We start from the raw sequence: 71868 nt of genomic DNA, 5'->3' as shown, positions 1-71868 counted from the left end.
TTTGTCAAGGACAATGCTCATCGATTTTAAAAAAGGAAACCTAGAAATAGACAACAAACCTTATATGAAATTGACGGATAAAGGATCATAATAGAGGCAAAACAATGTGCGTGAGTGAATAATATACAATAAAATTCACTACAGCCCGTATTAGCTTTCAGCCACATCTCATGGCCTTCATCGTCAGACGGACAGCTGCAAGGAGAGAGTTTAGTTGCCATCATGTGACCTAAGTATCGCATTTTTCTCCGGTCATAACAGCTGCTTTGTATATTGGAAGACAATAATTAATATTTTGAAAAGACAGCGTATCTTAAACACATGTTCTTTATTCAATGTTAAATGCCACTTAATGTAATTTTCAATATGGCCTCTTCCATTCCCATTCCCTCTCTTATACTGTCAAGACTGCAGTTCTTCATTTCTTTAACACTGAACCCAGACACTAAGCTCAGAACAAGAATAAGGGAGAGGCGAGCCCAAATAAATGGCTGACATTGTAAAGGCAAGACACTCTCTCAATGCCAAACATTTTACAATTATTTCAAAAACAAAGATCCAGTTTTGATTTTGCAACCATTATCAAAGAATAGAAACTTTATTAGTAGTTTCTGACAAAATAATCTCATCACAATTGGTCAAGGTCCACTTATTTAATGTTTCCGGTCACAATCACACGGCCTTCCTCAACAGGTGGAGCTGCTCAGTTGTCACGTCAATGCTTTAGTTCGTGGCCTAAGTATGGATTGAAAACTGAGGTACTCCCTACGACGAGGAAGGGCTTGATATGTAGCCGAAAGCTCTGGAAACACCGGGTGAGTGTAGCGGGTCAGAATCCAGGGTCAGAATCTTAAGTCAAAGCCGCTATTCCCAGTCAAGTCAAGAGGTATTATTACAAGTAGTAGAATTAGTGTTAAATGTACTATTAAATCTGCATGGCCAGTTTCTCACATTAAATCTATGAAAAAAACTGATTTCGTAAACACCCACATTTTTCCAGGGTTAAAAACCCGAAACACAAGTCGAAAACTAGCGCCGCAAGTGGCGCGTCCGTCCGATCAGGAACACGAAGGGTTTATTTTGATGTTTCCGTTCAGTTGTATATACATTTCTTAGAGGCTGATCAATCATCTTAGGTAGGAGCATGATAGTTCGACTGGTGGCACCGTTAACCCACGGAAAAATCGCCAAAGCCCGATTCCCCCCCCGCGAGAAATTTGCGAGCGAGACATCCCGGGAAAAAACAGACGCGAGCTCGAAACCAAACGCTGTTTTTCCCCTCGGTTTTTACAGAAGGCTTTGCTGCCTTGCTGTCTGCCTCCTATCTCTCCCTCTATCCGTCTCGGCTCTGTTGCGTTCCTCAGCCTTCTATTAGTGCCATCACGCTCTATTGAGCTGCACTTGTCATACTGATACCAAACTAATCAAGACTAATGAATTCATTTAACTGATGATAATAATGTTATTAAAATGCAAATTGTTAATTTCTTTTAATTACTCTACATCACATGTAATCAATCACAACAACTTCTATTGTCACCACAAATCTTTTTGCTTCTTCCCCACTTTGCCCTCACCGTTTTTAAAAAGATCTCCACTTCCCCCCCCTTCTTATGAAGAGTCATGCTGTCTTGGTTAGTTCTGTCATGGTTTGGTTAGAGATGTGATCGTGCGTCATATCATTTATTCTTAATCCTCTTGTTTGTCTCTGCTCTGGTGATTGTAAATGGGCTGGTGGCCGTAGAGTTGTAATTGGAAAATGCATGAGTGATTTTCTAAGATGGAGGAGAGGACTTTTTTTTACCAGCTTGCAGTGTTCTTCCCGGCTTCAGACTGTAATGTAACATGGGGAAATGAGTGAACAGTAACATACTAAACTCCATCGTGGTTAGTTCAGGGGACTTATGACTGTGGCTTATTGTGCCGGGCGTCATTAATCACGCTAAACAGTGAGCTTGTGAAATGGGGATTTAAATATAACCATTTCTCTGTGCCGCTCTAAAGGCACGGAGAAATAACGTCAGCGGTTCAGTTAAAAATCGGTGCATGGAGACAAGTCAGAAAACCATACAGTGTGAAAAGTTTTTTCCAAACTTAGCTCGCTACGGACCTGTTGCTTCAATTGTACTTCAATGGCTGTAATTCGATGTGTGATTCGGACCAGTGTCACTGTAAAATACAGTCAACCAATGCCGTTGAGCCCCACGGGTAAATCCAACCTTCACATCTAAGAAAAACTTCTATCTTAAACCTAAAACTATACACTTGGGAGGTAATGTAGGATAACATGTAAATAGATGTGACATTAGAGTTTTTCGCCGGCCATTTTTAGACTGCATTTTTTTGGATAGATAAAGCAATCGGACGGACAGATACCTGCTGAACTTGAGCCGATGTTTCCTAAACAGTGGCCATGAACGACAAAATGTGCCTAAAGCTTGCTGATATTAGATACCATTAGCCACCACAAGCTACTGTTCATATCAGGCCAAGAGCGACTGTAGGAGCAAAATCCCCGAGTCTAATTGAAGTGACGAAGAATTTGAACTTTCAAATACGACCATAAGAATAAGAAGAAGAAGAGGAAGGTTTTTATTTCTTCTTTCAAAAGTTGCCTCGTCTCCTCCTAAGTAAATGTCGCTGTTACGCTTGTTAGCAGTTCTGTACTCAAAATTTTATTCACGTAAATGTACATTATTATCAGCAAAATATACGGTACAGTTTTTAAGCTACCAAGGACATTACCAAGGATCATATCAGGGTTCCCTAATTAGTTTTCCCTCAAGTGCCAAATTATGTCAAGCGTGCCAAGTCAAGGGCCAAAAAGTCCAGCAGTTTTTTTTTCTATTGCGCTAGTCATAGGAGTAGTAGTAATTTAGGCCTTGGCTTCTCAAAGCCTGTGTTGAGGGTCACACAAGAAAAGAAATGCACTCTTGAGACAAACAGAACCACAAAACCAACCATTTAATTATTTACACACACAGAGAGAGAGAGAGAGAGAGAGAGAGAGAGAGAATGGAGGACCAACATCATGTGCTAAGGTCTGCATGCATGTCAAGCATGTGGGTTTAGCATTGGCGTGGTCCGGTAAAACAAAAAAAAACTGATCAGTCCGGTCAGATTCGACGGCTTGGCAGGCTCAGCGTGCACTACATATGTCCCCCCGCGTTCGGTGGCGCAGGTCGGAGGTCAGGTGTACAGTGTGGGCTGAGGTCAAAAGGAGGCAGAGCAGCGGCCACTTCATTTCCCAGGTTTAGGACAGATGTGTTAGTGCCGGTGGGTCAGCCTGGGCCAGACACGTGGCCCCCTTTCGCGTGGGGCCGCCTGTTGGGACACATTTTGACAAGAAGTGGCACATGTGGTGCAAAAATTTGCAAAGCAAACTCAAGCTACACATCCTCATCATACTCAGCGTTTACTTTGTGACGCATACCTGTGCCCCCAGGTACGTAAGCTTCACCCCTCAGAACAGAACTGCATCAGAAAACGATTTTCTCTCTCCAACACTGTTCAATCTAGCATTTCCCGTAGCTCTGTGTGTGTTGTTAATGCGCAGTATGTCAGCGCCCGCAAAAGAAAAATAGCCACAACCAAAAATCAATCAGCAAACACAATGCGGTGTGCATTTAATCCCAGGGGTTTATGACCTTCACTGCCCAGAATATCAATTTATCTCCAAATTATTTTCAACACTCCATCTTCCAGTGTTTTGCTACTCCGCACCGTCAGCCCCAGAAAAATTCCTTTGGTTTCACCTCAGGCGGAGATTCATTTGCATCTAATGAGGTGAGACCCAAATTAATCTCAAATCCTATGTATTGTGAATTGACACCATTTTATCATAAAGGTGAAGAGTGGGAGAGTTTGAATCAATGGAATCCCACGTTTTCACCCACTTTTTAACTGCCATGTATCTAATCTCCTACAAAGCTGAGGCTTTGGGCTCTTTGGCATGTTTCTGAGGTGTTTTTCTCCGGAGGAATCCTGCTACAAGCGCCGAGCCGGTGATTCACCAGTCAACACATTGTAATAGTTTAAAAATTAAACACTGGTTTTTAGACTTCTGGGTCACTGTATTTTGATGCGAAGCGGGTCCTGACTAGGCCGGTTCCAGACCTCTGAATCGCTGCGCACGTCTCAATTTTTTATTTTTACTTTTTTTTCCCCCAGACAGGCCAGGAGCTGTGATCACTGACAGCGGCACAGAGCAACAATCAATCAACCGCAGCTTTATAGGAGGGATTAAGAACTGGGATAATCTTCAAGTGCCAGAGCCAGAACAATAGCAACATTACATTTAGAAATAGCAGCGGAGGAAAATTGCCTCTGAAAGTGTGGATGCCATCCGCACAGGTATCCAGGTTGTTAAACTTACAGAAATAACAACTCTCGAATCGGCATATTTCTTTGATCGGTTAGGGAAAAAAAACCAAACAAAATAAACTATCCTACCTAAGAGAATTAGCTTTAAGCTCTGTGTTTATTCTTTGAGTAATGCTTATCTGCTAATTACTGAGAGTTTCTTTCCTGGGACACTAAAATGATTTGTGTGCTAATAGAATTATCAGTTCTTGCTGCGATGCGAGCCGAACTTAGAGGTGACGTGGCCGTTTAAGGGGAGGAAATTACACAGTAGGACAACAATTCTGTTTGTAAATTTGCCTCTGATTAGCTCCGAAACTTTGCATTTCCATCTTCCGCTTGATGCCTTTTAACAGGAACTACAACGGCTTAAGTACTCGGAGTATTCAAAGTCCTTTCCTTCTCAAAATCAAATGGGAGAAAGTGCCCTTGGGTCAAGACCGTTTTACTTGTTTTTAATTATTTTCCACATGCTTCAATATGACTGAATGTTAGTACAAAACAGTGTCAGTTATCTCTGTAATCCGGACATATTTTCACTCTTTAGAAGACTAATAAGGCTGCAGCCACGGCTGGACTGAGATAGAGTGAGGCCTGCCTGGCTATTGTTTTGTGCCTTTAACCTCAAGCCGTGGCAGGGGATGATCCTCCGTCCGTGTCATGAGTCCTCCCATGGTCCTGTCATTGTGAAAGGTTAGCGGTCGTCCTTTGACTCGTGGAACCGTGGATCAAATGAATTGTGCAGTGGCTTTGGAAAGGTTGTGGCCTGGGCTGCGGCCGTGTAGCCGGAGCTTTGCTCTGTCTATATAAATATATGAGGGCGTTGGCGTTTGCGTGTCTGCGGCCGTTTTTTTGGAGGGTTCAGCACACAGCTGAATGCAGAGACTCGGCCAGAGGATGACAGTGTGTGCCTGTGTGTCAAAGGTGAAGAGTATAAAGTATATTTACTCATATGCTGTACTGAGTAATTGTTTGTAGAAGTAGTAGTCATTGGCAGTTGATTAGGAATTATTGCTTTTCCTCAAAATAGAAAAAATATGTTATTTTAACAGTTGAAATGAATCCAGAAGACAATCACACACCAATTTTTGCGTGTACAGCATGTGCGAGAGCGATGTGTGCACATGCGAGACTCTGTCCTCGCACACCCAAGTCAGATCGGCAGAATCCACCCATCTGTCAATCAATCACCCTGCCAGGCTTCATAATGATCAAAGTCCGAAGGAATGAGGGGACAAACACAACCGCTAATTTCTCCAACTCCAGAAGCTCCCAATTAGTGCCTCACTGCACATCAGTCAAAACTACTATCAATCAATGAGCCACAATTATGGCCAGACTACATTTTTTTTTTTTCCTTTTAATTATTTCAGACACTTGCGTCTGTGGTGCACAGGACAATCACTGAAGGATGTGACATTTCCCGTTTTGAAAGAATTCAAAGCTGCATCATGGGGAAGGTAGAGGGTCTGGTGTCAGACATTTTTGAGCGGTCAGATGGCTGGTAGTGGCCAGACTGACCATTACAGCCCAGAGAGGCCCATCGTTCAAATACGAAACGAGGAAGAATCAGTCTGTGGTTGAACTGGCTATCGGTGTGCGACCGACAGAGTCTGGTCACGGGTAGACGTGGCTTTGTTTTAAAGGGGTCGCGAGTCAAAAACGGTTAGGAACTATTGCTGTTGGCAGCACTGTATCAACAGCGGTCCGGTACACTGCAGAATCTCTCTCCAGCCTTCAGTCCGCTCTATAACTGCCGGACCCAAAAAAAAAAAAACGAGTGTGCCTTGAGAGCAGAATCCCCACTTTGGCTTCTATAAGGTACTCATTCCCTGCTGGAGCCGCAGAGTGGTGGTGCCTCTTACAGTCGCCGCGTTACATAAAATGATTAATTCGACCACTACCTGGAACCGCACTAACGCTCCCATTACTGTGCCTTACGCCAGACGCACACATAACATCTTACACCGAGCAGCTCCCATCCAGATAGTTCCCTCTAGACACCGTATTGACACCTCGTGCTCACAGAGTGGGCGGCAGTGATTTCACTTGATAATAAGTCGCCGGACTGCATGGGTCCATTTTTTTTTTTCCCCCCGGAGGCACATATTCCACGGTAGAGCTGCTGGGAGATGATAAGACCACGGAGAGATAGCGGCTTTCGGTACGCCGTATTATACCACCTGAGAGGACATTCATTACTGTGATTATGGGTCTGACAGCAACGCTGAGAGGTGAGAAGGACACCCAGGTATTGTCAGCAGCACCAAAGTCCCATTACCCCAGGTTACGATTCCTGCACGCTTCAGCTAAATGATGCAACGTCATGCGGACACATCACACAACAAAGTTGTTCAAATACCTTTTTTACAAAGTTGAGGGAAAAGGGAGACTTATAAAAGCTCCTGCAAAACATATGAGTTGTTTTTTTTTTCCCATTTCCCTCCTTCGCAATGTTTTAAACTGATGAAGTAACAAATAAAGTCCACTAAATGTCAGAATTTAGATATTCACCAACTTTGTTATCATGTGACAAGCTAGACCTTTGTGGTAAAACTGCTGCAGCTGCTGAGGATATTTTGACTTTATAGTTTTTACGATCCCTAAACATGTGTAAGCGTTTAAGCAAAATACATTTTTTTACCCGGGTTGTTAAAGGTTTTAGCGATTATACCTATCAATTATGATAACATTTTAATCATCAATCGTGTCAAAAATAAGTAGCATGGTAAGATTTTCTAATTAGCACTAAACACAAAGCACAGGGAAGAGGGACTGTTGTTTTGCTAGGATTTGGTCATAAACCAAAGTGTTGTACAAATTCCAATTTTGACCTGATGGTGGCGCTAGATGAAAAGTTAAGGGATCAGAAAAGATATTACAGTTCAGTCCTGAGGGGGGTCATGAATGTGTGCACCAAATTTAATGGACATATATGCCCTAGTTGTTGAGACATTTCACACCAAAAAACCTTGGTGGCACTATGGTCAGGACATCACCAAAGTCATCAGTATTCAGCCTCTGGGAACCATGAATGACGATACAACATTTGGTGACGAATCCATGTAGCAGACGTTGAGATATTTCACAGGAGAGTTGAAAACTTTAATCTGCTGGTGGCACTAGGGGATCACCAAAGTCATCAGTATTCAGCCTCTGGGTACCATGAATATCCGTTCCTAACGTTATGGCGATTTTATCCAAAACTAGATTAAAAAAAACAGATGAAACCAGAGAGCAGTCTTTCCCTAGCCTTAACCAAGGGCTGCGAGTGCACCAGCATTTAATAATGCTGGTGCACTCGCTGCGAGTGAATATTGTACTGCAAGATTGGATATTTTCTCTGTAAAATTTTTGAGTAAATTGCACAACCAGTAGGAATGGCAAAATACGAAATCACACAGCTTATGACAAATTAAACGTTCCTTTTAAAGAACATTGTGTGGGGTTTCATGACTTTTATACAAACCTTGAAATGCATGTGTGCTGACTGCGAAGTTTTCCTTCAAGTATTGAAACAGACAAAAAAAAAAAAAAAAAGGGAGAGCATGAACGATTTCTGAATAGCTCCCCAGTTGTGGTTGGCATGGCAACAATAAAGCACAGCTCTCTGTGCTCTTTACAGGAATTATCAACACAGCTGGGGTGCATCCTTGATCAATCTGATGCTTTGAGGAAACTGTGGAGTAAAGGAAGGATTGCTGCTGTTGTGTGTTTTTGTGGATTGGGAACGGGCAAAATACTAAACTCAGTCAACGATAAATATTTAAAAAAAAACTCAGATCCTTGGTTTTCACGATGCAGTTACATACACACCCACACCATGCATGTCACGTGCACACACACTCACGAACGCATTCACACTGTTGCCGCGGCTGCTCAAGATTTGTCGTAAAAAAGAGATTATCACGGCAAAAAAAATCAACCTGGATTAAGAATCCTGTTTGTGTTATTCTGAGGTGTTAATATGAAAATTAATGCATGGTTTATTAAATCCCCACGCAGTGTCCAATAACACCATCTAAAACCCACCACCGGTACAATTAATGGATGGAGAAGAAAAAAAAAAGCAAAACCTTTCTGTGCTCGCAATATAATTACAGCCACTTGTGTATTTCTGTCTGTCATTTAAAAATGAGTGTCTGGGAGCAGGATAATGGGAATAATCCTGCTGCCCATTTTCAAATTAAATTTTGGTGTTCATGGTGAGAGGAGTGTGTGTGCTCATCTCTTGGAAGCAAATCCTCTGTTTGAATAACTTCCCTCAAGGCCCGATGGATGTGATACAGATATTAGATTTCCATCACTTCAAACTCCGAAGTTTCTGCCACCGGGTGACTAAATAATTGAAGACTTCGCCCATAAAAATGCAATATATCTGCTTGAGAAAAATGTTGCTTCCTCAAATTTATCAGTCAATATTTCAAAAGTGAGGTGGAGTCTATCCCCAGCAGCATAGCTATTCTGTGAGCAGAGGCTGTAGAACGACTCACTTCCACACCAGCGATTTAATTCCTAAAAGTATTTGTCCGATTCTTTTATTTGAAACAGTTTCCACATTTGTACATGTTATGATAAACATTTTCATTGGGTATCATTATATTTACAAATTTTTTAAACTGATATATGGTAGATATATGGTAGTGTGGTGCGCTTATTTTCCCAAGAATGAACTTTAAACCTCAATTTTTAATTGGATGAATCAAACATCCGCAGTTCCGCGATAGCCGGGTAAACGCTATCTGCTGATGAGGATCGTGGGATTTGATCAAAAGCTCCGAAAGCAGCAGAACAGCTACGACATGGACCTTGCGGTGAGCGTATGTTTCCAAGGTCAGGAATGAACTTTGGACTTCAGTGATGAAGTTTGTTTTGGACATTTCACATGAGATGAAAAATTCAAACGATGTAGGCACATGAGGTTTCCAGGAGATTAAAAATCTTTTGTTTTGGAGCTTAACTGTATATTGAGAGCTTTAGAAGTGTGCGCATATTTTATGGAGCAGTCTTCATTGGGGGAAGGGTTTTAATATTTTGTCCCTGCAACCAGGTGACTTTAAAGGTTGCGTTTAATAATCAGAAATTTTCATCTCTGAGTCACGGAGAGAGAAACGCCGGCTGTTCACCTTTGGAGGTAAACTTTTCTCAGAATTCAGGTTGTAAATTTGAAAAGATATATTTAAAATGTCAAACAGTTTGTGTTCATACAGAGGAGTTTAATCTCTTGTGAATACGTTAGCTTCAAATTCTCAAATTTTAGCGCAACATTTTCCAAGAATGTTAGTTTAAGGCACAGTTAACCACATAATTATTTTTTTCAATGATTCAATTATTGATATTTTTTAATTTAAGGAGGTGAGTGAAGCAACCCTGCAGAGATTACTCTGGATACGACTGGCTGCACCAGGCATGGCTCAGTGGCTCTTGTTAGACCACCTGACCCTCCCGCGGTTGTTCCCTTTATCCCTCTGTCTGCCGTAGAGTAATTAGCAGAACTGTTCATTAATTACACATGCGAGTCCATGGCCAGACCTCATAGCGCTGGCTGGGCAGGTGACTGTATCTGTCAACGGAATCCAATTTTGCCAAGTCGCACGACGTTCGTGATTTGTTCAGTCAAGACATAACAGACAATTTGTCTGCCACGACTCGTCCCTCGGCCACCTCCGAGCTCTTCACAGAAAAGAAAATTAGAGTATCCGTCAGCCATTCCTAAGGGTCCTGCCTTTGGGAGATGTAGCATCCTCCCCTTCTGTTGACAGACCTGGAGCCCGCCTCACTTGTCACTGTAATTAGTTTTGTTTCACTACCATTGTGCTCAGCAGCCCTGCTTTATTGCTGCCTAGCTGTGTGCAGTTGGAGCTTATTTCAGAGTGTTGTGTTAAAGTAGGTTGAGTTTACATGCCCTGACGTGAAAAATAAAAATGCGTACTCTCCCTAAGCATTGATTTCTCCTGCTCTCAGCAGCTTGTAATAAGCAAACATACATCTTGTGTCCAGCTCCCCACTTATTTGTCGTCTCTCCGCAAAACAACAATTACAGGCCAGTGTTCCATTGATGAATTGTGGACGGCTTTAATTAATCAGCTGGATAATGCTGCATGTGGGCTCAGTGCAAATGGAAGAGGTCACGAGGGGGCTTGGCCCATCACGGATGGGAGAGCAAATCTCAGAGATTGATCAACAGCAGCAGTGTTAGTTTATCGGCCCACACATTGTGTCTGTGGACGTACTTATCTGGTGTGCACAAAATTTTAGGACCATGGAGCAAGACCAAAACCAGGATCACTACCATTCCTGGTAGTGAAAAAAAATGTACATAAACAGGTGTGTCAAAAGGATATCAAGATATCATCTGCATACTGACGTGCTTCCAAGTAATATTACGTTAAGGCTTATTAATGAACCTTTTAGACCTGTTAACATACCCAATGCATTTTCAGATCTCACATGGAAAGCATGTTGCCGCTAATTTTTACGTAAGATTTTTCACAAATTCAAGTTGAGTTCATTATAAACCATGAGTCGTCTCTCTTTAGGGCAACAGATGGTTTATTGGTGATATTAAGGTGTATTTGGACTTAGCGGCAAGTTCAGAATACAGTTGCATATAAAGTCCGTGCAAGGAAGCAGATATTCACCCTGGGAGGAGCAAACTGTGGCAAACGTGTCCGCGTAAGTTGAAAGTGTTACAGCTTGAGCAAAGAATTTGCACCTAATTCGAGGCTTTATGACTCTAGTCAATATTAATGAACAAGAGGAAAAGAAGAGAGGTCTGGAAGAAAAGGAATGGAAAGAACTGGAGTTTGAGGTAAGTCTTAAGGTCTGTTTGAGGTGTGGTCACACATAGGGATACTCTGTAAACGCGTGGTTGGTGTGTAGGATGCCAGCTAGCTAAAGCTATAGTTATAGCTTTAGCTTTAACTATAGCTAAAGCTATGGTAAAAGTCTGTACAGTAACTACATCGGCTGTTTGTGGCAAATAAAAACCGACTGACTCCTCTGCACCTGCCTCCTGTGGAGTACTACAAGGTTCTATTTTAGGTCCCGTTTTATTCTCGTTACTCTCGGTCTGTATAATCTTTATAAATAGATTGATTGGACTTGATCAAAGTTGAGTAAATACTCAGAACATTTAAATCTGACCATATTTATGAAAAAAAAAAATCCAAATCACAAATCAAAAAGCTTTAAAACACACAATCAAACATGGATGTAGTAGATGCAGATGTAGTCCTCTACATCCTCCCTATAAAACCAGTGAAGCCTCTGAAAAAGCTGTCCATCCTCGCAATAATAATACAGATGAGTAGATTGAGCAGACACACTATATGACAAAACATTACACCCATGTAATGCATCTGCTTATTTAACATGTCAAAGTAATAGTCATTAATTTGCTGCTGTAACAGGCTAGACACTTCTGGAACCTGGCCGCAGGGATTGGCTCTCATTCATCCACAAGAGGATTAGTCAGGTTGGCCACTGATGCTGGGTGATAAAACCTGACTCGCAGTCGCAGTTCCACTTTATCCCGAAGGTATTGGATGGGATTGGGGTCAGGGCTCTGTGCAGGCCAGGAAAACCTTTTATTTATGTACCTGGCTATGTGCACGGAGGCATCATCATGTTGAAGCGAGAAAGGGCCAAACGCAAACTGTTGCCACAAAAAAAAAAAAAAAAAAAAAAAAAAATCTTTGAAAATCTTGATGAATTGTGAAAACTGTGAGCGGTACAGCTTTTTTAAAAATAATATGCTGCTTCCAATCATCCCTGCTCGTTTTGATGTTAAGCGCACACCAGAAATAGGCTCCATGCTGCCTCACCCAGATAAAGCTAACGTTTTCAAAGGTCAAGTGTTCATTGAATCATTTTCTTTTTTCAAACCCAACTTTTTTTTTCCACTTTCGACCGAGAAACAACAGCTCTTCCGCAGCCTTTCACTCACCTGTGCTTGTGAGCCACTTCAATCGACAGCTTGCAGTTTGCTCTAGCTACCAGCCCACTCCTCTCACACACAGGTATCACATCCCGGGACTACAATAACAACAGTAATGAACTGACTGGTAGGTGGCAGCTGCGCTCTGACCGCTCCTCTGGCCTAAACTGATTCACAGCAGCCCATAATGGCTTTTACTCCCAAGGCCTCGGCATTACCGATACCACACACATGTTGTGGGTTCATTTATAACCGAGGACAGCCTTTTAGTAATCAGATAGTGGTTCGATAAACGCTGAACTGCTGACTCCCTTGAGGAAGGCTTCTGAAGGGCGATTTACCACCTCAGTGCTGATGTGATGTCTATCCTCTGTCGGCTCTGTCGGTTCTGTGTGTCTGTGTATGGAGGGGCGTCTGTCTCTTGCTTTCTGTGTGTACGTGTGTGTGTGTGTGTGTGTGTGTGTGTGTGTGTGTGTGTGTGTGTGTGAAGTCCTTCGAGAAGGGATAGGCCGTGTGTGACAGCAGAACAGACTGATAGGCCCAGCTTCCCCTTTGGCTCCTCTGGATAAAGGAAAAAAAAACTGCAGCAGACAAGCAACCGATGATGCAGCCCGCTTCTCTGTCCTATGACAAACCAATTCACACCCTCAAAAAAGGCACAGCAATGTATAATAGCATCTATGACATTTTTATATAAATAAACATTTCCCGCTCTTAACTGCCAATGGATACAACACAATAGCGATTAAACCTCTACTCATTTCATGAAAGCTTTTCCATTCGCTGCTTCTAAACAGTTTGCATCTGGTAGGCCTTTTGTGGGAATAATCCTCCTGCCACACAGGAAATTGTGTATTTTTCTCGGGCGGCGAGAGCACTGCGTATTTTTTTTAATAACGGCAAGGAAATGAATGGGAGAAAGGAAGTTACCATGAGCAGCAAAACCTACCACTTACAAAGAACCAGCTAGAAAATTAAGGAAAGCAACAATAAACTCAGATTAAAGGATGTCACCCCCAAAAAAAAAAAAAAATCAAATAAAAACTATAAAAGTCTCTAGGTAGCACTTTTTAAAAATATATTATGCCTCATTCTGGAAGCAGGCCAGGCAAACCTTTCTAAATACACAAGCATGCTGCACAATTTATTCAAAAACATGAACTCATTATACAAACCTCATACAACCACATTACTTCAGCACTGCTCAAATGAAAAAGAATAAACTAGGTGTACGGCACACTACTTGCGGCAGGGAGGTGCTTCATCCCTCTGTTTGATCCCCCTGCTTCCTCTCTGCGGCCTCGTGTGAATAAATATGTGCATGTGATCAGTTTCTGCAAAGTTTAGCTCTTTTAAATAATGTACAGGGCAGAGGAAGGAAGGGAGAGGAGGCTCTACTGTATGTTATATTCTTCATCCTTCCCTGTTCCATTCTCTGAAGATTATGAACATGATGACAGCAGCACAGCAATAATGCAGAAAATGGAAAAAGTAGTGTAGTATTAGTCACGGGCTTGACAGGGGCACTGTATGACAGATACTGTGCTCCACAATACCGCCAGTACAATGAGCATGTACAATATACCTTCTGCATTGGGTTCCTGATACAATGAGACGCAATCCTCAGGCAGTTAGAAAATGCAGCGGGCATAAGCGTCAATTACACAACGCTATATTTCACTATTTAAAAAGTATCTGTGTTTTAGTCTTTGCTACAACAAATATAAATGTAACTGCGGTTGTCAGGTCTCCATGTTACCGAGGGTCAGTTTGAGTGGGAGAGTTGTATGTGTGTGCTCTGTCTCTCGGTGAAAAGCGGAAATAAAAAGACTTGCGGGAAGTTCAAAGGTCATTTGGTCTTGCTTGAAGTAGTGCATGACCCAAACTTTAACGGCAGTCGATCAGACTTGAAGAGAAATTGAGTTAGCTCAGCGTTTGGTGCTGTCACGTTGACGTTTTCACCATTCTTTTGTAGATAAGTCCGTGAAAGCACTACCCAGCAACTATAGCTGTCAAATCAACATAGTGCAGTTTGATTTGACAGCATATAGATAAAAGTTCTCAAATGAAGTATAAGTGCTTTAACAATGGAGTACTTGAGTAAAGTACATTTCTGCCAACCACAGATGTTGGGGCCAGCCTTGTTTAGGCTTCCAAGCCTTGGTCTTGCTCACTTTTGTCGAATGTGTTATGCTGTTATCAGTTTACCTTGGATGGTGGAAATTACTGGAAACACTGGATGCATGAGTAAAGGAATGCTTCACCCGACAATTTGAAAATGTTTTTTTGCTCTGTATCAATATCTAGCTCCCATTAGCCACGAACATTTCGTCTTCACATGTCTTCACAGAGAACAGAGTTTCCATAACTTGTAGGCATTTTTAGTGCCAAGGAAGCTGATCAAACAGCATTTTAAAATCATCTAAGGAATATATTATGTGGCTATATGTTGTGTTACGATGTGTGTTGCTGGAACCTTGACTTCGATGGGGGTCTTTCTTCCACACTGACACTGCTGTAGTCTGCTATCACCGTGGTAATCGCTTCCATGAGGGGTGACAATAGCTTCAAAACAACTTCTGTTTACAAGACACTTTTATCACAAGTGCGTGAGAGTGTGGGTTCACACACCTGCCAGCTTACAACCTGCTGGTGGGTGGGGTCTGCTGCTACTGTTTACACACTCAAAGCAACACCTGACATTCATGCTTATCTGTGTGCTCTAGCAGAAACAAGCTGCTGCCATGTAGGCTTGTGTTCTCAATTTCAGGCTACAATCATTTCACAGCAGAAGTAGGAATTTTTTTAATTCCCCTCCGTGGCGATGGTTGGTTCCATCTGAGTGATGGGCTGTGGGAACAGTAAGGTGCTGCCTGAGACATCCAAGAAGGGCTATGTAAGTGTGGTGCAATCAATTGTGGCCTTCAGCAAAGCACGTCGTGAGGATGATGATAAGCCAAAGAAGCAAAGAGGCCCACGGTTTTCCGCCGGTGGCAAGAATCGTCAGCCGCCGCCAAACAGCCAACAGCTGATACTCAGAGATGGACGACAACAGGACAAAGTTGCCAAGTATAAGGACAGATTTGATCCACGTGTGACAGCAAGGTAAATGTTTATAGTAAGGATTCAATAAAAAGGTGAGATCATTTCAAATATAAATCTACTATTTTTCAAGTGATGTGTAAATATTTCCACAAATCCAGTAATACAATATTACATATCTTATTTGTGCAGTTAAACTGTCTCTTAATTTTTTTTTGCCAACATCAATAATGTTAAAATGTGTTTTAATTCTGGCAAAAACAAATAAACAATTAAAATCTTGAAGATTATTTGGAAAAGGTCAACAAAAAACATGTTGGTTTAATCACAGTTGATACTTGGAGGCGTTAACTAATTTTGTCTTCCAAATTTAAAGTACCTTACTGTGATGAAAAAAGAAAGGATAGAAATGCTAGACTGTAAAACAAGTAGTATTATCTCAATGTTGTGGGTGGCCAGTTTTTGACATTCATTCAAAAGTAGATCATTTGCAACATAATGCATGGTGAAATTACTTTTTATGAGCCTTCCAGTTACTCATGAAAGGCTTTTTAATGTCGCCAGCTTTCTCATTCTTCTCAGCCAACCACCACCAACCTTGGTGCAAAACAATTTATTAGCAGTAATAGTAGACATTGATTTGAGAGGTCTAGGCCTTGTAATAACTGTAGATTGCCTTCGTGTTCCTGTCAGATGAAAGCTTAGAAACAATTAAAGCAAGGAAACTGATTTTGCAAAAGTCCCCCCTGTCATCTGATTAGCCCATACAGCATGCAGATGCCTTCCCATCCATCAAGGCTGCAGCTGCAGTGAGAGTCATGAGTGCTTCACGACAGTGTTTCAGTTTCAACCAGTGTTTCAGATAGTTATGCTGTAATGCGTCATCTTTCCCGTTTGCCCTGTCAGGTACGACATCAAGGCTCTGATCGGTCGCGGAAGCTTCAGCCGCGTTGTCCGTGTGGAGCACAGGGCGACTCGCCAGCCCTTCGCCATAAAAATGACGGAGGTAAAGGACCCAGAGGGCCGTGAGGTGTGCGCATCAGAGTTGGCGGTGCTGCAGCGGGTGAGCCACGCCAATGTGATTCAGCTGATCGAGGTGTTTCAGTTTCCACGGCGGGTTTACATGGTGCTGGAACTGGCGACAGGTGGGGAGTTGTTGGACCGCGTTATCAGCAGGGGCCACTTCACAGAGCGGGACGCCACCCAGGCCCTCCGGATGGTGCTGGCTGGGGTGGGATACCTGCACAATCTGGGTATCACCCACAGAGATTTGAAGCCTGAAAATCTTCTGTACTACCACCCCGGGTCTGACTCCAGGCTGCTGGTGACTGACTTTGGATTGGCCACATTTGGGGGGACAGGCATGGGGTCTGAGGTTTCTGACACTGGCATGAGCGATGGGGGAGATCAGACTGGTGCAGAGTGTTCATGGTCCCTGAGAACCACTTGTGGAACACCAGAGTACATGGCCCCAGAAGTCTTGCTGAAGAGACCCTATTCCTGTTCAGTGGACATGTGGGCCCTGGGGGTGATCGCCTACATCGTGCTGAGTGGATCGATGCCGTTTGAGGACAGCAGTCGCACACGACTCTACAGATCCATTGTGAGAGGAAAATACCGCTTCCATGGAGATGTAAGTTGAGCTTTACATGCAGATTGGGCTTCAGTTATGCACAGTAAGTATATCTTGGTAGCAAACAGCTTTAGAGGCAAAAATAATCTTATTACCAGCCCAGTATCACTTAGAAATACATGCGTATCGGACAATTCTGCACCCCACAATTTATATCCAACGCCAACATTAGTGGATTCAATATATGAAGCAAGGCAGAAACTAAGGGTGCAGAGGTCAGGGTGATGTATGGGCATGTAGCACATCCAGCTAATGCAACAACTCAATGAATAGAACCGGGGAACCATAGAATTTTTGGGTGCAAGTTGCTAACACACTTTAAACAAACAAACATTAAATTTACATACAGTTGCAATACAAAGCCAATTTTTACCTGTTACACCAACTGCATATATTTTCCCCAAGACACAGCTCTTGATTTTATTGTTTGTTTTATCTGATCTGGGATTTGCATTTTGCCCAAAAAGACTTTCAGTCTTTAACTAATCTCTTTCAAATTTACACAAGCATTTATGTATGTCCCCATAGAGTGTTTTCGTGTTAAAGGACTGTGCTAACAGAGAGTGAAAATAAGTAGCCAGTTCAAAAGCTGAACTCCAGCTCAGGCAGCAGACACATACTGTTCAAGCTGTTTTTCCGAAATATTCTGTCACAGAAAGGTGGAAGTTGTCATTCTCTTAATGCTCACAGATGCCCATGATAATGTAGACGTGGCCTTTGCTTGAAATAATGCAAGACTGACAGTCTTCCACAAAAGTCCCTACCAGAAATAGCCTCATTATTCTATCCTTGCCTAATACAAATAGAATTCAACAAGGTAACCAGGTGATCTTTTTGCCTCGTTTTCATCTCTTCCTCTCCAACGTTATAAAGCACATGAATGGATCCGCTGATAGAGTTTGTTGTGGTGTCTCGTGTTCCCGTTTGGTTTGGCTCTCTGAGAGTGCTTCAAAATAGGGGAAAAGGAGACCCTGCTTGCCCCCCCCCCCGTTCCTCTGTCATACAGCTGAAGTGGGTATTTTTAACAGCCTATTCTGTTGAGCTCAGTGGTGAGTTCGGGCTTGTTCTTTCACGCTGATTACACCCAAGGCTGGATTATTCACTGGGCTTTAAGCCTGGCTCGATTCTCAGGGATGCAGTTTGACATTTTAGTCTGGCATACAAGAGGCTCCCTTACATAGGCCCTGGACTATTATCCCTGTGTTTACCGCTGCACTGACCACCAACTGAACAATAGTGCAAAATCCTTCTAGAGTTTATGCAAGGGCTTATTTAACGTTTTTCATGGTGGCTTCCGACACAGCTCATACTGTATGTAGGCCACACTGGTGGAGAAGAGTCCTTTGGGAACAAATACACTTACACTTACGTATAGTATCTTACGACCCAGCGAGATGCAGTAAAGACATCAATCTGTAGATTCATATGAAGACATCATACATGGCTGAGTAGCGGCCCAGGGCCCAATGAATCAGCCATCAATCACATTTTCATGTTGACAAGACACTTATTTTCTTTTCCGTGCAAGTCTCCACCCTCTCCAGTAGACCGGCAGCACAGCCATACACACACACGGACACACACGCACTATGATAATAATGTTATAATGTGTGACAAAGGTTCACAAGTAACCACAAAGTGTCCCCTGCCATCACAAGGGTTTTTCATGTCATTCAGAGGGGTGCTTCTCTTTGGGACGGGAACTGTTTCAACAGCCGGAGCAGTTCCCCTCACATATTAAATTTGACTTGAAGAGCTTCCTTTGAAACGAGCTGTCTTTTGTCACGTTGTCAATTGAACAAAGCGACAGAGTGATCTACAAAATGCCTTTTATTGTATAAATAGTAATGATAACACTGACTGGATCCTCCATGCTTTAAAGACGCAGATCCACAGCGTACAGTACTCACAGCAGCGCAAACACATCCAGTAAAGTTCTCTTATCGCAAATCGCTTTTTGAATAAAGGACTGTTGAAAGGAAAACCTAAGATGAACATTTGGCAGCGATAATCAAGGAGTACAGTTATTTTTTTACTAAGGATGTCACTAGTGACTGGAGTGGATGTCAAGGCAATGCACCAGAGCAGAACAGATGATATGATTACATGAGAAAATGCAATCAGAGAGCCTTAAAAATTCTCCTGAAACTCATATTGAGATGGACATTAGGAGACAAAATTAATTATTAATAATAATCATTGATATTTGTTTGGATTTTTTTATCTTTTACAGCTATATTATCTGTGTAGCTGATCCTGGCTAGGTTTACAGGCTGCTGGGGCCTATCTCAGTATGTCAGTGAGAGGCTGGGTGCACATGGGACAGACAGCCATTACACTGACACAACACATACACAGACAAACACATTGGCGCCACTAACACAATAGAGTTTTTTTTTCCTTTCCTCTCTTCCTAAGGCCTGGATTTGATGAGTTATCCGGTCAGTTTTAAAAAAAAAAAATCCCCTTGAATCTGGAGTTTAACTCAGCAGAGTTATCCGACAACTAAACCTGCTTCTTGGGAGAGGCGTCTGATCTCCCTGTTTGGACTGTGGAGGGAAATGGAAGAGGAATTCCAAACTCCTCGCAGAAAGGCCTTAAGGTGTGGTCACGTTATACCTACACCCCGCTCCATCTGCCATATAATCACATTGAAGCCCACAAAAAAAGACAAAGTTTCTTGTGTTGCTTGTAACAGGCACACAGGTTTACTTTCATTCAATTTTGGGCCTGGCAGATGTGCACAGTCAGCCAATAGAAACACTGATCCGCTGTGTTTCGAAATGGAGAAATTATTATTCTTAACAATGTACCATTACCCTGTTTAGTATGTCACATTACCAGACTACAAGCTGCAGAATTGCTCTCAACGTCCAACCCCGGAACAATGTCCTTGCGTCCTTTTTTTGGGGGGGGACTGAGTGCTGGACAGTTTCGTTAAATGGGAGGCTAATGCGACCGCACCTTTAACCTGCTGCTGGATTCACACCCACAGTTTCAACAATTGAGCCAATATGGCACCAAAAAAACAAAGGGCCATCCTCTGAATTTGGTGAGAGTTCACATTCTGTTCACAAAACTGTGGTAAATTACTCTAGAGTTCCATAACAAGGACGGGAATATAAAATTCTATGTATTTATTGGTATAGTTTCTTTCTTTTTACTGTACAGTTAAATATGAGTTAATTAATTGCCTTAAAATCATGAAGCCCTCCAGGTCCTTTTATACCTTTGAACAGTTATGTAATACGCCAGTTTGTTAGTCATTAACATAAGAAATGTAAATAGAAGTTGGCATTCAACAAGGCAGTGCAGTGAAAAAGTGATTAACTTCAGGTACTATAATTTTTCTAGATGGACATAGAAAGATTTTACTCTTATTTTCATATGCAAATTAATTCACCGGGGCTGCAATTACAAGCATTCTTCCAAAAGTATCAGTAACCTTTTGTGTTTATCATAACAAAACATGCAGTAAATGTATGTGTGTGTGTGTGTGTGTGTGTGTGTGTGTGTGTGTGTGTGTGTGTGCGTGTGCTTGGGGTTAAAAACCGAGGCGGGACTTATTCAGAAATGCAAACAGCCGCCAGCACCTGCCTACGAACTGGTTCTCTCTGTGGCCCCGGCATCCTCCAGCCCTTCCTCACTCCACTTGCAACACACACAGACACGCGAGCGCGCACACACACACCATGTATACATTCTCCCCACAGGTGAAACAGCCCTTGGCCTAAAGACCTGTGGTGCAGACTTACACCGGTGCGTTTACGCAGCGGTGGGAGGGAGGGTGGGGGAGTTGGGGATTGATGGCAGGGTGGAGGAGGTAGGCTTGGTGTGTAGCCTTGGGAGCTTTCGCACCTTGTCACTCAACCCGTTTCGCTTTATGTAGGACGGAGCATTTCCCTCATACTTAATCAGGGCATCTCCTCTCGCGTATGTGAGTGGATTTCATTGTGTGTGTCTGCGTGCATGCGTGTGTGCTCATGTCACGGAAGCCTTTGGTATGTAAAGCACAAATCCTTGTATTAGCTCGGGCCAGACGGCAGCCTGGGAGCCTTCCTCTGCATTCTGTTGCTGTGTTATTGAAGCCACACTCTACTGACCCAACCCAAACATCTACATCTCTCAGAAGCAGGGAGACCTGGGTAATGGTTAGCCCATTCTGCCCCCTAGTGAGCAACATGTGAACAAATCAAGCCTCCACTCGGCCACAGTGTATTGTACATGACAGCCCAATCTCGCCTGCATCCGGGTATCGATATTTTGATTACTGCGGTTTAGCTGCAACTTTCACCTGAATTAGACACAGACCGTCTTCCCCATTTGGACAAATATTGATAAGGCATATGTAAAGTGCATTCAGAGAGTATTCAGACCCCTTCACTTTTTTTTCCCACATTTTGTTCACAATTTTGCAGCCTTATGCTAAAATGGTTTAAATTAATAATAATTAATTTTTTCTTTTTTCTTTTTTTTTTTTTACTTTTTACAAACAGTACCCCATAATGACAAAGCTGGGGATGGGGACCATCGATGGACAGCCATTTTTAGGTCTCTCCAGAGATATTCGATTGGGTTCAAGTCAGGGCTCTGACTGGGCCACTCCAGGACATTCACAGGGTTGTCCCTAGCCCACTCCTGTGTTGTCATGACTGTCTTCTTAGGGTATTTGACCTGTTGGAAGGTGAACCTTCATCCTAGTCTGAGGTCCTGAGTGCTCTGGACTGGGTTTTCATTAGGGACCTCTCTGTACTTTGCTGCGTTTAGCTTTACCTAAACCCTGACCAGTCTCCCTGTCCCTGCTGCTGAAAAACACCCCCAGAGCAGGATGCTGCCACCACCTTGCTTTACCATTAGGATTGGGTTGGTGATGTGCAGTGCCTACTTTCCTCCAGACCTGACACTTAGAATTGAGGACAAACCATTCAACCTTGGTTTCATTAGACCAGAGAATCTTGTTTCTTACAGTCTGTGAGTCCTTAAGGTCCTTAAGGTTCCTGTTTTCAAACTCCACGCTGGCTTTCGTCTATCTTTCACTGAAGAGAGACTTGTGTATGACCACGCTGCCATAAAGCCCAGATCGGTGGAGTGCTGCAGTGATGGTTTTCCTTTTGGGAGTTTCTCCCAACTCCACACAGGATCTCTGGAACTCTGCCAGACTCACCATCAGATTCTTGGTCACCTCTCTTACCAAGGCCCTTCTCCTCTGACTGCTCAGTTTGGCTGGGCAGCCAGCTCTAGGAAGAGTCCTGGTCATCTCACACTTCTTCCATTTAAGAATTATGGAGGCCACTGCGCTCTTGGGAACCTTCAATGCAGCAGAACATTTTTTGTAGCCTTCCCCAGATTTTTGCCTTGACAAAGTCCTGTCTCTGAGCTCTGCAGGCAGTTCCTTGGACCTCATGGCTTGGTATTTGCTCAGATATGCACTGTCAGCTGTAAGACCTTTTATAGACAGCTGTGTGCTTTTCCAAATCCTGTCCAATCAATTGAATCTACTACAGGATGACTCAAATCAAGGTGTAGAAACATCGCACAGATGATCAAGAGAAACGGGAGGCCCCTCTGCAAAATTTCAAGTGTCATAGCAAAGGGTCTGATTACTAATGTCAATATGCTATGATGTTTTTCCTTTTTAATAAATTTGCAAAAATTTCTACAATGCTGTTTTCGCTTTGGGGTATTGAGTGTAGATTGGTGATTTTTGGTGATAAGGCTGCAACTTAACAAAATGTTTAAAAAATGTAGGGGTCCGAATATTTTTCTGAATGCACTCTAAACTTGGCTCAGGGAATGCTGCCAGGTGAATCAGATGAATCATATTTGAGCAAATTGTGAGGCAGAGACTCTCGTGTGGAGTAGTTCATTACTCAAAAGTGCATTATCCTCGTGATCACATCAATCCAACCCTCCGGCGTTTTCTTCATTTGTTGTAATTTTAGCTTTGTCAGGTAAAGATGTAGCACGCCGCCAACAGAGTCAGCGGAGCTTCTCATTCACTCTAACAAGATGTTGCTCAATAAGCCCAGCCCTGTAGGTTTCTCCACTGCTTATGCCATATCTGCTCAGCACTTGCCCCCCCCCCTCCTCTTAGGCTAGCTCTCTGCTCAACTGTGATGTATCACACCCACTCTTTCCAAACCCAATAAAGGCTTTGTGTATTTTGACGTGAAAAATGTTCAAAATAAGAGAGAGGGATAAAACTTCCTGCAGGTGGCTTGGTTCCAGGACAACAACACAGTTACATCTCTTTTTCTTTGGGTGTACCATGTTAATAGCAGCAAGGAGGCAACTTTTGATACCTCTTTGAAGCTGTGGATCATTCTGCATCATTCCCACCTAGAAAAAGCTTCAGCATCTCTCGTACGTAGCCAGTATGCACTAAACCTATGTCTTCCCATCATTTCAGATCAAGGACAAGAGGAAATGCTAGCCACAGCTGCTATCAAATTAGTATTCCATGGCACGGTAATAAGAAGGCTCACCGAATCACCGACAGTGCTGGATGAAGAGGAAAGTCAGACTTGTTAGTTGTCGGAGCTCAATTAAACACTTTCTCTCCTTCCCAGGAAAAAATGAGTGTCACTCTTCTTCTTCTAAGATGTGAAATAGCAACACAGTGAAAAGAAAGTTTGATTGAGAAGCATTTTTACGGCTCGTTCAGCAGGCCACTGTGCACCCTGCGCCATGCTCGCGCACACACTCCTCTCCAGTCAGTGCACTGCGAGAATAAGTGAGTCCCTGCTTCTTTGAATTCCTCTCACTGGCAACAGTCTCGCGATTGTCAATTTCATGCTTGATTAATTGTCATTTCTCGACGAGAGACAAAAAAAAGCAGAGAGAAATGCATTTCAGGATTAAAATGGAGAGCGAGACCTCCCTAAAGAGTGAGATTTGGTCTGTGCTAGCTTGAGCGGAGAATGAGAGAATTTTGCATACTCAGATTTTACTGTATTTAGCTTTTATTTTCCCCAGCCAGACATTGTAGAGAAATGTCTGAGCTAATTGTTGGGTGACTGTGGAAATATTTTTGCATACTTAGACAATAAAGCGAGATACAAGTTATTAACAAAGTAGTCTCTTAATTATGCCAATGAGGCTCATCTGTGGTGCTTTTATTGTAAAGCTAACACCGGCTGAGAATAAACATGCTCCCACACATAGGCCTCCAGCAGGGCTGTCCTACCTCCCAGGCTTCGCAATCATTCAGCCAAGACTGCTGTTTTCCCTTTGCCCAGTGACATTTAGCTTTCCTTTGAGTTTAGTTCTGCTTGTTAGCCCTCCAGAGCACAGGGATCATAGTTTTATTGCTTTGTTAGAATGAAATCTTGCTTCCTGCTTTTAAGAAGCTTTGAATCTGTGCACGTGCCTTGCCTAGATACCCAGTCGGGAACTTTTTAAGGACTGCGGGTTTCCAGAGTGTCTGTGTGTATAGGCTGAATTGAGTGCTTTTATATTACCACTGATGGCTCACTCTGCTCTGCTTCTTCTATTCCACAGCCCTGGCCCTCAGTGTCCAACCTGGCAAAGGACTTTATCCAGTGCTTGCTGGCATTGGACCCAGCCAGCCGCCTGACCGCTGACCAAGCCATCCGTCACTCTTGGGTGGTCACCATGGCAGCCAGCTCCTCCGTGAGAAACCTCCATCGATCTATTTCCCAGAATCTCAGGAAGCGGGCGTCACGCAGCTCCTCCCGGTGCCCGAGCAGCACTGCAAGCTCCTGTGATGCCAACAGCGTGGGCCTGGGAAAGCTAATGTGGTTGGGGAAAAAAACGGGAGCAGCATCAGGGCAGAGCATCTGGACTGATTCAGCCTCTGAGAGCCGTACAACAACCAGCCAGAGGGCTCTAGGAGTGTCAGTGCCATCCAACTAAAGCGCCAGATTCATGGGAAGGCTAATGAAGGGATGGGACCAGCTGCACCAGCTGAGTGTGTGTGGCAGTCACAAACCTCAGGGCTGCAAACAGGGAGCCAAAGTGCCTGGGACAGAGGGTGTGACTAAAAAGTTTCCTCTCTTCCCTGGACTTCAGTCAGGCTTTTCTAATGACCAAGGTTCCCATGAAATCTGAATTCCATCTTTCATTAGTTTCTTGTGGCCGAGTTAAGCCATTAGTGAATATCCCGTTTAGAGATCCAGGCTTATACTGAGACAGTGCTGTCCACCTTCAAAAGGTCTCTAGCCCCAGGTTGTTCATACAGCTCAGACTAATGGGTTCAGGGTCTCATCTAGATCATTATGAGTCACCACATTACCTGCTTTTGAAGACGTTCATTCCAAAAAATGAGAAATTCATCATTTGAGGAATAGTAATGGTAAAAGCTAATCTTAGCAAGGATGATGTAAAAGTAGAAGAAAAACCTGCTTTTTCCGCTCTGATCTTTTTCCCTTTTTGAAAAAGAATTCGAACCCCCACCAGCAAACAGCAGGAAGATTTAGTATTTTACATTATGAGGCAAAAAGAAGCAAATGCGCCTTAGTCTTTCCTTTTGTTGGTACTCCTACATAGCAGCACCCACAGTCCTGTGCAACCACTGAAAGCGCAATCCAGATATTTGGTGACAGGCCTCTATCAACTTAAAATGAAGCTCTGGGTTTAAAGAGCTCTCTGCTCTCCCCCAAACATTATGTAAGCCGTAGACAACAGCATTTTTTGAAATAAGCCTCTTTTTTTTTTTTCCGGTGAGAAGTTTTAAATTAAAATGGTAATACGAGTATGCGACACAAGTGGAAAAAAGTTGAGAGTGCATTAAAATGCAAGTAGGATGGAAAACATAATTACCAGTCAAGTTCAATCGTGTTTAGTAATATCACACATTATATATTGTGGAATTTTGCCATTTTTGTTTTAATCATTTATGATTAATGCGTTCGGTTGCAGATTACGAGTCATGAATCACACTCTGGTGAGCTGGGTCTACGCACGTAGATAAAAGCTATCTGGATGCAAAGCAGATTTGAACAAAAGAACGAGGAGAAGAAGTAGACAAAAAAATGTAAACACCTCCTGGAAAAAGGACTTTGAAAACTTGTATTTTATCATCTAAGAATGTACTACATTTCCTCCTAGTGAGTAACCTAAATATATTGGTGTTTTGTGCAGTCAAGTATCTAATAAGAGAGAGAAAGTATGAACTGTACGGTTTTAAAAGGTGAGATGAAACACAGTTTTGTCCCTTTTTTGAGCCTCATACTTCACCAACATACATTCAAGTCCAAGATGGAAATAAGATTGTTCGCTTTTTTTACCGTGCTGTTTTTTGAAGCCTGCATTTGCATTTGTTATATAATTTTGTTGTTTGTGTTTTTTTGTTTGTTTTTTTTAATTTTCATTATTGCATAATTTCAATGAATCAATAAATCGGATATGTTGTTGGGGTAGCCAGTGTCACCGATGTTAGTTTAGCATGAAAGATCATGCTTGACCTTGGACACAATAGTTTGACAAAAATATTGTAACTCGAGGTCTACTTAATTACTTTTTCAATCACTCCTCATGGTCTTCATCTGGCTGGGGAACTTTGTTGCATTTGTTTCAGCTTTCAACCGCAAGTAATGAAGGCCGCTGGGTGTGGTCGAAAGCTCCAGAAAAGGCTAGTAAGTGGACTTTGAGTTCATTTTTTTTCTTTTTTTCAAACTAGTTAGTCAGTGTTCATTTGCTTATGAAAATCAGCTGCTGCTGTCAGTCAGAGTTTGCTTGGTTACCACTGAGGAAGAACACCTCACTCCATTCTCACAGATCCAACGAGGCTGCATTTAGTGCATTATTAAATCGCGGACACGGACGATGTCATCGGGAAGAGGCTCATGCATTATTCCTCCAGCAGGGCGCATTGGAGAGTTGTTAATGCCTTTCAATTGCTGCCCGTACTCAGTGACCTGAGATCAATGTCCCTTCGGGAAGAGGAAGAGAACTGCGGGTGTATTTTGGAAGTACTGTGTCAGCAAGTGGAAAGACAGAGACAGTAGGATGTTAGAGAAAGTAGGTTGTTATCAAATGATGTTTGACTACACGGTTGAGGAAGAGGTGATTTGTTATGCATTTTTATTTTAAGCTCTGCCTGCAAACAAAATTCCACCCATAGATAAAGAAATTAGAATTGAATTAAAACAAATTTAAGTCAGCAATAATGGAAAGTGTGTTTTTTTCCTCTTGCGCCAACTTTTTTTGATTCCACTCTCAGTGCCATTATCTTTCAAAGGGAAATAAGAAACCAGCTTTCGATTCAACGTATTTTCTGTCTCATTTCTGCACACTGACTAATTCCATTGTCTTCTGCAGTTACAGTGGGTTTAGAGTGGGCAGTGAAAGCTGCTTGATCTCAAGGAAATTCACTGCATATATACTTCCAGTCTTTAATAGTGCTGCAGATAATCCTGTTATTTTAGTCCATGATACCATGTGATCATTCAGCAGTGCCTTTTTTCACACAGCCCAAGGAACCGGCCCCTCTGTGGGATAAACTGCAATCCCACCAGTTGGATGCAAATAAATCTGCCATTACCTGTGGATCAGCTTTCATCATTAATTATTTGACTCCTCTACCTTGTGCAGCACGACATCGGCTCTAACCACAGAGGCTCCTGCTTGTGCTGGAAGGAAACTCCCGAGCCGCCTCATAATTAAGGTGGATGAGCAAGCAACGTGTCCTCAAAACTCATTTAGCTCGTCTGCAAGCGGGTCAATATCTCTCCGTACAGGCTTTAGTCTCATCCAGTGGTAGGCAAGGCCAAACAACTGAGAAGGCAGAGCGTAACAAAGTCTGTAGGTGGTTAACATTTGCTCTCAAACACCAGTCCTGTGCTATATGAGGACAAGTACGACAGAAAGTGTCTTTCTCCTTTCTTCGGCTTTTCTCAGCAGAAAACCAAAGACTTGTTCTCTTTACCTTTGGCCTTACTTGAGGAGATCATTTGCTGCTCAGGACCCTGAGACATAAGCTGGCAGATCCACTTGTGTGTGCTATAAGGGAGAGGACGGCAGAAGGAGAGAGTGGTGGTGGCGGCGGCGTCAGGATGTACACAGGAACCATCTGGTCCCTCCCCCAGGGGGAAGACACCCCATTTCCAGCTCATGTTTGTCTCCACACGGCTCCACAATCGTTCAAGGTAAGTGCCTCTTATTTTGGTTTATTGTATAAACCAAACACCCGGTAGATCAAATATTGGGGCCTTTTGTGAGCTGCTTGGTGTAGAGATTATTTTCCTTAAACAGCAATTACAACTCCACTCCACATTAATGATTTGAGAGGAAAGAATGGTCCACATTCTCAGTCAGTAAATTGCTTTCCCTCTTTCTTCTTTCCAGATGAACCTGCTATTTGCTGCTGTCCTGTTGTTGTGCTGCAGATACAACGCCACAGGAACACAAGGTGGGTCAATACTTTTCTCATTGAGGATGCAGTAAAAGCAAACTGTCTCATTATTCATCCTACTCAGAAATTCTCATTTAGATTGTAGCCCGGATCCCACCAGTAGTTTGCCACTCAAAAATTGCCCCTCATCTCTTCCGGGCTCTGTTTTAAACGCGGTGTAGATTCAGACACGGCGGACATGTATTCCCCTCTGTGAGGCACTTCAGTCTCAGAAGTGTCATGTTGACAAACTGAATCGGGTTGGTATCAAATTATAATTTAAAGAAATAGTTGACATTTTGGAAAATACGTCTACGTTACACAAAAAGGCCGTTGGTATTTCAGTGTAACAGCCATTGTGGGTCCAGTAAAGGAACTACACCCGCACAATATTCCTGATCTTTGTAATCAGCACTTAAAAGAACAGCTTGACATTTTGTGAAATACGGTTGTTCACTTTCCAACTGAGAGTTAGATGAAAAGATACATACCGCTCTGATGTCTGTGTACTAAATATGAAAGCTACAGCCAGCGGTTGATTATTTTAGCCTTGCATGAAAACTGGAAACGGGGAAAAAGCTAGCCTGGCTCTTGCCCAAAGATTAAAAGATCTGCCTACCAGCACCTCTAAGGCTCACCAATTAAAATGTTGTTATATCTTGTGTAAAAACAAAAAAACAAAAACAGTTTGTGGTGTTTTGGGGCACTACGTGTATCTGAATGTATCTGAAGTATGGCGAGGCTTCACCGTGAGGAGTTTGTAGTAGAAAAGATTTGTATTTTACACAAACACACTGTGAAAAAAGAAGTGCTTTCGCGGACATCTGTGTACAGATACACAGATGATAAAACTCAGCGGGGGCTCCTCCGTGACACAGGCGGGTTTAGTTATATTTGACGATGCTGTAGAAAATAATGGCGAACATTTAATGTGCTGTGCATGTACATGTATGCAAACCCACTTGGGTCGGGGAAGAGCCGGCGCGCTTGCATCCGTCTCGAAAATCCTGTGGCCTGAAAAAGGCCTGAATGAAACTCTAATGGTTGCATTTTCTTAAAATCTGCGTCCACTGCATTAGTTGGTACAGTTGTGTATAGATGTCCAATGCGGCTGGTTGGCCTCCAGCATCCAGTATGATTCAGATCACATGCTGCCCTTCAAAAGGAATTTATGAGGTTGCATTTTTCATACGGGATGTCAGGTACAAGACGTACATGGTTTTCAAATGGCAGTTGTCAGAACACTGTTCCTACGTGTTCTCACAACTAAAATGGACAATGAAAGTAACTTCCCTTGGCTTCAAGAGTGAGCCCTTCCCTACCAAACCAGAACATGAAAATTTCACCTAAATAGACATGATGCGGTGCATTCATTCGGTTGGAAAGCGTAGCTTTTTGCCGGTTTTTGTTTCCACCTACAGATCATTCGGATCACAAATGCCAAAGTCAGGGGATCAGGAACTGTGGAGAGTGTCGGGCAGCGGGGCCACGCCGGGCTTGGTGCACTGAGGAGGTGAGTGGCCTCGGAAACATACTCTGCCTTCATCTTCATTCTTCACTGGTAATGCAACCCCGTGGGGGCCATGGAAAGTTTCTCAGTGCTTCATTTCAGTTCCTTTACCAGAGTGACGCTTATTGGGAAAGGGTATGAATTCTTTGTAAGCTAATTAATTCTTGGTTTGAAGGCCCAATCAATAATTGATTTGACCACACAAATTACATTTCAATTGTAGAATTTGACCCACGGATGGAAAATAAGTATTCTGGAGAGTTTGGAAAGTTAGCAATGGAGAGTTTTTAAAAATTTAGTTGTAGTTTCAGTTTCTTGTAACTGACTAAATGCTGTTTCTACTATGACAATAAAAAAACTGATGGTGAAAATGGAGAATTCAATCAAGGTTTAAGTATACCATGCAAAAATAATCATCAGTATATATTATAGCTAATGAAAGGCAGTTTTGAAGCAAGTCTAGTTATACAAAAAGGTTCTAAAACCTGGAAAACGACATCCCTGCTGTGCTAGTAACACATGTCAGACCATATGTTTCATTGAACAGTCACATAAGCATGCTATGTTTTCCTAACATAAACAACAGAAAAGCAATTGATAAAATGGGCCGTCGTGTATGAGAGTGTGTGAATGTGTGTGTCATTTCTGAATTCCTCTTATTCGCATATTTAAAGATGCAACAGGGTTGTGAGCAAAGAGAGAACAAACAGGCACAACCTGCTTTGCGTTGTCACATCCACACCCTCTCTGTATCACTCAGTAACAGCATCACTGTTATTTCTTTATGCAAATTACTGTTTCATACGGCTCTATATATAGAGTATATAGTGGAATTGAGTATTAGCCGCCTTAGTATATTTAATTTTTAATCGTTTTTTTAGGGTGAGTGTTTATATGAGGGGGTTGAACTCAGCCCAAACCTGTGTCCAGGATTTTCTAGAAGTGGGGCAGCACATATGGGAGCGCTGTGACGGGGGACCCCAGAGGGGGCCACTGTCCATCTAAAGAACCGACGGATCGCCTTCCACCCTGAAGAACAAAGACAACAGCGGCGGCACAGACGGGTCACCCGACGCCCGCCCCAGACTGCTCTTCTGCACCTCAGGCCGGGCGGGTGTCACACCAACGGTGTCGGTAAGGAGACGTGCGTAAACCACCTTTGTTTTCAACCAGATGACAGCAGGATTTTCCTGCTGTCTACTGAGTTTTTTTTTATTTCATCAAGAAGCTATCTTCCATGTTCAGATCTTTCAAGCATGAATAAGTCAGCTAGAAAGCTTGTTGGAAAACAATGGCCGACTAAATTTAGTACAGCATATGGAAAACTTTCCAGAGCAGGTTATTTCCGAACACACATGCAGCCAGGAATGCCTTATTGCAGTTGTGATGATATTTTCTACAGACCTCAGTGAGGGGGAGGGTACTGTTCATCCACAGAAAAACGTAGATTAGGTTAGCAAACGTCCTGATTGCAGACAGAAGCAGTGGGCTTTGTGGGAAACGTGGTGCTACTGGTGCAAATAGCAGGTGACTGATATACAGTGCGTGGGACGTTTTTTCCAGATGCATTTTAATTTGAATCACCTCACCGTTAACAAAAAAATTTTTTCCCAGATGGGCAAGAATGTAGCTTTGGATTCTGATCCTACCTGTAAAAACAGGGCCATGACAAGAAATACTCTAATACTTTCATCTCCCTACTCAATGGTCTAAATGCTACTTCGAAGCGAAACCTAAAGTTTGGAATTTAATTCTTCGGGAGCAATACTAAATCTCCCTATTAATTCACCATTTGGCTTGAAATGATCTGAAATAATTTTTATGTGATTTAAAGCCTATGTAATTTTAGAAAGTCCTAACACCCCCAGATACCCAGGACTATTCCTTGGTGCTATGGCTGTGGTAGTGGGGTTTCCAAGAAAAAAAAACAAAAAAAAAAACATTTCCATTTTGTAAGTGAACCTGAGAGCGTGGAGGACTACCCCATAGACCTGTACTACCTGATGGATCTGTCCCACTCCATGAAGGACGACCTGCCCAGTGTCAAGAAGTTGGATGTTGACCTCATAGAAGAGGGACTTCAGAATGGGTCCGTCTGCCTCAATTTCCTTTTCCTTCTCACCTGAAATGTAGGCTAACATAATTTTTCTTAACTTTTCATACCCCCATACTCATTTTTATGGAATACCCTGGTGTCACGTTCGCACAGTTACACTCCTGGGATCCGCCCAGTACAGTCATAATCTTAGTATTGGCCACTGAGCGGCACCACTGGAGCGGTGGGGGATCGAGTGCTTTGCTCGAGGACAACCGGTCGCTGTTGAGAGAAGGGAGGGCATTAGCTTTTCACTTTCCTCCCTTCAGTCACAAAATCACTTCTGAAAACTTTACACCTCTTCTTACTCCCCCTGAATTCATCCAGACTCCAAAAGGTTTTGGTGCATTGGTGAACAAGAGTGTGATGCCATATATAAGCACTGCGGAGGACATGCTAAGAACCAAGCCCTGGCCTTGTGTCCCTCCCTTCACCTACAACCATGTCCTGAGCCTCACCGCCAATGGAAGCCTCTTGACGGAGCTCGTGGGGGAGCAGCGGACCATGGGTTACCTGGAGGGAGGGGGGGGTGGCTGGATACCCTGATGCAAGCCGCTGTGTGTGAGGTGATGTGAGGAAGCCCAGCAGGGAGCAGGACTGCAACACAGAGATTGTTGTTTTTGTTTGAGTGGGCGATGTGTGGAGGAAGTGGAAAGACTGCAGACAATGGATGAGAGGGGCATTTTCGAATACTAAGCTTCCTCTGGGAAACTGCACCAGTCATTTTTCGGGTGTATATGAGTGAAAATTCGACTTTAATAATTTCATAATGACAGATTTTAGATTTAAGCCCTAAAGAGCATGAAGGCAACGCTCTACTCATCCGCAGTCATTTGATTACAAAGGCAATACAAAATGAAAGCAAAAGCAGAAATTCCCTCCAAAATCCTGCCAGAAACACTTATATCAGTCATGGTGCTCTGTTTACTACTAACTGGCAGTTCATGGACTGTTTGATATTCTTCACTTGCAGGAGCACATTGACTGGAGGAATGTGACTCGTTTTCTACTGATGCTGCCTCCCGCGTCGCTTGAGACGGCGAACTGGGCGGCATCGTACGTCCCAGCGACGGAAAGTGTCACTTGCATAAAAATGCGTTCGCCCGAGGAAATTCCCGGGTTTGGCATTGAGCTTAGATAGTTTTGTAAAACCTCACTCAGCAATATATTTTAATACACACTGAAAGCGACCATTTTGTGGTGATAAAGTCTCAAAATGTATCATCAGGCCTGCAGCTCTACAGAACCTTTTCCCCTATTTTAGATACAGGGCAGGTTATTGTTTACATTTTCTTTTTTTTTAATTCTAGTGCCAATGCGATACCTGGATTTCAGTAGCGATACCTGAACTATCCTTTTTTTTTTTTGATACCCTACTTTGAGGACTATAAAATATTTTTTTCTAGAAACCCCCTTACAAAAGAAGTCAAAGTTCTTACAGGTTAAATGTTGTGTGTAAACAAACACAGCCATACAAGAACTAAGTAAAATACAGTCCAATTTTTTTTGCAAAACCATTATTTAAATCAGTCAATATCTGATGAAAGAATATGTTAACAAGACTACAAGTGTCAGAATTTTAGTTTTCAAAACTTGTTGGTATCAATCATTGAGGTTCAATATGCAGCCCTATTTAGCTCATTGTTTTGTTTTTTATGGGACATTTATTGTATGGTTACGTTTCATCATCCAGCAGGTAAAGACCAAGATATTTTTCTCATAACCGAAGCTAAAAGTAGAGTAAATATCAGAGTCCCGTTCATTAGGTGGCAAGAAACGTAATGTTTCTCCTGGGTCTGCGGTGTAAGCAGGTACTCTTTTAATAACACTTAAGACGTACTTTCAAAGGTGGTCAGGGCTGTTGTCTGTCACCTTGTTTTTAATTTTCCTCGTGGAAAAAAAAAAACCAAGATCAATCCAGCTTTGTGATATGTCATGCTTATATTCGCCAATCAGAGCTTTAGCTCAGAAGAATAAGCCATCACAGCTGTGTGAGCAGTTCACTCTGTATGTAGCCTGCTTCGGCTAGCTGTGGTCCAAAGGAGCATGCAATGTATATCCTGTGGACCAGATATTGCAGCGCGTGCCAAATTGATTCCCGTCTGCAATCCTAGCAGTGAAATAGAGGTCCGGGCTGCTGCAGACAGAAGTCAAAGACAGTGATTTAAAGGTCAGAATCAACAGCACAGCTCCCTGGGTAAAGAAGATGCTGACAGGCACACCCTGATGGGAAACAGCTGGAGTGTTTGTGGAGTAATCCAAACCAAAGCTTTCATCTCTTAATCGCACTGTGTTTGTGTATCGATGGCTCGGTTGCTGTGTGTGAAGGTGCTTTAAAATCAATGTGTGCCTATTTACTGTATGTGCTTGTGAGTGTATGTCTTTGTCCCTGAGTGTTAAACATCCATATAGCTTTCTTATTAGATTCATGACAGTGTTATGTGTCTTGACCTCATTGCAGTCTCGGCGGTTGACAGGTGGACTGAATATAGATACATTATTAATCTATTTCTGTCTGAATAAATGGCCGTCCAAGGCTGAAAATGGATGTGCAAAATGCAGGTGTCGCTCTCCTCTGTGAATGGTACTTATTTATCTATTTGGAGGAAATGGAAACTCTGTCAGGGAGAGTGAATGAAATGAGCGATAGAAGGAGTCGTCAGATGAGCGGGAAAGGGGGAGGACAGCGATATAGGGAAGAGGGAGAGCATGCTTAACCAATTATTACACATAGATATTCTGGCCTGAGTGTTATGCATTGGATTTTGCATCTGCCCTGACTCCTCTCTGTCAGGACTATCCTTCAGTGACTCGCATCGCCGAGACACTGAGACAGTAGAACACCCAGATCGTCTTTGCGGTCACCAAAGAAGTCACACACTTGTACCAGGTACAACCGAGGCTATCTCTATTCATTCATTATTCATCGGTTTTTTTCTTTCTATTTCTTAAATGCATACTTTGTTGCTATGGTGAATTGTTTTTCATGTACTAGTCCGGGGGAAGTGAAGCCGCAGTTACTGTGGTGACACCTCAGTTGTGAATCCATAAAATAACACTGCAGCGTATAGAAAGGGTTTCACCTTTTAACCACTTTTGTGGAGCTTTTCCCAAGAAATATGATAAATACACAAGCCCCCCCCCCCCATCTTCATGGATTTCACTTCATTTAATGCTCTATCCAAGGTTAAGGCTGGTGATATTCTGCATTTTTAGTACTGTCAAAAAATTCCATGAAAAGACCAAAACTGACAACACATTAGTTTTTTTTTTTTTTTTTAAAGGCTAAATAATTCCCTAGCATTGCTGGGCACTGTAGTTTTTGGCAGACATAGTTCAAGCTGGACTTAACGGTGGATTTGTTGGGGGACTATTTTCAATGGCGGATTAATCCACGTTTGGTGCACTGGTGAGTATTTATGGAGGCAGAATGGTGTATTTGGGATTGACTCAAAACAAACTACAGTTCCCAAGTGCTTTGTAAGAAAGGAATGCGTAACCCGGTGAAACAGTGTGTCTCACTGCTGTGTTTTTTTACAGTTTTTGAACCACAGTGGAGGTCTAAGTCAAGCTTTGAAAACACAGATCATGCTTGTTTGGATCAATGTATTGTTTGTTTTGGTCTTTTATATCATTTGTTGACAGTATAGAATATAATTCACATGTATCCTGTGGCGGTCAATCAAAAGTGGTAACATTTAAGTTGTTTTTTTTGTTTTTGTCTCCCAAAGTCGATTTCGGATTCAACCCCTTTCACACAGACTACCTTCATCCATCAGAGGGAACGATTTCCAACAACTCCCACAAAATCCTACAGATAATAGTCGACGCGTATAATGTGAGTGATGCAGAAACTCCCTTCCTAGAGAGGTCGTAAGCCTCATGTGTGTAGCCTGCTGACACGCTCTCATCTTTAAGAGGGTAACTGCTCTATTGACCGCAGACACCTCTGAGGTCGCTACGGAGAACGGCAAGCTGCCGCCAGGCTATCACATATTCTATACCTCTCGCTGTAAGGACCGTAGGTGCTCCAACATCTCCATAGGTGACGAGGTGTGCAGCCGAGTGGCTGGCTCCGCGTGTGGTAAGTTGTGTAAGTGCAGCGGTTAGCATGTGGCCATTAGTAGGTGAACCGATGGTTATGCTAATTATGATTGCCTCATTAGCGGAGCATTATAATTGTGCTCAAGGAATTCTCACCTCCCCTCTAGGTGTGCTTTAATGTTAGAATTACAGCACCTCTGTGCATGACTCCTTCCCAAAGACCATCTCGTGTCACTTCTAAGCCCCAAGGCTGTAGTGAAGAGGTTGAGGTCCTGCTGAGCCCCATATGTGAGCGTTCATGTCAGAAGGACATGGTCCCACACAGTCCTTCACGTAGCCATGCCAACGGCACTGTGGAGTGTGGCCCATGCAGGTAGGTGAAGTAGCTTGATGGCATCAATTTTGATAACAAGCCTAAATTTCAGGTCACTCGGGATGGAATCAAGCGAAATATGTTTGTTTCTGTGTTACGGGCGTGAAGAGGGGAGAGTTGGAACATTTTGCGAATGCGATCAAGCAGAGTCGGCTGAGGGGGTTGACTTATACCTTTGTCGCCGAGATAATGTATCAGGAGTGTGCAGAGGAAACGGAGACTGTGTCTGTGGGGAATGTGTTTGTCATAAGAGCAGCAAAAAGCCCAGCCACGCTTACTATGGGCAATTCTGTGAATGCAGTGATTCCAGCTGTGATGGGTACCAAGGACTGCCGTGCGGAGGTATGGACAACACATAGACGACTGCTGTTACATAAACATATGTCACATATTCCGAGAGTTGATCATATCTCATTCCTTTTATCGTGTTTTACTATACCAGGACACAGCAGGTGTGTCTGCGGGGTGCGTACATGTCTCCCAGCAGTCAGTGGTCAAGCGTGTGCGTGTCCTCTAAGCTTGGAGTCTTGTCTGTCTCGGGACAGACAGACTTGTGCATGCAGAGGGGGGACCGTCACTGTGGCACCTAAATTTGTCATGACGACCACTTCCAAGGCCCAACTTGTGAGCTTTGACCCTGTTGCCCCAGCATATGCACCTTGCACAGGTGCTATGACCTATCTTGTTCAGGCAAATTAAGTGAAAATTCAAATGGAGCTCTGTCACAAATTTCTTTAAAGGGTGAGGTTTTTATTATGAACTCAGCACACTGTATTTACTGGATACTAACATATACAAGAGAACTAGGGCTTCACTGTCCTCATTCTCTCATTGCCTTCCTTACTAAATACTGATTCAGTTCTGTTTACAGTGATGGTTCTTTTCCGCAGAGCATGCATCTAATGCAGGGCCTCCTACCTCGGCTTGAATCCAAAGGAACGCGAGATCGGGTGTGCCCACCTGAACCTCACTCGGGTAGGTCAGGCCGACGTCTTAGCAACAGTGACCCCCCTCTCCAGGCCTTCACAGGTGTATGGAAGAGGACACGGAGGGCTGCAGGGTGTGCTTCCCTCTAAGGACTGGACAAAAAGAAAAGGCTCCATCAACGTCCACGTAGCTCTTGAATGAGTCTTTTTTTGTTGTTGTTTTTTTCATGACTGAACCAATAAATCAAAAGCAATAGAACAATTCAATAACTTATGGCAGTTACAGCAGATTCAGAGATTTTTATTTTATGTAAAAATTGATCTTCTGTACATCATAATAATGAATCACAAGGTAGGGCTTCAGCAGAGAAACTTGTCTCTTAGGTTAAACCTCTTTAATGTACCCTTTTTGCATAGGTTCCTCTATGCACCCACAAAAATTGACAAAGTACTTTAACATGTACTGTGTTCTAATATGAAGCTACATTAAGTGGTCTGTGTATTGTAATCCACTTTTTCCCCAAAAAGTTACTTAATGCCACTTGCCCGGAAATGCATTTTTTGGAATCAATCTCAACAGTCTTTTTCTGATTAAGACCTGTGGCTTCGTCTGTGTCTCAAGAATGCCCACCAGGTCCAAACATGATCCTGATTACCGCAGTGCTATCAGCCTCTGTTGTGGTGCTGGGTGTGGCTTTGCTGCTGCCATGGAAACTACTCACCAGCATCCATGACCGCAGGGGAGTTTGCCCGCTTCCAGAGAGAGCTGGAGCAAGAGACGCTGGAACAGGCCGAGCCCTGCCCAAACAAGCCCTTCTGTCGGTGCCTGTCAGTCAAGAGGCTGTACAGTTAAACACAGGAATTTGTCCTGGTGACACCGCTGCGGCCATTTTGACAACTAAAACGGTGAAACAAGAGCGCACTGTAAACATGTCACAGAGGCAACAGGAACTGTGAAAGCAAAGGAAAGGCACGAGACATATTAAAAATAACCAAAATTTTACATTTAGCATTGTATGCATATGTGATAACAGCTATTTTATGCCAAGATTACAATAAAAATGAAAAACTCATGCTTTATCACTAAGGCCTTCAATCTACCAGTAGTAATATGACACACAATGAGTATCTAAAAATAGCCATTTATGCTTCCACTCTGTTGCAGATGGACAACCCCATCTACAGGAGTGCCATCACGACAACTGTCAAGCCAAAATATAAAGCACGGTGATATCAGCCATGGAAAGAGATCTGCTTCAATCAGGATCCCTGTTGTGCAGCACAATGAAACAACATCCCTCATCTGAACTGTTGCCAGCAGTTGGTCCAACTTGTTTGGCAGGGGGGGGGGGTGGATGTGGATGTCTGACTTGCTTCCTTTGATCTCGGTATGCAACCCCGGACTGCCGGTCTCCAACCCTTTACTCCAAGCACTGCACACAAACAAACTGAAAAAGCATCCCCCCTACATAAACCGCTTCTTATACAAGGTTAGTTGTCTGTTAATGCTCTCCCATTATTAATATCCACCAAAGCTAATTACATACAGTGTAATATTCTGTAAGGCATATGCAAGGAAAATCTCCCATATATGCTGACGGTCGGCTCAGCAGTGTCACTTGGGTCTCAGGAGGCAAGAGAGGTGAGGTGAGCATTCTGCATTATGCATTGTAATGCCAGTGGACACACAGGTCTTTACATGGGTCTCCACTGCCCTCTAGACGTGAGGAGAGGAAAGTGACACCCTGCTGGAAATGATGAGGCAGCTTCCCAGTCGTTTACGATTCACCATAGTCAGACAAGATGCTATTTTTGACACAAGAATGAAACCCAGACTCTCCGTGTTTTTGTATTCCCACAAAACACTTGTGAATTCATCAAATAGAGCAGTGCAGGCTTGATACGGTGCAATATGGCGGAAAACTTTAAAAAAGCAGCTAGTGTACATGCCAGCTGCTTTGCCGGGGCACTGGGCTGAATCGTGTAAGCACAAACAAACAATGGGATGTTCACATCTAAATGGTTATTAGGGTTTTTCCACTGCCTACAGATGGCTGCTGATGACCTTGCTGGGAGAGTAGTAAAGCGATATTAATCAAAGTGACGCCTCCTCCACTCCCAGAGTCACTGGGCACGCATGCATGCAACTTTAACAGCCAGTGGGTGCTGGGAGGGGGTGGTAGTGGTGGAGGATTATCAGGGAAAGTGACTCCATATGCCTCCACTATGCAGCACTGTCTTTCATCTGTGTCTGATCCTAAAAAATGTGCAGTGCAAAAAAAAATCACAGCGTCAGAGGAGGCAGCAGAGGCAGCCCTGCCCTGCGACAAGACTCATGTGAAGGGGCAGAGATGGGGTGGAGGGAGGCGACCAGCCCTGGAGACAGTTACATAACAAATACTGCAATCATTATGGACAAACACTGTGGCTGTTGCATCTCATCACTTGTTGGTCAGTGAGTGTTTTAAATAAATCAGTAACCTTTTCTCAATGGCTGCCTGTGCCTGTGTATTTAAATACAAGTATATTCTTTTATGTGTAGCCTTTTCTCTTCTACTTTTGAATGCATGATTTGTACACTTAACTGCAATGAAATTGTATTTCTTTATTATTGTTATTATTATCATTATCATTGCTATTATTCATTATCATTATTAGTAGTAGCAGTAGTAGTAGTATCATTAACATTATTATTATTATTATTATTATTATTATTATTATTATTATTATTATTATTATTATTAGTAGTAGTGGCTGGGCGGGGGGGGACCAGTGAGGTCATCCTCCCGGAACTCTCCACAGGTGATTGGTGGCATTCAACGTCCAATCACAATTCGCCTGCAAAGTGGCTTGGTGGTCAGTTTGGATCTTTTTTGTCGAAGTAACCTCAGCGAACTATCCAAGTTTACCGTCAGCGACTGGATATCACTTTCTCCGTCCCAGCTTTGGTTCCCAGCGACCTCTCACCGTGAGTTAACCGCTCTTTGACAAATAATTTAAAAAAAAAATTCAAAACCGTTTTCCTCCGAGTCGTCCTAAAGGGAGCTAACCAGCGTTAGCATTGCGCTAGCATGACAACCAGTAGAAGAACTGCCATGATCATCATCATCATCATCCTCCCCTGTGGCTTTGCTAGCAGCAGGTAAGTTGCAACTCCAGCTCAAGCTAGTTTTTTTTTTCCCGTGTCATCTTTCTGGGAGTCGAGAGGCACGGTTTTTAATTGCGGGGGAGTTAGTTGCGAGTTCATATTAAACTGTTGGCAGTCTGTCCGCAAACTGTTAGCTTGCTGGTAAATGGCGCAGGGTCAGGGTAACTGGGCTAAGCTAGCGTTAGCAGTCTGTCAGCTAGCCTCGGTGTCGCTGTTCCTTGAGCAAACAGCTGTGTCTGATCTTTGGGCTCGAAACGAATCATAACCCTGTTAAAAGCTGCTCTGTAATCGGCTTCGTAGGGATGCATGCTTGTTGTCCACATTTGCCAAGACGATTTCTGACTCTCTTTTTCTGTCGTGTCCTGCTCTATTCAACCCCCTACTCTTCCATATACGGGTTTGCACTAATGTGCACTGAGATGTTGTAGCAACAAAACTTGTTCTACCTTATCAAACACAGTCCTAAGACTGTCGCGTCAAAAATAGATCATACTGTCATTTGAACCAAAAAAAAAAAAAAAGAGCAAATGTGAACTTGAGAATGCTAGTGTGGGTGTGTGTTGTAGATAATTGTCTAATCTTGCTCCAGATTTACTCCCCGATGATCGTACATATTGCAGTTTATGATTGTAATTAATGCCCAATAGAGAAGGAAATACAGAATGTGACAAGAAATGCCGAGATATGGCTATTCTCTGGGGCTAATAAATCATATTAACCATGTGTTTTGAACAGATTAATGATGTTTTCTTTATATTAGTCTGTCTTTCTTGCCACTCTGTATTTTAAAGGCCTCCATTATCGTCTTCAGATGTGAGCCTATTGCTCCCAAAGGGATGATGAATATCGTGTCAACCTACTGCATCTGGATCATTCACTCATGTCGACTGGAATCCTCACCCGCCCCTACAGGTTATTTGCATTTCTTATTCTACTTAGATAAGACATTAAACTATGCATTGTTTACATATGTTGAGGTCCTGTATATCACGATGTAAAGAGCAGGCAGTCGAGGTTAAGGCTGTGATGCATAATGGGATCCTATAACCCATTAAATGCCTACAACCGCATCTAAATTTTCAACATTGCATATACTGATCATTGGTTATCAGCCTATTCGTGTGCTGTTCAACATTTTTGATGGCATTGCCAAACTTCACCAACAGATTTATTTCAGTCATAAGGGAATACCAAGAGTTTGTAATGTCTCTTTAGCCATAAGTGCTTGGGTTTCTCTTGAATCATGTGGACAAAACACTGTATCTAAACAGGGGGCAAAGAACAACATAATTGGTAAAGCGTGAGAAGGCAGACATTATAGTTTGAAACATCTTACTGTCATCCCACAAGGAGTAAGATTTTATATATAATTTCCGTATTGAGTCTTATTGGATATGCTCAACATTTTTCCATCCAAAGCAGCGAGTGTGGGGATGTAATATTATAAGTAACTTGCTGTATTTATGAGTGTACAGCTCAATGTCTGGGGGGCCTGTGTTGATGTCAAGGCTACTGCATTTCATCTGATCATTTGTGCCAAACACATTGCCCCTTAGGCATCTCAGAAATGATCAGCTTTGGAAGGTGGTGACTCTAGTGATTGGTGTGAGGTAAAGAATAGTGGTTTTATTTAAATAAACTGTCCATCAAGAAAGTTGCAGTCCTGTTGTTTAAAAAAATAAAAAATGCCACATTGTCGAAAGTCATCAGCAGAGAAAGGCAAGACATGTCTGATCTAACACTTGGTCAAAAATAAATAGAATAGCAATACACCAGTAATTTGCAGAAGGACCTCTCAGGATTCACAGTTTGCTCATATTTGAAGTTTTTGGGCTACAGCAGAAGAAGACTGCTGATTTACACATCTGACAGTTACAAGCAAGAAGAGGAGGCTACACTGGGATGAAACTACAGTTGATCATAAAAAGTGACAGTCGACAAATTGAACAATGTTGCCTGTTTCAGTGTATGTTGATTTCTGTTGGCAAGATGAGTCTGTGGATCTGTACTACTGTTGTGGTCATAAAATCATATAAGGACAATTAGAAAAAATATTACAACACCGTAGCACAGTAGTTATTGTCAATGACCAGGCACAGAATTTCTTCTTATGAACAAAAAGATCATGCATATCAGTGTCAAAGTTACAGAAAAGCATCAGTAATTTTCTTCAAGACTGCTTGACTGTGTTGTATTTTAGGACTGTTAATGAATATAAAGGATGAGTCTGTTTTAGAATTTTCAGTTTGGCTGTATTTGTGTAGCTTTTGCCATCTTTCCAATCACACACACACACATACATACATATAAATATAATGTGTCTACCCTCTGGGGGTGCATGTATAGTATGTGAGTATATCTTCTCATTCATGTGAAGAAAAAAAAAATGATGGCAGTGATGACAGCACAGTTATGGAAGTGGGAATGTTTACCCACTTTTCTAGCTTTGTCTGACCCTGTTCATACGACTTGCTCGGTAACATGCAAGTAAAGAGGAAACACCTCTTGTAATTGTAGAGGAGAGTTGTAGTGTGTTCGTGTTTGTACCACGGGGTGGCGATATTTGCAAAACAATGCCACGTAATAGGTAGAACATGTGTCATATTTTTGTTTGGACATAAATTTTAACACAGGACAGAAGTTTGAAATTTTGTTTGACCTTGCAAGGTTAAAAAACGATCCCACGTAGCCTGCCTATGAGTGGGGTTGTTGTGTTTTACTCAGAAATATAATCTATGAAATGCTGTCTTGCGCCAGGCAGGCGTTCACTTTTTTAAATTTATTAATGTATTTATTTAAATTAATTTTCACACAGAGCATAAAGGTGTTATCGTAAGTCAAAGTCAGCCCGGCTTTATACAGAATGTGAACATCCCGAGCTTGAGAAGTTCTCGTCCCCTTCATCAGCATCCAGCATCTTTGCCCCCACCGTCGGTACACCCAACCCACCCCTCCCTCCTTCCCCCGTACCCCAAGGGTCTCGCGAGCGCGCACGCGTGCGAAACTGCGTGGGAATGGCTGTTTGTGTGATCGAGGGGGTTGGGCCGCTTGGAGCGAGCTGAGAGCTGCATGAGTTTGTAATGTCCGCCATGTTGGCCATGGCGTATTGAACCGGGGAGGAACAGCGGAGCCTAGGGAAAAAGAGAGACCGACAGAGAGCGACCGAGACCCGGGCCTGCCCGGCTCTGTTCGCGCTGCTACGGACCCACGCCTGCCCTCAATCGACCGGCTGACTCCCAGAGACCGTCACAGATTCATCCATGAGAACTCGAGGCAGACCTGCTGTTATTCCTAGCAGATCGAATAGATTTATGCTGCATCTTTTATTATAAAAATGAGTAAATTGTCGTTTCGGGCACGGGCGCTGGATGCTAGTAAGCCTCTACCCGTCTTCCGCTGCGAGGATTTGCCTGACCTGCACGAATATGCCTCAATCAACCGGGCAGTGCCGCAGATGCCAACTGGGATGGAAAAAGAGGAGGAATCGGTATGTTTTATATTGCTGCCCGACTGGCTTTGGATCACTTTGGAAGTGTTTTCATGTCGAGGGGCGCCAGTATGTTGCCTGCGCAGGCTTGTGCAAAATGGCCGCCATATCTGCTCTTTCGTGCACACGACGGCTCTCGATGAATACAAAATATTCCGACACCGTTCCACCACAGGTGTCGTTATAAGGGCTTAGCGGTTTGATATTTTATTCGTGAGCCGTGTTGTGTTCATTTGTTTCACTTGAAATTGCGCCCGATAGCACAAAGGAGTCACGTGACTTTTATCTGTTCCACCATTTTGTTGACTTTTCTCTCTGGTAAAGGCAAGCGGGGATAGGCCTAGGACGTGGTGTACTTTCCGTTAACAAATACCAGGGGGAGACACTGAGCCCCCAGCCCGGTTTGACAGCTAGGTGTTGCGTGTTGACAGCTCCAGCGCTGCCATGTGTGCTGCACTTGGCGGAGAACGCAGAGAGAAAAAAATCTTGCAGACCCTGCCCTCTGTTTAATCAAAACATAAATCTGCAGTGTTGCACAATGGCATGGGAGCATAATGTGTTACGACATGCATGGTATGGTAGTGATTGTGTTAACTTAGAGGCGGCTTCATTCAGGTTGTCAGCATGACATCTGGTTTGGACTCGCGATTACTGTAACCATATTTAAACTTTGTATTTATACATGAAAAGTGAGAAGGTGCAAGATGCAATAATAACGTCTGCAAAACAGTACACATTGTAACAGACCAGTGCCTGCTTCATTCGATGTGTGGTTTGTAAACAGTTGTGAGTTTAGTGAATTTATTTTGCAATGTCTACACACATGCTACACCTGAGGGCATAAAACTCTTCAGGCTTTATTTAGTCGTCTGGGTGCTTGGTTTGGTGCTAAAAGCTGTAGTTTAATTGCTGATCCGTTTACTTTTTGGGCAATGTTCAGGTTGTTTAATTTATTATAGTTTGTGGAATTTGTACTAATCCATTCTAGTTTATTCGTAGGTACAGTAACTTATATGATTTATATTCTGTTTACGTTATTATATTACTCACATTTAAATATAGAAATTATTTGCATTGTGCCTGTAGATAGATTATTTAAGTCATATAACTATAAAACATTTGAACCACAGTTTGTCAGGTTGGATTAAGCTCAGATATTTCCTTTGAATTCTCAGCATAAGTCAAATATGGAAGTTCTAACAAGCCCTCCTCATTTACAGTTTTTACCTGATCGGCCTTATTATTAAGTTTTTAGTGGAGTGTTTGTTGTCATCGTCAGTTGAAAGCCAGTTATTACTGATGCTTGTAGGTAATACATTAATGGCTATTGCATTATCTGGTGTTTATTACCTCTGCTGGTGCACTCTGCTGAATTCCTCTCTGTCACCTCATCAGAAGGAGAGCGCTCTCAATGCCGCCGAGATGCCTCAGCAGACACAAACACAAGGAAAGCACAGACAGGGGCCCGCAAAGTCAGCAGAAAGTCTGCCCAACTGCCGGCCCTCCCCCATCTACTGTACACATGCACACAGCGGCATTACATAACAGAGTGACAGAAGAGATAAAGAGGACAGTTTTACTACAAGGGTGTGCATGGCTTAGCTCCCTGACCCACATCCTGTCCAGCAACAATGGAGCATTGCTGTGCCTGACTGGCTGACCACAAGCCAGCCTAAGAATTATGTTGATTAAAAATGTGAGTAAGCACACTTTGTGAGGTGCTAGTATTGGTCGTATTAACATTCAGAGCACAAGGATGCTCTTTTTTTAAACCACCATTTCTGCTGGCAGGGCGTAGGGTTTGGCGTTGGGGAGAATACATTTGGTGTCGCGAATAAGCTGCCTCTAGCTGATGGTTTATTTATTTATTTATTTAGCCCATTTAAATCAAGAAGTAAATGCCTTTGTACGTCTGCCTCATCAGCATTCATGGTGTCACACCTGACGAAAAAAAATATCCTCTAAAAGCACAATTTGTGTACCATCATTAGTTGCAGTGGATCTGGAAATACGGTGCTTCATTCACTAATAATCTGTTTGCACAATGTTGTACACAGCATAAAACAATTCAACTGCTGTACTTGACTGTGGCTTTTCAACAGATATCACAGTTATATGTTCTGTTTTAACATTTTGAATTTCAGTGGTATATTGCAGTTTGTAGAATCAAGACGCAATAGAATAAGTACATACATCGCCTTGATGGGGAATAATAGGAAAATGTTGTCCTATCATCCAATCACAGAGAGAGTAAGTGCTAAATTTGCACAGTTAAATATGTAGAGATTCATTAAGTCCGGTTCAGAGGAACAGGTGTAGCTTGTCGGGAATCACAGTGGTCAGCAGGTTAATCCCTGGACAATGTCAGTTTCAGGAAAGTGGCAGATGTACAATGTGGGAAGGACACAAGAGGAAATAAACAAAATGTCTCATAAGTATGTACATCATAAATTTCTTTTGGAAATGAAGTAAAAATGTACTTCTACGTATTAACGTACCTTAAATTCTAAGTTCACCATAGTACAGAGAAGTAAAATAAAGAGAACTTGCCACAATGACCAATTCTGCTTTGAATTAAAGGAAAATGCTCTCATGACAGTCTCATAGCTCTTATGCACCAACAACAGTGTTGCATGTTTTGCTGCTTGGATCATTTTCAGTGTTTTGTGGGAGTTTATTAAGGGCAACATTGATTCTCCTTTGAACTACTGATGTTGTAAAACATTAATCACATCTTATGTCTGGGTTTTGTTAGACGTAAAGGAATGCAGTGGTAGCTTGTTTTTTTTGTTTTGTTTTTTTTTTTGTGCTGCTTCATGTTACTTTAATTGCATTCACTTCAGCGCTTTGTGGATTTTAACAGAGTGTACGCCTTGACTCACTGAGCAGATCGCCGTTCTCGAGACTTTCTTGCCTTCCTATGGTCGGCATGAGCTGAACACACCTGTTGAAGGCCACACTTTTGTTGTCATGGCAACTTTTATTGGAGTCATCTATTTTTCTTTGGACCGTTTAATGGAAGGAATGCGTAGTGCTGTGAAAAATATATTGTAATTTATCTGTAACTGTGGCCATGAAAGAGAAAGCAGCACTGCCGCTGTGAAGTCTCTACAGTTGTAAGGTGAAGAAAAAACAAGAGAATTAGAGGTTCGATATTAGTTTGTGTTTTGAGCATGAGTAGTTAGGAACTACCCTGTGCCCACTGTGCATCCATGAACGGCCAGCATGAGTCATTCTTTCGAAGGGTCCTTCAACCCTTTCAGCCTTATTTGGGAATAATGAGAATAAAGACTACTCAGTGTTTCAGCATTGATAAATTTAAAACAGGCTTTTCCAGAAGCAAACATACAGTAGTGACACTTACACTTTAAATTTTGATTAAAACAGATAGTTGCAATAGGTCCTAGAATAATGTAGTTTACTCATTCTCGTGTGCCACTCACAAAAGCCCTTTATCCCCCAATTCCTCAGCAGAGGAAATCTCAGGCTGTGAACTGTAGTTGTGAGGATCACAGCTGCGAAAGATCGGGATAACTTTAGGTCAGAGTCAGCTCAGGGAGGCCTGCTGCAATCTGCCAAGCTGATATCCTCTACAGAAGTGTGCAAAGGCAGGTCTGGCCCAGGCTCAGGTTTAATTGGTTCATTATGCACACTCTTTATGCAGGTTCCTTAACACATTAAGGTCTGGGTTCATCAGCATGTCAGACAGAGAAGTTCACAGAGAGCATTTTTTGAGGAGGACTTTAACAAGTTACATGAGGTAACAAACCCTGTGCCGATCCAGTTAACTGTTGTTTCGTAGAGTTTGCATAAGGTCATGATAAATCAGCAAACAACTCCTTGATGAAGCAGTAGTCTGTCCTTGTGTTCACCAGTCTTTGTTTGTCACACAAGGATCCGTCTGGCTGCGCTGTGACGCACTCCTACATTAAATTGGCAACTGTTTGGATAATTGTTTAGAATGCCTGTGACAACATTTCTCACTATTTTCAGAATTTTTACAAAACCAATCAATCAATTAATTAAAGGAGAAAGGAATCAGAAGATTAATCCACATTGAAATAATCATTAGTTGCAGCTGGATACAAAATAGTTCAAAAGAGCTCTACCTCAACCAGCTACAACAGTAAAATCCTGCTTTTACATTTATGTATAAGTAATAATAATGTAATGTTATAATATATAATAGTATAACAGTCACAGGAGACATTTTTCTGCCATAACTACCTTTTACTTTTAATACTTTAAGTACATTTTTGTACTGTGGTATTAGGACTTTTACTTAAATAAAGGATGTGAATACTTCCTCCACCACTGGTGCTAACGTGCAAACTAAAACGCTTAAGCAAAAAACTCTTGTTTTCATTCCTTTACGGATCATTGGAACAGGTGATAATGATGATGAGAATAATTGTGAAATACTGTGATACTATGAAACCGTGATTATTTTCTGAGGCGTTTATCATACCGTGACAATCTCATACCATTGCAACCCTAGTTGTAACTACTGGCCACACAAACATGACAGATGGCTGTCACTGAGTAATGATGCATTCAGTATTTAAGGCTGTTTAGAAGGAACACATTTTAAAGCTAGACTTGGAAAATGTACTGGCTTGGGTTCAGCGGTTGGTTTCCTCTGGGTGCACTGGTTTCCACTCACAGGCTGAAGAGATGCAGATTAGGTAAACTGGAAATTGTCCGTAGGTGTGAGACTGACAGTGACTGGTTGTACTGTATGTCTGCTTGTTTTAGATTTAAAGACTCCTGCAATGATATGAAGCTGAGCCAGTGTGGTCAAAGTTTTCGTGTGCACATGCCCATCACTACGTATTAGAAACTTAATAGGTAACACTTCTGTCAAATACTTACCATGACAATGAAATTTTTATTAAACCGTTTCTTTTCCAGTCTATTCTTAATCATTGGTTAAAACTAGGCGTATGCTCCAAATAAAATAGATTTAGGTGTGTTCTCAGCTGTCAAACTGCTGCTAAATAGAGAGCTGAGGGAATTCTATGTATGCTTTCGCAACCCAACTGTGTGTGTAAAGAAGTTGCGAGGTCTGGGTATGAAGAACCACAGCCTTTGCAGTTTTAGACCAAAAGTTTTAGACTGGCTAAGCAAGGCGTAGTTAAATGTATTACCACACAAAATTGGTGGCTAGTTGCAGGCAGTTGTGAATTTGTGGGCATTGATCAACAAGTTTGTCTGGCAGTCTGCACACCCTGCAACAGTCAAGGCCAAATATGGCACTTTAAAATTGCGGTTTGCATGTGTGAACATGCCGAATTCAGTTTTGTTTTTTTTTTGTTTGTTTGTTTTTTTTTTTTTGGATTAACATGCCAGTGTAAGTTGCTGACAAAGTACGAGTGATTTGTGAATAGATTGCAGTTTGTGGTAAGTGTACGTTTATGTCCCTTTAGAGCCACCAACAAGTAGGTCAGGCTTCAGTGGGTGGTGGATGTTGCCTGAACCGTCCGAGATGAACACTTTCGCTTCAGTGCCAAGATCATCAAGGTTAAATTCACGATGGTCCAGTTGACACAATAAGCGGCTCTCTTTGTGTATTGGTTGTAGAGAAAGTTAAACATGACTTGTTGATGAGCTTACAAGGGGCAGATGGTTCAGCTCTGGACACATGGTGTGTCCTTTCATGCCAGCTCACAACTCTGATATGGTTCTCCTGTTACTCCACGCAGAGCTCCTCATGGCTTTGGTTATACTTAAGGCTCAAACTACTTAAAACGCCTACACAAATGCCGAAGTAACTAAAATTGAATCGTTTTTCTGGTAAAGGAAAATTAGCCATGCATGTTTATGGTTTCGTCATAGTCATATTTGCCAGCCATAATTGGTATGTCATTGAACACCGACCCATGTCTCACATCCACCCAGGAAACTGTTGTTGTGGAAAGAAAGTGTGTAATGTGTAAAACGAGTAGGAGCCCTGTTAGAATACTTGTTAGAGGAAGATTGGCCTCAGTCAGTTTGACTGGATTTGCCATCTGTTGCATCAGACACTGTGAATAGGCATGTAAAGATTGTGTACTGAAGAGTGAGCATACATTTCTGATGAGCTGCAGTGTCTTTAATGCAAATTGTATTACTAGGGCTTAAAGTAAGTTTTTTGCTTACATTCTAGTCAGTCAACACTTACAATGTTTGTGAAGGGCTCGCAGTAATATGTTGTTCGGGCAGATTTTAAGAAGTATGCATCATAGAAAAAGATTTATATATAACATATTTTAGGTGACTAACGGATTACCTAATGAGAAAACATTCTGTTCTTGCAGAGTTCAAGAGTCAAACTCATTTGGCAACGTCTTTGCTCATGTTGCAGGTTAAAGTACCAGATTTGTTGCTGGAGAACTTTGCATGTATTTCATCTATGATCCCATGGCTCAGAATGTGTAACAGCATTTCTGTAAAATTTTGGGACAGATTTTCTTTCCAATTAACTTTGTTACTTGCTCAAGATGAGAGATTCTGCAAATGAAAACAATGAGTCACTGTTGTGATAGTGGGGTTACTGGTGCAGGGCTAAAAATGAAGTCTGCGCCAGAAAGCACATGCTTGGAAGTACAACCACAGTGACTATGACTCTCACCTTTGTGTATTGGCAGTGGGTTGACACACCATCACACTCGCCAATACTCTGTGTCTCACATAAGCACGCCCCTGATCAACACTCCAAATCCTTCACCATCATTCTACCGATGACTCATTTCTCTGAGATACAGCATGGAGAACTGCGATGGTATATATAGGTATAACATACTATGACAAATAATGTGTTCTGCCCGCTTACGCAAGCTTAGACAAATGATTAGAGATGAGGTTGAAAATAAGAGCTTAGAAAAAAAGAAAAAAACATTAGGAGATAATCAGTAAAAGGAATTGAAAAGAATTTGGGAGGATATGTGACTGTGGCAGCCCTATCCTGTTTTGAAATGCTTTGTTTTTGGCATCGTATCTTGAACTCATTTTAATGGGCGGGCTGTAATTCCCCTTACTTGGTTCAGGACTGATACTGAGATGTAAGAAGACAAAGCTAGGAAACTCATTTCCATCCGTTTAGTTTTTCAATTTTAAATGTTTTTGGAAATATTTTATAGCTATTCCCCACATAGCTTTTGCATAGTGTGCAAACACTATGTCATTTTGAGATGTCATTTTCCTGTGATTGTGGTGAGGCTTGTGTGGGATGACGTCAAGATCCTGGTCTGCAAACCACATTTATTAACCCTTAACTCCTGTACTTGAATGCTGGTTATCTGTAATATCTGGAAACTAATGAACAATTCATTAAACTCATGATGAAACTGGTGTTTTTCCACTAACTGAATTAGTCTTGTTCATCTTTATTCCCATTACACCACAGTATACTTATTTGTCAATGCGTGTGCATGTGACGGATTGATATTTATTGATTATTTATGAAAAACCGTTTGTGTCTACTGTTATGTCCCGATGTTCTCTTTGCTTTGCTTTTGGGAGCATGTCTCTCAGGGAGAAAAATTGAATAGTATATAAATAAATCAAGAAAAAGAATTTCTAAAGAAAGTATGCAGAGCCCCTTAAATTGCAGACAGTCTGTTTTGAACAGCTGTTTTCTTTCTCTCTTTCAGGAGCACCATCTCCAGCGGGCCATCTCGGCACAGCAGGTATATGGCGAAAAGCGGGACAACATGGTTATCCCTGTTCCCGAGGCAGAATGCAACATCACGCACTACGAGTCCCTGTACCCTGGGGAGTTCAAGATGCCAAAGCAGCTTATTCACATACAGCGTAAGTAGCAGGCTGCTTGCAACACGATTATCCTCTTAGCTGTGTTAGTGGTCTGTTAACACGTGGTGATGTTGTTGCTGTTTGGATGCACTGGGTGTGTCTGATGGTTTCAGAGGGTTTAGGCTGCTGATTGTGAGATTTGTGTGTTTGAGTTTGGGGTTTAAAGGAGCAGTTAGCTATTTTTGTCGATGATGGTTCAATAAAACAGAGCACAACTGGCTACTAATTAAGTTTACATTTCTATGAAAGGAAATACTAAAAAAATATCTGTATTTAAAATTGCTACTATACGCAGATAATTGAACCCAGCAGTGGTGCAGGTTCACATGTGAAAGGGACATGTGTATGTCTTGATACAGTGTGTGTAACTTTGTGGTTGTTCCTAGAGACTCTGATAACAGATGTGTGATATCACAGATATACTGTCTTTATGAGTTGAGCAGTATCAGTGGGTGTTACAAATTAGGGGTATGCTACATACCTTTCCAAATGCTTCAGGTTCAGACAGGTTAATGTGTTGATTATGGTAGGGCTTGACAGTGACAGTGCAGTAGACGTACTTTTTTCATATTCCAGGGGTTGCAGTAGCCAATGGTTTACAACAGACAGCAACTTTCCCCGTTTTACCAGACTAACATGTTATTATCTGGAGAATCTCCAGGCCGTTGCTAGGGATTTTGGCCAGGCTGACTGGCAGGGCAAAAAACCTAAGTCACAGACAATATTTATAAGCACGTGGCCGGCTAAGTTCCCAGGCTGGGTACCGGTGTTTGTCCCGCAGCGCTGTTTTATTGAGTTGGTGAAGGCACAGAACCAAACACAGGCACAGTGCTTTGTCATGATAAAATGGTTTGTTTATTTTTTGTGCAACATGTAACAGCAGTTGTCTGAAGTTAAAGACTTGAGCATTTCATACCCCATGGCTGATTTTTATTGACTTTGCTTGAAATGTAGTTACAAATACATACATACAAATGATTCCGCATTGTAAAATCATGACATGGCATTAGGTCTCGTAATGACATATTTTTATCTTGATCTAACATCTGGTAACATGTTCCACAGAATTTAGGAAGAATGTGCGTGTGCCTTTGAAATATAAGATTAAATGTTAAATATTTGCCGATTATTTGATCACAGAGCTCATTCACAGTGCAGCCTGCTCTAATAGTGCTTACAGAAGTGCAGTTGTATTTAGTCAAGACGGTCCTGTTTGTGATCATGCCTTTTGAAATAATGTAGCCTGGCTGTCTCTCCAGTGACCAACTTTTCTCCATCTCACAGCTTTCAGTTTGGATACAGAGCAGCCAGACTACGACCTAGATTCGGAGGATGAGACGTTTGTGAATAAGCTGAAGAAGAAAATGGAAATCACAGCCCTGCAGTTTGAAGAAATGATAGACCGACTGGAGAAAGGCAGTGGACAGCAGGTATTTGTCACCCTATGTGGTAAAATTACTATTTTGGTAATGGTATTTACACAAACACATTGCTGGCTTTACTTTACACAGAATAAATAAGCCCACCGAGTCAGATTGTGCTTGACTGCACTGAATAAAGTCGTGGTTCTTACCCTGTATTTTAGTAATTCAAGAGGCTGGTCATTGCCTTAGTCCTTGGTTCCTTTAAAAGTTACGGAAAGCTACTGCATTTTCAGGAGCTTTTGTAATCTCTGAATAATAAGAAAGCTACTTTAATTCATACGACTGTCAATGAGTTTATGAGGTGTGCCTGAAGGCAACACAATTCACCACCAATCTGCTGAAAGATAAAAACCTTTGCTTTGCAGTACTTAAAAAGACTGCAGCCTATTTAAAACAGCTGGTTCCTCTGTTTTGTTCATTATTTCTTTATTATACATGGAGACCAGTGAATACCTGTTAAATTTATTGTCAAAGTCCTGTGACACTTTATATTGCACTGACTGGGTCACTCGTATGTTTCTCTGCAGCTTGTAAGTCTGCAGGAAGCCAAACTTCTGCTGAAAGAGGACGATGAGCTGATCAAGGAGGTGTTCGACTACTGGAGCCGCAAGAGGAAAACCTGCAAAGGTGGTTCCCTCATCCCCAATGTCAAGCAGGAGAAGAGGGATGGCTCTAGCACCAGCGACCCCTATGTGGCCTTCCGCCGACGGACAGAGAAGATGCAGACCAGAAAGGTAGGAGGCTGTGGCCAGGAGAATGAGGCAGACAACAAGACAATTGGAAGAAATTGTGCTCTTTGGTCTAGTAGTTGGAGACTTGGCCTTAATCTCAAAGGGCAAAGGTGTTTTGTTTTTTTCCCCCCTAACCCATTGTTGAACAGTTAGCTGTCAAAGAGCAATAACTCTGATCTCTTTTGATCTCCTATGGCTATAATACTGTTCTTTAGGTGTCCTTCTGATATGGTCATAGCTCTAAATCCAGCTTTGATGTATAGGATTACACGGTTACCCTAAAACGATTAAAAGTATCAATAACCTGAGCTCTGAAAAGGCTTCAGTATAAATGGGAACACTTGTGTTGTTGTATGTCTGAATCATCCCCGTTCCATTTTCAGAACCGAAAGAATGACGAGGCATCATATGAGAAGATGCTGAAGCTACGCAGGGACCTGAGCCGAGCTGTCACCATCCTGGAGATGATCAAGAGGCGGGAGAAGAGCAAGAGGGAACTGCTGCACCTCACACTGGAGATTGTGGAAAAGAGGTAAGAAACACCACCGTGTGAAATTGGCCAGGAAAGAGTTTGGCAGTGCTGTCAAGGTTGTCTGCACTGCATCAACTACTGTACCTTGGTACGGAACTAGCTGCTATTAGGAGGCTTTTTCATAGGGATTTAGGATGCAGTAGTATGAGGAAATGGATGCTTCGTTTGTCTGATTGGATGACAAATGTTCATGAACAGATCTATTCGGAAAATATTCTTTTTTGCAGCTGTGCCCTTGTTCTGTCTTTCCAGGAGTCTCTGTAGATTAAAAACACTACATGTTTATCCCCTTCAAGCTGAGATGGTTGCAGTGTCAGGCATTTACTACATGTGGTCTTTCGGATGGCTTTTGTGGTTACCTACATGTTTGGTTAGGCTTTTGTTTACCCATCAAATTGAAATCCAAAGTAGCGGCCATTAGGACACTTGTCTGCAAGATTGATGCTATGAGAGAGTCAACAACATATGTTATGTAACTCAGGCTTCGTTGCTTGTGTTAACTGGGGGCCCAGCTATGTACACTGTTTAGCATGCATTATCACTGTAGAGTTCACCCTGTTAATTCAGTAGTGTCAGGAGCAAATTATCAAAATGACTTCTCTGTGACAGTTGGAGGGTTTTTCCGAGTCTGGCAGTACACTAGAGTATATGTTTGTCTTTTTTTATGTATTTAATTAATTTTTTCTCTTCCAATTTCAAGTTTGAATTGTTCTTTTCTTTTCTTTTTTTCTTTTTTTCTTTTTTTTTTCTCAGTGGAGCCTTTGCGATCCATCTAAATATGACATCCGAATGGAATGAATTTCCTCTGAAAGTAGCTGTCAGTGTGAGCTTAAATTGGACCCTTCTCCTTGAAGTGCTTTTGATTTGTAGTGACATTTCAATTTCCTCTTGTTACCCCGTCCTGGTTTCTGTGCCAGTGTTCACTTCCAGATTGGACCACTCTATTCCAAGTAGATAGCTTCTCCAGCTCTCTACATGACATAACGCTGGTGTAGAGAGACCCAGGTGTACTCCTTGGTGTGTGTAGTCTCACAGTAGGGTGCTTTGGGATGTTCTCATGCACTGAAGTTAAGGTTCTGTTGTCTGTTGGCCACGGCTGTATGATGTTCACAGTTAAGCATTAGTTAGCAATCATGTTGCTGAATATTAAAGTATAAATTACAGCACAATAAACACAGCTTTCTCCATATTTCATACTTTGCAGTAAATGTTGTTAATGTAAAACTGACATGCGGCTCATTTGGAAATCCGCCCCGTTTTATACTCACCAACACCTGTACACTTCTCTGTGTCCGTCAGGAATGCAATGCCAGACTTTGGCAGTGAGGTGATGGCAGAGGCACTGGCTCAGCGGGCTCTTGTGAAGCCCGTCTACACCATCCCCATCATTCCCCTGTCCAGCAGTAACCAGTACAGACACCAGGACCACTTGGACATGAAGGACTACAAGAAGGTAAGGCCGAGCGTAATTCACAACACACTGGCTTCCTGCTAAGAATGTCAGTAACGGAACAGAAAATTAGTTCCATCCTTTCAGCTCTTGATGAGCGTGTTGGAACAGAATGTCTGCAGAACTATGGGAAATGTTATTGGCTTTGCATTTCTCCTCCACTTGAGTCTACTGACACTGATGATGGCTGAAATGAAGAGCGATGTAACTTCAGTATACTGTACCTCACATTGAAAACTGCCTCAAATGAGATCTTGGCATTTTGATTGTTTAAAAGGTGCATCATTTTAGTGTGACTTATTGAAAGTCATTGCCATTACCGATTTTTAATAGTAAAATCAATGTTAAAGAGTTTTCCTGTGAAAGTGTAACTTTCTTTAAGAAAAATCTTCCAAAGGGATTTGACTTTTTCTTGAAAAGAATTGAATGACAATATTAAAAAAGATGATATAATAAGGCATATATACATCAGTATAAGAGCAATTAGTTTTACTTTGCTCTTGGATAGCCCTCAGCCAGAAGACTGACAGTTGTATATCACACTGTTTATGCCTGGTAATCAGTTGTGTCACTGAGGGCGTAGGGTACATGGGTTATGTGCTGACTCCCTATAATTCAAAAACATTTAATATAAGGCTGAGTTGGCATATGCTTCGATTATATAGTTCTTCATTACACAGCACCATTGTGAACTCTATGTCACCTCTTCTCATTATAACTTCATTAGCTCCAGTGTCCAACAACTCTTGTCCTGCCCTGCAGGGGATCAACTATTTCCCCCCCTCTTTTTCCGCTCCCTTTTCCTCTACCAGCTGGTTGACCCTTCCCTTTTGTTTACAGACGCTCATTTTTGGTTTAACTCTGCCCCCTCATCCCTCATCAGTCTAACCCCCATTTCTTCCATTGATTTGACACAGCAGTTCTTCACTGTAGAGTCCCTGCCTCTCTGTTTGCTTTGTCCCGTACTTCGAAGGACTGAATAGGATCTGACTAATCCTAGTAGAGTTGGTGTCTGTTCAGACAGGGAGGGGTCATCCCACTGGGGAAGTTGGGGTGAGCGGTGGTGGATTGAGGAGGGGGGAGGACAGCCATCTGGCTAGGCAGCGGCATCTGGCACGTGCTGCCATCTGCATATCAATGCCTCTTTTACTCATTGTTGTTTCTACACACACTCTCCGCACCCGTGCATAGACCACCGACACTAGACTACCACTAAAGTATTGCTTTGCATCTTAAAATGCCATTTTAATTATGCAGACTGTAGTATAAACATTTTATCACTGTTTCCTTCCCATCTTCACAGCCGGAGAAGACGGAGGCAGTACGAACCAAAAGGAAATATGAAAAGAAACCCAAGATCACTCCTCTGTCAGCACCTCAACATTCAGGGCCATCGGTGTTCAATCCCAAGGACCTCAACCAGTACGATTTCCCCAGTTCAGACGAAGAACCATTTTCACAGGTAACAGGATTTTGTCTCGGATGAGTGTGAACGATTCATCTTTTTTGTTGTGACATGGTTTCAGTGCAATTTTCATATGAATACTAATATTAAAAATTAACATACAACGAACAAGAGAATTAAACCTGTTATCACCCAGCCAAAACTGGCTATTGTTCAGGAGCTCTAAAATCATTTTTGGCTAGTAATACACTGATAATGTCAAGTGTATAAAAGTACAAGGTTTTCAGTCCTCAGCTCTTCATTTACTTAAGTTGTTTTTATTGTATAGATCCATTCAGGTTCCTCAGAGGCAGAAGAGGAGAATGACCCAGATGGGTGCTATGCGTTCAGGAGGAAGGCCGGCTGTCAGTACTATGCTGTGAGTGCCCTCCTGTGACTCCCATGCTTCTATTTATAGTGGCAACAGCGGGCTGACCAGTCTGGCTGCCCTGGCTGTTAGTCTTCCACAGAACAATGCAATAATTTTTTTCAATTTCTTTATTTGCTCTCAATTTTGATATCTGATATCTTCTTTCCCCTAATTTCCTCTTTCTTTATATCCTCTTTTTCTTCCTTCAGTCTCGTCCAGACCAGAGTGGCAACTGGCCCTGGGTAAGCCCATCAGAGGGTGGGCTCGGTGACCCACGCTTCCGCTACTGTCTGACCTCGCTGAATATGCCGCGGCGCTGCCTAGGTTTGGCACGGCGCCGTGTGGGCAGAGGGGGCAGGTGAGTTCAGCCTGGTTGTTTTGGTTTCCTCACACTTACTGAGATTTGATCAGTGACACTTGGGTTCATCTGCCAGTACACAGGCAAAATGGAAGTGGATTGTTTGCAGGTCTTGAACATTTGGCTAAATCGTAAAATGATCACCTCTGATTTATGCATGGCTTCAGGTTTTGTGAAGCTTTTAAACCACCATTTTACATGTTCTGACATTTGTGATGCAAAGAATAAGTAGTGTGATACGCTCAGCATATTGCCCAGGTGCTATTTGCATATATTATATTCCTGTTATACCAAAATATACAAATTCAGTCAAGAAAATGAAGCCTGAGAAAATGTAGAAATCTAAATGAAATGTGTGTAGGAATGCTGCCAATACCAATACTGAGCGGGTGAAATTCAGCCAAGTGTTGGCTGTAGCTGCCGAGGTTGTTTACCATACCAGCTCTTTGGCAGGTGACCAGCGATCATTTGGCAGGCACATTCCATTATAAATATCAAGCTGGCTGGTGAAATTATGAACATAACAGTCCCATTTTGGGATTCTCCTGCCACTGTGGCCTGCAGACGAATCAGAAAACTCAGCCTCTGCTGAGTTTAAACAGCAGCATGTCCTGCAGCTTGGTCTGATATCTCCTCAGTAATTACACAGATGATTGAATAAAGCACAGCCACTGAAGGAGTTAGCCAGTGGCTTCCACAGAGCCAGGTGTTGTCGAGGAAACCAACTGGGTCATGCAGTATCTTTCACAGGCGCACATGAGATTAGCAATGTTCTGTTTCTGTCTGCAATCCACATTATCGCCTGCCCCGAGGGAAACTGGACCGTTATATCGAATTAATTAAAATGTCTTCTTCAGTATGATGTGTACTTATGATAGTGATACTTGAAGTTAGAAAACATGGAGCTTGGTATGTTTGTCAGGCTTAAACTGGCAGTCTGCCTGTAGGGACTGCAGTGTTGGTCAGTCCATTTGTTGTTCTTTCCAACACTTTGGTTCAGAGTTAAATGTCTCCAAAAAGGATTTCTTTGAAATTTAGTACAGACATGCATAAGTCCTTAAGACTTTTTCTAGTTCCCTGACATTTAAGCCAGCACTGCGCAATTTTCAATTGTAAATCTAAAAATGCCACTGTACGGGTCTGATTTAGGTAATAACGTGGCCTTTCTGCTGGCACCAGCCTCAGGCCAAACTAAAGAAAAAAAATGTCGCCCTAGTAATGGTAAGGCTCTAGTATAGCAGGAACAGAAGTGTCATTTCTCTCTTTCTGGATTTTAAACAAGCATCACCGCCTCATGTGGATGCAGTGTGGCTGCGAACTAAGAATCATGTTCCATGACATAAGTGTTCAGCTCTGTACTCATGATAGAACTGCATGTTTTTGCCCTGTTTTTTTGTGCAGTACCACGCTATATTTGGTGCTGGCCCACTGGACATTATAATTACATGACTGGTATGCAAGGAATAGCCACACTTGTGCAATCATCAAGTCATAACCAAAGGATGTTGATGTTGATGTTGTAATGTACTGATATTGGCTACGGCATGTTTTTCATTTCATCAGACCTCAAATGACTTGTGGTCACTGATTAGGACTTTTGGTATGTGTTTCAGGGTCTTGTTGGACAGAGCGCACACAGATCTAGACAACATCTGTCAGAGCCTGGACTCTGACCCGGAGCCCGAACCACTCGCCTCACCACTTCCAAGCTCTCCGCTCCGCAACTCTAACACCAGTACCTCAGAAACCAATACCTCGGACCCAGCCAGCTCCTCCCACTTTCCCACCTCTCCATCACCCCTGTCGTCGTCATCACCAACACCTATGGACCTCAGCCAGATTCTTTTGAACATTAAATCTTGCCGCTGGAGGCACTTCAGACCACGGACGCTATCCCATCACCCCTTGGGTGGAGGAGACTTGCCTCGCAGAGGATTTAGGGATTTTAGCCGGACAGTGTCAGCACTAACCCGGACTTTGTCTGGAGGATCCAGCTCCCAGAACCGCACTGGCTCAGCCCCCACCCCTGCCAATGGTGAGTCAGTTGTTTTGTCTGCCATGCTCGGCAGTGTTTTCTTTTGCATCTTTGGAATTGCATGTCTAAAAATTGTGCAGCTAAATATTTCTGTTGGTCTGAACACAGTGGAACAGTTTCATTCTCTTGCTTTATTGCATTGTATGCAAAGGCGTCTTGGAATCACAAGGAACTCATTTAACATAGTTTTGATAAGCTGTCATTCTATGAGGTATGTGATTTTGGCAGTCATTTCTGGGAGTAAATTTAGCAAAGCCCAATCGTCCTTTGTGCACTCTGCTGTAATTAAAGAAGAAGCTGAATTCAGTCTGAGCACCAGTCAGTGACAAATTTCCTTCTGTTTGTTTTGTAACTGTCGTTATCAGTTGTCAACAACCTCTAGGAACTGGAAACTTATTTTTGTGGGCGTGTGGTCTGAAATCATTAGGCTCTTTGCATGGCGCTGGACTCTGGACTAATGGTTTTAGACTGCTCAGTACTGGTCCTAACATTGTTGAAAAAGAGTCCTGCCCCATTTCTTGGTATATGTAATTTTATGTTGCATTATCAGTATACATAGTATTATAGTAAAAATGACTAGAAGTCCAATTGAGAAAGTGTTTATAGTTGATAGTGGATTAAATTTAAACCTAAATAAGATTATAATATAGAAATTAAAATAAATTCTGTAAATCTAACATTGACATTAACACGGACCTCTTCACTGATTTGCAACATTTTCTGCTATGGCCTAATACAACTGGAGAACTTTAAGAGGTAATAGCCTCTGTATAAACAGCAGAGCAAACTGTAGCGATGGGTGACAGATTTCTGTTGTCTTATGGTTTATATGAAGTTAAATAAATAATGACAGCCCTAAAAAGCTTCACCATATAGTTCCCTTAGAGCTCAGCCAGATGCTCTGGCAGGAAATCCTGTTTGCATTGACCATTAAAAGAAACTCCCTGTCAGGCTTCATCTCTCAGTACAAAAAGACGAATCGGAGAACTGCCTTTCGCGGGATGCATGGGTAGGGATGTAATTGAAAAATTTCTCCATCCATTAAATTATGTGAGGGGCTGCTGTTTTATTGATTTTGTGCATGTGAATCTTCAGTGATGAGGAGAGAAAAAAGTTTGGCTTAAAAGCCGGCTCAGTGTTGTTTGGTCGAGACATGCTGCTGCTCTTCTGCAACACTTTTTTTTGATGGGGTGCCTCAAAGGTATATTGCTCTGCTCCAGCCTGGGGCTGCCATGCTGCTGGTTAATCATATCAAGTTTTTGCTTTCAGGGTGTTTTCAGACCCTCGTTCCATATTATAATAAATTAAATCCTGCACCCCTGGCTTGGTGGAGTCAATTAGAAATGGTGTTTTTTAAATAGATTCATGAGATGTGCTAGGGTGAGTCTGGGCTGGTGGCTTGAGAGAGGAGAAGTTAGTCAGCTCAGTGTGGTTCAAATATTACTAAGGAAGATAAGTAGAATGTCAAGCAAATTACATGGGAAATAAGTTTGGTCATAAATATGTTCCCCAAACTTCCTAATCTGTTGATACTTTGGCAAGTTTAGGATGAAAGCAGATTTGGTCTTATCGAGGTTTCATTTTAGGCTTTGATGTGAGCATAGTCAGCAATTATGGATTTTCTGCGCAAATCGGAGGAGTCTGAATGTATAAACGCTTAATTTGGTTAATGTCACACTTTGCAAGAGTGAAATTAATATGATACTTTAAAAAAAACTATTTGTCTCAGGAATTTTTGTTTCAGTAAACCTGCTGTTTTACTTTGTGGTTACTGCCGTGTGAAAAAATTTCTAAGCAGTGTGATCGTAGACACTGACACTTGAACACTGACAGACGTCTTCAAAAGCAGTTGTAAAGACGTAGCCTGCTAAAGGTGTCTGGTTTTGAAATGAGTGTCTGTGGAAATGAGAAATTATTTGTGAAGGCCTTTGTTTCTAATCTTTATGATTGATTCCTTATATATGTTTTTTTCTGCCTCGAGGGTTCTTTTAGTAATTAAAGTGAAATGAGGGTGAAAATATCTATATATAATTTGTTTTGAGTATTACCACAGCATGCAGGCATGAGTGGGAGTTTCTTTGTTTTGCTGCTTTTCTAGAGAGAGCCATTTATCTCATGCCTTATCTCAGCAAACTCAGATTTGGTAATTCAGTATTTTTCTTTTTGTTTTGCAAAACCGCCCCTGATTTATATTAACACATTAGCTGTACAAGAACGTTGCCTTTAGACTGAAATTATGATTTTAAATGAGAAAATGGGTCACCAAAGAATAATTAAACAAGACTATGAATCTGACCAGAAATTTGAATGCCACTTGTGTGTACTAGACAGTTTTTTATATATATATAGATATATATAGATATATAGATATATAGATATAATTCATTCAATTTGATGACTGAATATCTGGTTGATTTGAATAAAACAATTTAAAGGATATCACCTCGGACAGAATTTATAATAGGCATTTATGATCATTCTCTGCCATTTTATAGACAAAATGATTAATCGAGCAAATAATCGTCAGTGTAAGCATTATAAAAATAATCCTTAGTTGCAGCCCTGAATGTTTGGTTCTGGCTTGACACTTTTTCTGCGACAAAAAGCAGAAAAAGTGAATTGTTATTTGACAATGAACTCTTGACTAATCAAATATGTGCAAGCTCGCAGTGAAAGTTGGACTGTCAGGCCTCAGGGGTATAAACTGTCGTGCATTCGTGACTTTGTGTTTGATAAGCCTTCGAACTGTACCTTCTAGTTTGTTATTCAATCATTTCTTTACCTTGAACCCTGTAGCAACACACCTACACCAACTACACCATTGTGGAGTTGTGCCACAGTGCTTGTTTTGCCATAGGGCTTTATTTCTGAAAGCTCCCCGAAGCATTGCTTTTGTACAGATATACTGAAAATGGGTCTAGTTTGTGTCAGTCAGCCTGTTATTTCCATTCAAAAGTATTCTTGGATGATTTTGAGTGTGAATGCTATTTGTATGATCAGTTACTTTACGTTTTAAAGGCTTAATGCTCCCAAAGTCTCGACATCATTGGATAAAGGGGATCGGCCACCTTGTTTTAAAAGCTTTTCTTTTCTTTTTTTTAAATTGTTGTTTTTTTTGGTTGTTTGGTTTATTGGAGCAGCCAATATTTTAAGTGCCTCCTGATAATCTGTCCCAACCACAGAAAAATTTTGTCCAGAAATGTACTTGGCCTTCAAAAACATGTGAGTCAAACCGGACTTGGATCAGTCTGTAATTGTGTCTGATAATCTGGACAAAAGTTTCAGCGAAAACTAAACTCAAAACTAACTCAAGCAAAAAGACAACTTTTCCAAATCCTGCTTTTGACTGGTGCACCTTATCCTTCCTGTCCACAGTGTTCACGGCAGAGCAGTACCAGCAGCACCAGGAGCAGCTGGCCCTCATGCAGAAACAGCAGCTGGAGCAGAGCCAGCAGCAGCAACAAGCCAACAACCCTGCAACAACTACCAACACACAGGTCAGTAAGGATGGACACACCACTCAAAGCCTGTACTGCACCTGTGCTTGAAGCAAAACTTTTTTAACTCAAAAAAGCAGATAGGGGTCATTATGGGTGTAAAAGTATTATAAGGGATTTCTTACACTGGTCAGAATCGGATTCGTAACTACTGTACCTGCGTTTACTGAACCTACGTCTTCTGCTGTTCGAGTCCCAAATGGAGGTAAACGAGCCAGAGTTCTGCCAATATGGAAATAAGTTACAGCTGAAGGTCAGCTCAGCCAACCTTAGGAAATGGGAGACATCCTCATTCCCACGAGCAGTAATAATGCCACTGGCACGGTTCCTATTTGCCAGCAGAAGCGCTGAGCACAGCAGTTTCATACATTTTAACAGAGCGGTCAAGTCCTTGGCACGGACCTACATATTTTCCCTCCGCCTCTCTGGTTTCCATCTAGGCACTTGTGTCCAAGACGCTGGACCAGGCCAGCGCCCAGTTTGCTGCTTCGGCCCTCGTCACCACGGACCAGCTGCTGGCCTTCAAGTCCAAAGAGGAGCTGGTGCTTGCGAGTGGAGTCAACGGGGTCCTGGCAGGTGCAGGTGAGTGTCACTTATCATGTTATTGACTTATTTTAGTAATTAAATGAATACTGAATACTTTTGCCTCTTGAGGCCTCATTTTAAGCAGACCTAATTACAACAAACTCAAAGGTACTTAGGGGGAAATAAATGGGGAAACCAGTATTTTAAGGGGTTAATGTTTGGAAAAACTTGACTTTAAATGAACTTGTAATTATATATTCGAAGCAGTCGTAGACCACAATCGGTAGCCCTTCCCTCATCCCCTTGTGTGTAAACTAGGTGGAAAAAACATTGAAAGCGCGTAATAATATAACTCGGTCCATTACACCAACATCACCACCAACAGCCTCGAAAATTACCACAGAGTTGCATCAACATCTCTCTGAGAGTTTCAACAAAAACTGAACATTAGAAGCTTCACCCAGAAAGGTTTTATTGCAGCACTGTTGAATTAGATTGCATTAGATTGTGCAGCGATATCTCATGAAATGGTTTGTTGTCATTGCAAAGTGTGTTTTTACTACATTCAGATTCCTGTGGTATTCTTGCTGCTTTCATCTGCTTTCCTCCATTCAAACAGGTGTTTTCAAAGGCTTGCACCTCTCCAGCACAACTGCAGCCCTTCACCAGACCAACCAGTCGACACACACTACCACCTCCGCAACCCCGACTTTCCTCCAGCCCTCCTCCAACTCGGCCACACCTTCGCCCGCCAACGCCGTCCCCACCTCCCTCACCTCCACCCCCAGCGCCCACGCAGCAGCAGCGCTGGGGCTCCTGGGATGCAGCGCCGCCAACGCCACCCCCGCCACCACTCAGGTCCTCATCGGGAACAACATCTGTCTGAGCGTGCCGTCGGCCACCAGCCTGGCCGGGCGCCACATCCCCCGGACCCTCGGCAACGTGCCGCCCTCTGCCTTAAAGCTGTCCGCCACCACCAACCTGCAGATGCCCAAAGTTTCTGGAGCATCGTCCATGGACATGGGCTCAAGGTGAGGCTCTGCTCCACAGGGGCAGTGTTGCTTTTACAGATCTTTGAATGAATAATTCAACATTTTGGAGGACTGATATCGCTCGCATCGCTACAGCCGACAGTCCATTAGCTTAGCCATAGCATAAAGACAGGAAGCATTGGGAAACGGCTACCCTGGCTCCGCTAAAGCTCACTAATTAACAGCTTATATTGAATTTGTTTAATCTGTAAAAAAAACAGTTACTTCGTGGAGTCTCCGTTCATTTCTGTGTCAGGCGTATGACACCACATCATATGAGATTTCTCACATAAAACATAACAAAAGAGCAGACTTTTGCTTTTATTGACGTCATACTAATGCAGAATAAACACACAACAGAAAACATAAAGAACACACAATATATATGTATCTATATCTATTATTTATGGATAGATAGAGATATAATATCACACACACACACCCAGAAGAAGAGAATTTTATTATTTAATATAAGTTTGTCACTCTTGTTGCAGCAGTATCAGATTACCTGTTATGTAAAATTTGTGTTAGGGTAATCAACAGTAAAGCCTTTGCGTTAACAGTACAATCCCTGGTGTAAGTATTCAGCTGGACCTGTCAGATTTCGTCTAAATACTGCCAACGCAGTGTCTGCCAGAGATAATGCAGCCGAGTTTGCCACAGAACTGAGAATCAGCGTAGATCAGCCTGAGAGAAAAGCTGTAATCATGTGACGTCAGAGCTCTTCGGTATTCACACACGGGGAAAAAGATATGTCGACTGAGATCTAGGACAGTTAAAGATTTAGTCGCCACACAGGAGATAAAAAAAAAAAAAAAAGTTAAGGAACAGAGTGGTTCATTTCTCCATTTCCTGTCTTCTGCAGGGATAATCATGACGAAGACAAGCCAGCACTGAACAGTATAGCAGACAACACAGTGGCCATGGAGGTGACGTAGTAGTGGTGCAGTGAAGGGTCCGCTCTTTAGGTGCTGTGCATCGTAGCATCGGGAATGCAAAAGGGACAGCAGGACTCTGACGCAGACTGACAGAATGACGGGTGGCCGCAGCCGCTCGCTTGCAATTCTCATCTCTCATACTTTTTAAAACCCTTTTTTTTTTTTGTTTTTTTTTTTTTGTTGTTTTTTTTTTTTGTTACAGTTAAAAGTAAAAGATTGACTGTAAATTATGAATATGGCAAAATTAGTATCTGTACAGTAACTACATATTTGTAATATCCCCCTTGTACATACTACTTGAATACAGAACTGTCCATTTGTGATGTTTTGCACTTGGGAGACAAACTTAAAGGAAAAAAAAAAGTAAGCCAAGTAACTTGTGGCGAGTGTGAGAGATGTGGGAGTTGTATAGAGAAGAGTTTTATCACATCATGTGCATGGTGCGGAGCCTGCTGTTTTTATCTATTTATTGTGCTGTGTTTACAGTTTTTTTTGTTTTTGTTTTTTGGTTTGTTTTGTTTTTTTATTTGTACACTGTACCTTTGTTGGTTCATGTGCTGTAGTAATTGTTAGGTAGCTACGGACTCCTGGGTATTTTTGTATATTGTGAACACAAAGCAGGTCCCCCCCCCCCCCCAAACACAAACACACACAAACACACATTTATTTTGGGTCCCTGTGCTTCTCTCCGTCAATCATGTGAAAATCAATGGTGACATACATACAGACCGGGAGGCCAGGAGAACCAGGAGGAGGAAGACGAGGAAGTGGTGGTGTGTTGGCGGGTGACTGGTTCCCTGGAAGAGAGGTGCTCCTCTGTTCCAGGGAAGCTTCCATCAGCATTGTCCCAAACACAAGTAACAAAACAGGGATGAAGTCTCTTCCCAGAAGCCTCTGCTGCTTCTGATTAAAGCACTATTTTTTGTGACGTTTTTGTTTTTGTTCATGGTTTTGATAAATATCCTAATGCTGCTTTTGTATTTTGTTTTCAAAGGGGTTGTCCTTCATTTTCATGCAAGCGGAGTCCCCTTCATATTTGTTTTATCCCACAAACATTTTTGTAAAACAAAAATTGAGTTATTTTTGTATATTTTTTTTTTCCTTGTTCTTGTGGTAAACTTGATTGTAAGCTTTTCGTTTATTGAAAGACTTCATTCTTTTGTTAATTTGTTACTTGTTCATGCATAGGTGATAAGGGAGGTGAATGGGCAGTAATCGCTGTAAGTGTTTCATCATTCCAGTTTTTAATAACAAAAAATGCTAATGAGGGGACAGAGGGGTGATGAGAAAACGACAGTTGTCTCCCCCTCTCTTCCCCTTTTTCTTTGTTCTTTTTTTCTTTGAAAAAAGAATCTCCAGACGGCTGCAAGGCCAAAAACCACAAGTATTGGGTGCCTTCCTTTGGGGAATTTTATGTTCTCTCTTCTATGAAGAGTTAGGCACAAAGGCAGCATTACTTAGTAGTGCTTCTCGTCTTTGTCAGAATCTGAATGCCCAGTCCAATGGCAGGATATATCCTTGAGGTTTACTTGTCCCACCTGGAGGCTGAAAAGACTAAAAAAAAAAAAATTAAAAAAAAAAAAAAATTGTGACAGAACTCTCACTAAAATAAGACAATAAAGCCCAGGGCATTAAATGTGAACTGTTGGGACTCTGGTGTCTTCTTATGTGTGTGTGTGTGTGTGTGTGTGTGTGTGTGTGTGTGTGTGTGTGTGTCCTCACAAGGCTCTGAAACTATAGAAACGGCAAAGAGAGGAAGTTGAGGTGAGTTTGACTTTCATCACCGGCGGGTTTATGAAGGCAAAGGCTGATCTTGACACATTTCAGTGTGGACGCTTCAGGAGCGCGTCTTGTTACAACCCGTGAGAATACGACACGCCGGCGATCTCGCTATGTCAGACTTGGTTCCACAGGAAAAAACCCGACCCGCTTTATTTGTTTTTTTGGGCCAAGTCCAAGTATCGAGCCTATCACAACAAACCTAAGCCAGGTCTCTTGAATGGCGACCGTTAAGATTACAGGTAACATAATGCATGTGTTTTTTAAATAGTGGAGACCGTGGTCTTTCAATGCAGTTCGCCGGTAAGAAACTGTTCGAACCCTGCGGTCACTCATGGCCTTGCTGGCTGTCGTCTTTTTCTGCTGTTCCGTAACAGGTCAGGTCACAAAAAAACGCGAAATTTTACACTTCGGTCCCCGTGCGTCTCCAAAAAAAAGGCCAGATGTGACGCGTGGATCGCTGAGCTTTGTAGCTGAGTTGCTGGTGCCTTTTGGACGGAGCCATGCGAAACTTGTTTCCGGCCTCATAATCGGCCTTCAGACGTCAAAATGGTATTTGTCTTCCCGTCTAGTTCTTGGCACGAAGGCGGAGCGGGGGAGGGAAACGAACTCTGCCCTCCAGCACATCTGAAACTCACTAACAAACGTCTTATACTTTTTGTTTAATCCACAACAAAAACCAAAATTGTAATGAGAGAAAAAAAGAAGAAAAAATTGTGGTTTTTTTCCAGGGCCGATCTGTGTGGCACTAGTTCTTGGACGGGTGCAGTTAGAAGGAAGAAACACAGCGCTGTGAAAACTGTTACCAAAATGGCTGTCGTCGTTCGTGAGCGCCAAAACCTTCCTGCTACTTCCGCCGCCCTCAGGTGGGGGGCACGATAAAGGAAGTTATTCCTCGTGGCTAGCAGGTACCTGCCAAAGGTGAGTACGAATGTAAGTTATTCTAAATAATAAACCAGAGTCTGGACCTGGACCCGAACTCGCACGCCTGGCGGTTTGTCCTGCGTCGGTGTACCGAGGGGCACACGGCCATGCTAATTCCCCGCAGCCGCTCCGTAGCTGTGCGGGCATCGCTTTCTCGTCAGCGGCCTCATCACAGGCTGTTGGTGTCGGAGAGGAGAGGTCGCTCCGCGGTAAGACTAACGGGCCCACCTCGCGGTCTGCAGGGTGGGTGCCGGCCCCTGGGACCCCCCCACCACCACCACCACCACCATGCTTTCTCATTTGTATGGTGAGAGCAGTTTTGGGTGAAGACTTGAAAATAAAAGTTTTTTTTCCTCATCAACTTCTCTGAGTGTTACACCACCGCCACCAAATGACTTGTGCGTGTGTGTGTGTGTGTGTTTCACTGTTGAGTAATTCGTCTTCTCAGCTCACATTCCCGCAAAGGTCGTTGTTATTATTATCGTTGCTATTATTGTTTCTGCTCGCAGATACCTCCGCATCCATGACGCATTCGGGGCGAGCGCGGAGATCTGAAAGTGCGCGGCCGGGCGCGGCAGCGCTGAGAGAGAGAGAGAGAGAGACTGGTGCAGCTGTTGGCCGCCACTGGATCAGATGTCCCCGGTCCGGGTGGCAGTTGGGCAGGCGGAGGGCCCGGCCCGTTAGCAGCGCTCACGCGTTGTTTGTGTGTGTGTGTGTGTGTGTGTGTGTGTGTGTGTGTGTGTGTGTGTGTGTGTGTGTGTGCGTACGTGCGTGCGTGCCTGAGACGACAGGTGCGAAGCAGCGGTTGTGGCCGTGGTGACTGTCAGTCTGGTTTCTGTGTAAAATGACTCCGCTTTCCAAAGTAATCGAGAGCAGGAAATGACCTTAATCACGAGTCAGAACGAGGGACACGGAGTTTGAGGTTTAACAGTGCGGGTTTTTTTTTCATTTGACTTTCCCTTCACCTCCCGCCGTCTAAAGCGCCGGAGCCGGGGGCCGCGCTCGGGCCGGACGCGGCCCTGCCTTGCTCCGCGGACTCGGGGCTGTAGCGGAGGCGGCTCGCCCCCCCCTTGCTGCCGGTCTCTGTGCAAAACTTACCCGAGCATCCCCGCGGGCTCTTTTCTGTTCTGAAAACCCAGAGATTAGATGGACATTGATGCGACCAAGGCGGAGACCCCCCCCCCCCCCCCCAAACGGGTCAAACTGTCAAACCTCCTGACTGCGTCTAAATGTTTTGCTGAAAGGGCGAGAACGGGACCGGTCCTCGGACGCCCTGGGGAATAAGCCCGGGGTGTGTTTAAACAGAACCAGGATTTCAGGAGACTTGTCACAGGGCTCCGGCTGACTCAGAGAAAGGACCCCCCCCCCACCCCCCACGCTACGTGCATCCACAGCCCGTGCCCGCAATGGCACAGGGGTCCACGGTCGCTGCGTCGTTCGGCCCTGCCGCGGACGCAACACAGTCTCGTCCGGATGGGCTCCTCGCGTCAAGCCGCGGGCGGCAGCGCGCTAATACCGCCCCTCAGGCAGACTTCTCGCTCCCGTGCTGAACGTTTCGCCGCGCCCGGGACGAGCCGCCGCTTCGGGTGACACCTTAGAATACTCTGGCACGGGGAGCAGAGAAATCCGTCTCGCTCGCGGTGACGCAAAGGCATCGCTGAAGGTGACTGTGCGCGCGTGTGTGTGTGTGTGTGTGTTTGGGGGGTTAGTTAACGAGAGACGTGCTCTTCATCCCCCCGCCACCGTGCATCCAGGGGACTTAGCCCCCCCCTCGTCTGATGATAATGCGTAACTTTACCGAGCAGGTCAGAGGAGCAGAGAGGTGGATCCCGAGACTCCAATAAAACCCCCATCCTGGTTTGTGCCTGCCTCGCGATGCGGTGACTTTTTTCAGGAAAAAAAAAAAAATCTTCCACCCGGACGGACGCGACCATCATGTCTCTTCACGGACGTGGTTTCTTTTAAGACGGTTTTTCCCGGTCTTCGCCAGAAACAAAGCGAGAGCCCAGACGCACGTCTTTGGGGTTTCGGGTTTCTTATTGGTGGCGCCGGCGGCGCCCAATGGGACCACGGGCTCTCAGCGAGCTCAACGTGTGTGATGATGCTGATGATGATGATGATGATGTCGAGAGGAAAAGTTGCGCAACAACTCGCTGCTCCTACTGAATACGGAGGGAACGGGTTCGAGGGGGCGCGGCGGCCATCATGGCGACTAAAACCTCTCCTGTCATCGGGTGATTTTTTTACCACGTGTGAAAGTTCCGGGTACGTTAAGCGTTACAAGTCCACGTCAAGGTTCGCGTGCCACTCTGGCGTAACGCTGCTGCCACCCCTCCCCTCACACCGCGGCTCCATGATTCACCTGACGTCCATTGCACGATCCCACCTACGCCAGAACCGCACAGTCTTGCGACCAAGACCTTATGGGACCCTTTCTCGCGCGCCGCGTGGCTCGCAGCGCGTCGGCGCCACTGCCGTTGTCTCACGCTCAACAAGGAGCCTTCAGTCGCGTCCGGGGTTTAGGTCTCGAGTCTACACCCCTTCGGCTTTCGGGGGGCTTCCGGGGCCGAGCTGAGACGGACATGGACACGGGTTTGCTGTCCATTCCCAGGCGGAGAGTCCTACCTTCATCACTGTGCCCCACCCCCCTGACAGATGCGAGCACCGGGCTGGAAATTTGCTCGCACCGCGCGTCCTCCGGTCGAAAAGACGCGCAGCTCCCCCCCCCCCCCGTCGCTCCTCCTCCACCGGCCCCCACCTGCGTTCTCGGTTCGGCGTGACCCTCCCTGCTTCGGTCAACCAGATGCAAGAGATGCATCCTGTTTTGCTTTCATTCCCACCCCATCATTTTCACGCCTTTATTTATTTATTTCATTTATTTATATTATTTTCTTTTTAAACCCAACCCCCCCAAAAAACACATGTAAATACAGGTTTTTGACATAAAACCTGACAGATTTTTAAAGAACTGTGTCTGAAAGCTTTGTTGTCAGGTCGATCAGAGACAGGTTTGACTCGTAATTTGTGAAAGTGGCACTCTAGTATCCGCCCAGCGTTCAGAATGTTGTATGAGTGTATTCATGGTTTATCCCATTCACGTTTCTGGGCCCTCAACCGATGCACGCGT

The 71868-nt window shown here is 43.0% G+C and overlaps 2 protein-coding genes across 4 annotated transcripts; both read left to right on the top strand.

Moving 5' to 3' along the window:
• Positions 1-15146: 15146 nt before the first annotated feature.
• LOC120790213 (serine/threonine-protein kinase H1-like) lies at positions 15147-24851 on the top strand. The gene is made up of 3 exons (XM_040127570.1): positions 15147-15406; positions 16250-16976; positions 24477-24851. Exons 1-3 carry the CDS (start codon positions 15147-15149, stop codon positions 24849-24851), a joined length of 1362 nt encoding a protein of 453 aa, XP_039983504.1.
• A 15287-nt stretch (positions 24852-40138) lies between these two features.
• epc1a (enhancer of polycomb homolog 1 (Drosophila) a) lies at positions 40139-66672 on the top strand. Of its 3 annotated transcripts, none has more exons than XM_040126745.1 (15): positions 40139-40419; positions 41237-41337; positions 51544-51703; positions 52988-53133; positions 53655-53861; positions 54242-54390; positions 55690-55843; positions 57144-57302; positions 57574-57663; positions 57864-58012; positions 59626-60047; positions 63423-63544; positions 63985-64126; positions 64689-65100; positions 65966-66672. In XM_040126745.1, exons 3-15 carry the CDS (start codon positions 51604-51606, stop codon positions 66036-66038), a joined length of 2325 nt encoding a protein of 774 aa, XP_039982679.1. In that variant the 5' UTR covers positions 40139-40419; positions 41237-41337; positions 51544-51603; the 3' UTR covers positions 66039-66672. The 3 variants fall into 3 exon arrangements, with proteins under 3 accessions (XP_039982679.1, XP_039982680.1, XP_039982678.1); XM_040126746.1 differs by having other exon boundaries at positions 41217-41337; XM_040126744.1 differs by lacking the exons at positions 40139-40419; positions 41237-41337 and adding an exon at positions 43372-43912.
• The last annotated feature ends 5196 nt before the right edge of the window (positions 66673-71868 follow it).

Source organism: Xiphias gladius, chromosome 5 (assembly GCF_016859285.1).
Source record: "Xiphias gladius isolate SHS-SW01 ecotype Sanya breed wild chromosome 5, ASM1685928v1, whole genome shotgun sequence".
Taxonomy (NCBI): Eukaryota; Metazoa; Chordata; class Actinopteri; order Istiophoriformes; family Xiphiidae; genus Xiphias; species Xiphias gladius.
This window is presented reverse-complemented; position numbering and strand designations above follow the sequence as displayed.

Coding starts and splice junctions, on each gene's coding strand:
- LOC120790213 (XM_040127570.1), top strand. CDS start 15,147: ATGGGCTGTGGGAACAGTAAGGTGCTGCCTGAGACATCCAAGAAGGGC. Junction 15,407..16,249: donor GATCCACGTGTGACAGCAAG/GTAAATGTTTAT, acceptor TTGCCCTGTCAG/GTACGACATCAAGGCTCTGA. Junction 16,977..24,476: donor AATACCGCTTCCATGGAGAT/GTAAGTTGAGCT, acceptor TCTATTCCACAG/CCCTGGCCCTCAGTGTCCAA.
- epc1a (XM_040126744.1), top strand. CDS start 43,760: ATGAGTAAATTGTCGTTTCGGGCACGGGCGCTGGATGCTAGTAAGCCT. Junction 57,664..57,863: donor CCGGCTGTCAGTACTATGCT/GTGAGTGCCCTC, acceptor TTCTTCCTTCAG/TCTCGTCCAGACCAGAGTGG. Junction 63,545..63,984: donor CAACAACTACCAACACACAG/GTCAGTAAGGAT, acceptor GTTTCCATCTAG/GCACTTGTGTCCAAGACGCT.